The 72,089-nt window shown below is 40.7% G+C and overlaps 5 protein-coding genes across 7 annotated transcripts; 4 read left to right on the top strand and 1 right to left on the bottom strand.

Annotated features, from left to right (window-relative positions):
• Positions 1-9,399: 9,399 nt before the first annotated feature.
• Positions 9,400-15,177, bottom strand: LOC135612705 (uncharacterized). Its single transcript, XM_065109299.1, has 6 exons — positions 15,058-15,177; positions 14,734-14,978; positions 14,281-14,652; positions 13,749-14,210; positions 10,106-10,513; positions 9,400-10,035 (listed from the first exon to the last, which is right to left on the bottom strand). Exons 2-6 carry the CDS (start codon positions 14,881-14,883, stop codon positions 9,514-9,516), a joined length of 1,914 nt encoding a protein of 637 aa, XP_064965371.1. The 5' UTR covers positions 14,884-14,978; positions 15,058-15,177; the 3' UTR covers positions 9,400-9,513.
• Positions 15,178-40,425: 25,248 nt separating this feature from the next.
• On the top strand, positions 40,426-44,446 carry LOC103985858 (pentatricopeptide repeat-containing protein At4g17616). 3 transcript variants are annotated; one of them, XM_065109298.1, is made up of 4 exons: positions 40,426-40,616; positions 40,728-42,854; positions 42,953-43,288; positions 43,923-44,446. In XM_065109298.1, the coding sequence occupies exons 1-2, from the start codon at positions 40,536-40,538 to the stop codon at positions 42,777-42,779; spliced, it is 2,133 nt and encodes a 710-aa protein (XP_064965370.1). In that variant the 5' UTR covers positions 40,426-40,535; the 3' UTR covers positions 42,780-42,854; positions 42,953-43,288; positions 43,923-44,446. The 3 variants fall into 3 exon arrangements, with proteins under 3 accessions (XP_064965370.1, XP_018681337.2, XP_009401993.2); XM_018825792.2 differs by lacking the exon at positions 42,953-43,288; XM_009403718.3 differs by having other exon boundaries at positions 40,728-43,288.
• Positions 44,447-48,712: 4,266 nt separating this feature from the next.
• LOC135611785 (E3 ubiquitin-protein ligase ATL4-like) lies at positions 48,713-50,387 on the top strand. Its single transcript, XM_065107415.1, has one exon. The coding sequence runs from the start codon at positions 48,714-48,716 to the stop codon at positions 49,908-49,910; it is 1,197 nt and encodes a 398-aa protein (XP_064963487.1). The 5' UTR covers position 48,713; the 3' UTR covers positions 49,911-50,387.
• Positions 50,388-50,831: 444 nt separating this feature from the next.
• LOC103985860 (pectinesterase inhibitor-like) lies at positions 50,832-51,335 on the top strand. Its single transcript, XM_009403720.3, has one exon. It carries the CDS (start codon positions 50,832-50,834, stop codon positions 51,333-51,335), a length of 504 nt encoding a protein of 167 aa, XP_009401995.2.
• A 697-nt stretch (positions 51,336-52,032) lies between these two features.
• Positions 52,033-52,542, top strand: LOC103985984 (putative invertase inhibitor). Its single transcript, XM_009403838.2, has one exon. The coding sequence runs from the start codon at positions 52,033-52,035 to the stop codon at positions 52,540-52,542; it is 510 nt and encodes a 169-aa protein (XP_009402113.2).
• Positions 52,543-72,089: the final 19,547 nt, after the last annotated feature.

Genomic DNA, 72,089 nt, shown 5'->3' with positions numbered 1-72,089 from the left:
TTTGTTTTATGAACTTTTTAAATTTCTTAGTGAGTTCAAGTTGATCATCACTTGAGCTTATGCTCGAGTGATCTTCAAATGTTCTAAGTTCGAAATCCTTTCTGTTCTTTGGAAGGTGGTTCTCAAGTTCTTCACGTGCATTGCACGTCATTTCATAGCTCATCAAATGCCCTATTAGTTCTTCGATCAAAAAAATATTTAAATTTTTTTATTTTTGAATAGCAATTACTTTTGAATCCCAAGTTTCAGAAAGTGAGCGTAAAATCTTGTTAACGAGTTTAAAATTCGAAAAGCTTTTACCAAGTGCTTGTGGACTATTGACAACTGTTAGGATCGAGAGCACTAAGAGGGGGGGGGGGTGAATTAGTGCAGCGGAAAACTTTCTGCGATTAAAATCGAAAGCTGCGTTCAAACGATAAAAACGATTTCTGTGTAAAATCCGATTCTAAGCAAGATGATATTAAAGTTAATCTATGCAGGCAGTTTGCAGCTATGATGAAAACCAGAATATAGGCGCAAGCTGAAATCCGACGTTCGTACGAAGAAACTGATTTACGTCTAAATGATGATTCGTAAATCACTTGATTAGGCAAGATGCAGTTTAAGCAAGAGTATGAAGGCAGTTTGCAGTTATGGTAAGGCTCAAAATGTAAACGCAATCTGCAATATGATGATCGTACGAAAAAGCAGATTTACGTCTAAACGCTGATTCGGAAAGTAAAAGGCTTGAAACCCGATCGTAAAAGCGCAGAAGGCAGTAAGCTTCAGAGGAGGTTTGCAATAAAGATAATATGCTCAAAGTAAATGCAAACCGAGATTTAGAGTGGTTCGGTCAATATTGACCTACTCCACTTTTGGCTTCCTCCACCGACGAGGTCACCGACGTCAACTAGAGGCCTTCCTTTAATAGGCGAAGGCCAATCACCCTTTTACAGTTTCACTCCTTTTGACGGGCTTAGGAGACAACCCTTACAGAATTTTCTCTCCTTTCTTTACAACTCAGAACTTGGAAGAAAAGAGGGAGAAGAACTTTTGGCCTTTACAACAATTTTGAGCTCTAAGAATCATAGAAAAAGATCAAGATTTCGGTGTATGTCTGTGCTCTTTCAGTGCTGAATGGGTGGGGTATTTATAGGCCCCAACCCAGTTCAAATTTGGAGCTTAAAACTGTCAATTCCCGGAATTCCGGGATCAGGCGGTTGCACCTCCTGACTGGGGCGGTTGCACCGCCTGGCAGAGCTCGAAGACTGAGCCTCTGGGCGGTGCCACCTCTGTCAGGGGCGGTTGCACCTCTCTGCCAGAGCTCGAAGACCGAGCTCAGGCGGTGCTACCTCCTGTCAGGAGAGGTTGCACCGCCCAGTCTCGCTTGGAGACTGAGCCCAGGCGGTTGCACCTCCTGGCTGGGGCGGTTGCACCGCCCAGTCTCGCTCGGAGACTGCCTCCTGGGCGGTGCTACCTCCTACCCTGGCGGTGCTACCTCCTAGCAATATTTCAGGTCCGAATGGGTTGATTCATTCGGCCCAATTTGGGTCTTTCAGGGGCCCGATTGCCCGAAGATTAAGTTAATGGGATCACTTCCCATTTCTAACTTAATCATTGTGCTAACTACGATTATTTCCTAAGACATTTACTGCAACTTGCTCCGGTACGTCAATCGCTTCTTCCGGCGAGCTTCCGGCGAACTTCCGTCGATCATCCGATGAACCCTCGGTGATGCTCCTGCGGACTTCTGGCAAACTCCTGGACTTGCGACGATCCACTTGGCGAGTTCCGACGAGCTTCTTTGGCAAGCTCCTGGACTTCTCGGATTTGTTCCCGCAGAACCTCCGACGATCGTCCGAACTTCCGTAGAACTCTCGAACTCCCAACGTGATCATTGTCTTGACTCCGGCACAACTCCTACTGCATGTCTTACTTTCATCGTAGTTAATCCTGCACATGTAAACAAAACTTCGATCGAGACAATTAATCCTAAGCAATTAACCAAGTTGTCCGACATGTCATTGGTCCCTCGACGCTTCGTCCGATTCTTCGGCACATCGTCCTTTCCTGCGGCCTATTGCCCAATCGGCCAGTTGGCTCCGCAACTCCGATATCCTTAGCACAATACTCGCTCTTCTTGGCCCGATGCCCGAGTCCACGGCCTGAAGCATTCTGTCGATACGTCGACCGATCCACCGGCCCGACGTCCAATCTTCTGACATGTTCCTCCGGCACAACATGATTTTCCTGTTTTAATTGTCTCATCCTGATCGAGGCATCCTGCGTCACTCAAAACGCAGATTAAGTCATAAACATATATCAAGTAGTTTCATCATCAAAATACGAGATTTAACAACAACATTCGTAAAACGAGTGTACATGTCTCCAATAGTCTCTCTTGGTTCCATACAAAACATCTCAAAATCATGCATAAAAAAAATTTACTTTAGAATCTTTTACACTACTTATGCCTTCGTGTGTGATTTCGAGAATATGTCAAATATCGAAGGTCGTTTCGCAATGAAATCTGATTAAACTCTAATTTATCTAAGGCACAAAATAGAGCATTTACAGCTCTAGCATTTAAAGAAAAAGTCTTCTTCTCCAAATCATTCCAATCTTTCATTAGAAGAGAAGACATTTTAAAACTGTTTTCGACTATGTGCCATAAATCAGGATTCAATAAAAGCAAGAAAACTCTCATTCGAGTTTTTCAATAAGTGTAGTCCATCCCATTGAAAAAAAGAGGACGAATGAGAGTGACCCTCTTGAAAGCCGAAAAGAGACATTTCTCTTGGGTCTTAAACCAAGTGAGAAATAACGAGGCTTTAATACTAATTGTTAGGAAAACTTTCATCGGTTCAAAAAATACTTCATACGAAAACCATTTCGGAAAGATCTTTAACTTGAGAGCAAACGAAAGTATAGTTGATGTAAAGCAACGGAGGCAGTTTGCAGTTAAGATAAAGAGCAGAATGTAAATGTAAACCGTGATTTAGAGTGGTTTGATCAATCTTGACCTACATCCACTTTTGGCTTCCTTCTCCGATGAGGTCACCGACGTCCACTAGAGGCCTTCCTTCAATAGGCGAAGGCCAATCACTTTTTACACCCCTCTTCTCCTTTTACCAGGTTTAGGAGATAACCCTTACAAGCACTCACACTCCTCTCTTACAGAAATCTAATACTTAGAGTAGAAGAGGGAATTCTAAAGAGATTATAGCAACATTTTTTTGCTTTTAGACTCTCTGTGCTTGTGTGCTTGTGTGCTTTAACCAGTGATGAGAGGGATATTTATAGGCTTCAAGTTGATTCAAACTTGGAGCCTAAAATTTTTCCATCCCGGGTTCCCCGGGCACGGGACAGCCTACGCTGGGAGGTACCACTACCCATTGTCAGTCTAGCTGACACTACCCTGGGTGGTACCATCTCCCAAGTCTGGTGGTACCACCGCCTGGGGGGCAGTGCTGGGCGGTACCACCACCTGGCACCCTGCTAGGGGGGGTACAACCGCCCAGACTGGCGGTACCACTGCCTGACATAGTCTCGAAGACTGTGTCATGACGGTGAGACTTCTTGGGGCACTGTTTGGGCTTCTTATTGGGCCCAACATAGTTCTTACATGGGCCTAGCTGGCCCCTAATTGGGTTGGCCCAAATCCAAGGCTAATTACGTGCTAACTACGAAATCCTTAAACATTTGATAAGCAAAATAAGTCCCTATGTCTATTCTTCCGGCGAGCTTTCGGTGAACTTCCAGCAAACTCCTGGACTTCACGATGATCTTCTTGGCGAGTTCCAATGAGCTTCTCTAGCAAGCTCCGAGACTTCTCGGCTGGTTCCTCCAGAACTTCCGACGAACGTCCGGACTTCCGATGAACTCTCGAACTCTCTACATAGTCGCGTCCTTGACTCCGGGACTTTATTTTGCTTCATGCCTTACTATCGTAGTTAATCCTACACATGTAAAACACACTTCGATCTAGACAATTAATACTAAGCATTAATCAAGTTGTCTGGCATGTCATTGGTCCCTCGATGCTTCGTCCGATTCTTCGGCGCATTGTCCTCTCTTACGGCCTATTGCCCAATCGGCTAGTTGACTCTATAACTCTGATATCCTTGGCGCAATATATGCTCTTCTTGGCCTGATGCCCGAATCCATGACCCGAAGTCTTCTGTCGATACGTCGATCGTTCCTTCGGCTCGATGTCTAATCTTCTGAAATGTTTTCCTCCAGCACAACATGATTTTTTCTACTTTAATTGTCTCATCCTGATCGAAGCATCCTGCGTCACTCAAAATATAGATTAAAATATAAACATATATCGATTGGTTTCATCATCAAAATTCGAGATTTAACATTATCAAGGCGAAGCCATTATGTGGCAACTACAAGAAGACCTTATCGCTTGGAACGTTGGACAGTGACTAGTACAGATCCCGTCCAAGTCTTCTTTAAGATTCCTGAAGGTTGGAGTTGTGATCGGTACAGGAGGCCTCCTCGCAATAGAATAGAACTGCTCTTCCCGCAACCCACCTCAGTTGATGATGATTTGCACCAACACGTCTTCTGATCACTGTCATTGCTACAACAACAATTCCAAGGAAGAAGTATAGGTCCTCGCACTTAATCGTAGCAGTCTTCTCACCCACATAATCATTGCAGACTCCCACCTTGCTTCCTCAGATTGGTACATATCTCCAATATATCCTCATCATCTACATCTGATGCTCTAGTTACTGTTCCCATAGGAAACCACAGTACTTTTCCTTCTACAGGCCTTCTTTCTATTAATGTTGTAACTCTCATTCCCTTCGAGTTATCTAAAGGTGGCAACTACGCATCCTAGCGTGCTCAATTTTCTAATATCCTATTTGGCTATAATCTATTACGCTATGTTGACGACTCTCTCCATTATCCACCAGTGATGCTCAACATCTCAAGAGCACTCAATCCAGTACCATATCTAGACCATAAACTATGGTTACGCCAAGATCATCTCATCTTTCAAACAATTCAAGCTTCAGTTGTTGGATCTCTTGCCCTACTTATATCTTCATGTGACACTACTATCGAAGCCTAGTGCAAGCTGCAAACCACCTTGGAAAATCGTTCGTGTACTCGCCTGCTTAGTCTCTTATCTAGCCTCATGTAAGCAAAAAAAGAGGAAAGTACTATTGCTGACTATCTACAAAATATAAAAATTATCATCGAAACTTGACCCTGATAGATCATAATCTTAGTGATGAATAAGTTATTATCCACACACTTAATGACCTCAGGGATGAGTATAATGAACTGACAATAGTAGTACAGGCAAGCGACTCATCGATGTCATTTGAAGAACTCTATGACAAATTGACTGATTATGAGATATATCTCAAGAGTGAGGACAAATTGTCAGGATTATCTATCATAGTTCAAGTTTATCAAAAATCCAAGAAGAAGAGCAACCGATACAACAAAACCATCAACAAAGGTTTGGCCAGCATGCCTCCTGAATTTATGGACTCTAAACAAACCTCCCCTCCTCCACCTCATCAACATTTCAATCACAACCATCTGGCTACTTCAATTATCCTCAGCCTTGGCGTCCTGATCATACAAATCAATAAAGAGTTATCTGCCAGCTATGTGACAATGTTGGCCACTCTGTAAAAGTCTATAAAACTCGACCCATACTTCCTCTCCATCACATTAGCCTCACACTAATCTTACAACTATGGTGGAAATGAAGACATCATCGTCGGTGATGGTAACGAACTCCTCATTACTCATATTGGCTCAACAATGCTTAATTCACATAACACAATTTTGACACTCGATGATATTTTGTATGCACCCCACATCAAACGAAATCTTATTTCTGTTTCTTAATTTTGTAAATAAAATAATACCTCAATTGAATTCTTTCCTAACTTCTTTTTTATCAAGGATTTAAACACGGAGGCATCCTTGGTCTGAGGCTAGTAAGGATAACATTTATGAGTGGCCGTCAGTTCTACAAATCACTTAGCTCACTGCTTAATCTTCCATCGCAGCTCCAACTGAAGTGTGGCATCGTTGTCTTAGTCATCCCACATCCTCTATCCAACAAAAATTACTTCCTATTATTCTCTTCCTATTCTTAAAATCAATAGCATTATAACTTATTGTGATGCTTGTTTAAGTAATAAGTTATTTTTTGGAATATCCTCTATATCCTACTCTAAGAAGTTATTTATACTGATATTTGGGGTCTTACCCTAAGTTCATATTTTATGTTATTTTCGTAGACTATTTCACCAAATACATATGGTTATATCATTTCCACCATAAATCTAAAGTTTCAACAATCTTTACCAACTTTAGAAGGTTGGTCGAGAACTTCTTTCAGTCTACAATTAAAACAGTTTACTCTAATGATGATAATGAATATCAAGCCCTCACATCTTGTCTCTCTACTTGTAGTATACAACACCTTAAGTCACTCCCACATATTCCTCAACTCGTTGGCTCTACTAAATGCAGACATTGACATATAGTTTCAAAGTTGAAACTGGTCGAACACTCCTACATCAAGCCTCTGTGTCAACAACTTTTTGGACTGTAGCCTTTCAAGCTGTCGTCTACCTCATTAATTGTATACTTACTCTAGTCCTCCAGTATGAGTCACTAATTTAAAAAACTATTTCACAAATCTTCAAACCTTCAAAAACTCAAAGTGTTTGACTGTTTATGTTATCCATGGCTCCGTCCCTATGCCTCACATAAGATAACATCAAAATCTAAGCTTTGTGTTTTCATTAGATACTCTCTTGAACATAATATCTTTCGATGCTACGAACCCCAAATTCAAAAAGTCTTTACATCCCGTCATGTTATTTTTATGAAGACTACCTTTTCGTTTCAAAATCTTAAGTATCATACTATGCGACCTACTCCAACAAATATACATCATTGAAGTACACTATCGATCCCATCAACCGAGTCTCCTACAACACCATCCAATCATTCTTCTCCTAATCAATAGCTCCTCACTCCCTCCATTGCTCCTCTCCCTTCTTCACAAGGTTCCTCTACTACTGATGTAATACCCTTGGAAACACAACTACTATCTTTATCCTCTCTTGAGACCAATGACACTAAAATACCTTAGCTTGCCCCGACCCATATCAATGCCTCTCCACCACCCATACCTACAACACACCCTATACCCCTGGACATCTAATGATAACACACTCTAAAAGTGGTTTCTTTAAACCACGATAAGTCCTTGACCTATATGCTATCACAAAATTATCATTAGAAAACAATAAACCTACCATAATTACTCAAGCCCAAAATGCCCTCCTCCATAATTCTATATGGACCCTTGTACCTTCTCATCCCACACAAAATATCATCGGGTGTAAATGGGTCTTTCGAATTAAGCGGAACCCAAATTGATCCATTGCTAGATATAAAGCACGTCTAGTGGCCAAATGGTTTCATCAACGTCCTGGTGTTAACTTCACATAAATATTTAGTCATATTGTTAAACCCACAATAATCCGATTTATTTTGAGTTTGGCTATCTCAAAAGGTCGGGCATTTACGATAATTCGATGTTAATAATATCTTTTTACAAGAAACTCTAACTGACGACGTTTTCATGCAGCAACCTCCTGGCTTCATCCACTCTTAGTATCCAAAGTATGTTTTTAAACTATAAAAAGCTATTTATAGACTTCGTCAAGCTCCAAGAGCTTGGTATACCGAACTTAGCTCATTTTTTACATCAACTAGTTTCATTAACTCTAAGTTTGATACCTCACAATTTCTCTATCCCCAAAGTGGTAATATAATATATCTTCTAGTATATGTGGATGATATTATTGTCACGGGCAATAATCCTATAGAAATCAAGGCATTCCTCAAGCATTTAGAAGATCGATTCTCCCTTAAAGATATAGGAATCTTGAGCTATTTTTTGGGAGTGGAAGCAACATACACATTTTTAAGACTCTTCCTATCACAAAGAAAGTATATTCAAGCTCTATTATCAAAGACAAATATGCAATATACAAAAACGGTTACAACTCCTTTGTCTATTGTCGAGTCACTCAAACTATATGATGGAAACCCTACTACGGACCCAACTCAATATCGCTAAGTACTTGGCTCCTTAAAGTACTTATCTCTCACCTGCCCAGATATCTCATTTGTAGTCAATGAATTATCACAATTCATGTATCAGCCATCTACTATGCATTGGTCTACAATTAAACAAATCTTGCGATATCTTTAAGGGACTCTCAATCATGGTCTCTTTTTTCACAAACACTCCCCATTTCATCTCTATGCCTTTGTTGATGCTGGACAGGGAACTTTGTTGATAGAACATCCACGTCATGGTATATTATCTTTCTTGAAGCTAATCCAATCAATTAAAGTTCTAATAAGTAAAAGACAATTGCACGATTTACGACTGAAGCTGAATACCATGCTATTGCAACTACTACCGTAGAACTCAATTGGGTCACAAATATACTCTAAGAACTTAATATCAACTCCACCTCTACTCCTACAATATATTATGATAATGTTGGAGCCACTTACCTATGCGTCAATCCAGTATTCTACTCACGTATGAAACACATAGCCATCGACTTTCACTTCGTGCGAGAACAAATTATCAGACATCAACTACGTGTTTCTCACGTACATACGACTAATCAACTAGCAAACTCACGAAGCCTCTTACCTGTAAACTATTTTTATCACATCGGTTCAAGATCGACATCCTTGATAAAAGCACCATCTTGTGAGGGCATGATAGCACCTAAGATTTCCCATGATAGCAATTGAGATTTCCCCAACTACATAAGGAAATATCACTACTTTGTTAAGGAAAAACCTTCCTCCTTATGTACATAAATGGAGAGCATCATATCAAATACAGACATTTCATTCTTTGCTTGAATAATTCTAATCTAATTTCATAGTTTACTCAAGAAATAAAAAATATTAAATATTAAATATTATAATAATCAAATTATGATTATGATTGAAGATTATAAATTCTGATTAAAACTTTTGTAAACACTTATCGAGAAACTTACTCTGAAGATCAAATTTGATTTGATATAATTATATATTTTTTATTATTTTATATTTAGACTTACAAATAGAGCGAGTGCATTGATGATAAGAAGAACGATGAATTGAGTTTCTTTCGATAGAATAATTTCATCGTTCACAGGATGTGCTGAAGTATCAAACTTCTTTATAGGAGTATTCTCTTGAGTTAAGAGTGAGAATGACAATTATCCCTTTTTTCTCTTTTTAATTTTTAATTATTATTGTTTCTCTTCCTTCTTTTTTTTTTCTCCTCTATTGATCGTCGGTACTAAGTATAGGCTAAAACATTTCATCCTGCACCTTTGCTTTAAACTGATACGGGGAGCATTTATAATTGTATGGAACACATAAGTGATACATGGATCGACAAGTATCTCACTCGAGTTATGAATGCACAGAAACCTTGGTCATCTTACCTTGTTCACTTCAGTGCTTTGTGGCATTGTGCTGCTTGGTGGCAGTGTCGTGCAAGCAGATTCCCTTGACCGGAGGCCATGCAGTCGTAGTAGCATTTGATGTGCCATTCGAGTTGCTAACCTTCCAAGCTTCAAGCACACATCTCAGGTCTACGAGCTTAACTTTCATGCTGACACAACAGTTCGCATGAACCGTAATCACTTTCCTCAAGTCCTGACTCATTTGACAGAACCCACTAAAATAGGCAGTCTCCAGGTACCTCACTTTCAGCCCCAGCCGCGTGAACGCTCCCTCCCTCTTCATCTTCTGCAGCACATCTTGTTCTTTCATGCCTTTCGAGTTGTTCCTCCACGCATACCACTCGTCGAACAGTGCTACGGTCTTCTTGTTTGCTGTCACGAAATAGAAACCGGTGTTGAAGTTGGAGTTATTGAATGGTTTGCCGTAGTAGAAGTCACTGCTCATCTGAAGGTCCTCTCCATCACGAGACAACTGTGAGAACGGATTCCGTAGCCACATGACATCCATATCCTGATAACAAAGACAACATAAGAAATGTCGCAGTAACATACAATCACTAGGATGGCTTACTATGACTTACGGTGAAGATGAAGCTGTATCCGCGCCGGAGGACATCTCCGAGGAAGAGAGTTCTTCTCCACATCATGTTGTTGAATGCATCAGACATGTAGAAGACCTCCTTGGAGAAGTCGACGCCCTCGGTTACGAGATTGTAACAGTGAAGCTCCAGGGTGCGGCATCTGTTGAAGGCCCTCTGGTCGACGGCGACGAAAAGAAGGTGGTCGATCAAGAATTCGGTGTCCTCCCCTTCTCCAAGACTTTGCAAGAACAGATCCAGCATCGCGTTCTGCTCCACGTACGCCTTGTTCAGTATCGCGATGATCAAAGTCCTGTTCTCCATGGCGACCCCCTCTAGTGCTGCTTCCAGTTCATCTTTTGGGGTAATCTCCGTCTGACCACACGCAAAATACAAGCTAGTTTCTGAGCTCTCTGTGCGTACTGTTCGGCATATACTGTGTGTGGATGAACTTACAGTATTTGCACCATGTTGCAAGCGGAAGAAAGCTGTGGGTACTCCAAGCGGCCATAAGCAGGCATAGATGACGACCAAAACGAGAAGAGGGGCGACGACGATGGACGCGGTGGCACGGTAGGCGATGGCGCCGGAGAAGCTCATGGCAAGGATCGAGGTGCAGGGGAGATCGGAGAACTCCACTCTGATCTGTAAAGATCAGCAGCTCAGACTCCTCCTACATCGACACGCGGCACATGGCTAAGAAGCTGTAACCACCACCGAGTCCTTTCATTCAATTGTTTAGGTATAAGTTCGCGCCGGTGATCGAGAAAGGCAGTAGTTCAAAGGTGACGTGCCTCTTTTGGCTTCTTTCCATTGAGATCTGAGGCATTTGACGATCCAAAAACTGGGGGCGGACAGATCGACGAAGGCTTAAGAACTGTTGGTATCACATAAGCATTCCCTGTTTTTTCTTTTGTGGAAGACTTTTTTGTCTTCTCCCTTGGAGCCTATAGTTTTCGTGTGTTGGACAGACTGCAATGACATAAGCGATCATTGGCTATTGGAAGAATGAATGGGTTGGAAGTTGGTGGATTTTTTAGTGCCTTGATCGGTACCATTTCTACTGCTTTGCAATATTTACTGTCTACATGACGTCTTCGACAGCCACCTCGGATAGGCTTTAGTGATATATATAAATATATAAATATATATACATGTATTCATACATATATGTATATATGTATATATATTATAATTTTTTATTTTTTATTATAAATTTTTAATATGTTTGATGAGAGATTTTAAAGAGTTATGACTTACAATTTTATTATTATTTTCGTGATATCGATTCAACTCTTGAAATTTTTGCTCTCTTTCAACTGAGATCTAAGTTTCAACTCTTTGAAATAATATTTGCTCCCTCTCTTCCATATTTGGTCCAAGCTGGGTTTCTTTATCTAGCTGGCCATAGAAATCTATTATCGATCACCTTCGAGTAAGGATCAAGAAAAGACTCCAATGTTCTCCCTATGTTTCCTTTTCTTACTCTTTGGACAAATCTTCCTTTTTATTTTTTTCTTTCTTCATTTTTGTTTTTTTTTTTTTGTTAGTTTTCATTTTACTTTCCGTTACATATTTAGCCTTTGTAGTTCTAATATTGAACCAAGTAGATTGAAGAGTACCGGTGAAATCTGAAGATAAGATTCAAACCCAAAAAGTACAACCATAAGACTATTAATTTCTTTATTCATTAAATTAGTTGGTACCTCAAATACAGTAACAATATTATATGTGGAAATCTAAATCTTAATTAGAATAGCCTAATTGACCTAAACTAAACTCAATTCACTTAGGACCTAAAAGAATCAACCTTAAATCATTATAAAATTAGTTTGAAATCATCATAGACGGATCTATTTTAGATTTAATTGATTTCAATTAGGTCAAGTTGGTTAAAACTTATCAAGTTAGTCTAGAAGAACCTTGAACTGACTTGAGCCAATCAAACACTAATTCAATCAATTAACGAGCTCAAATAAGTAACGTGCACCATATATGCCTATCTCAAGTAAGAAATTAGGTTGAGGTATAATGGATTGAATAAATAGGCAATGGGTTGGTCATATAGCCGGAAGGGCCTAATTTCGTCTCACTCACAAGTTATGCTGAGTCTTATTATTAAATTGGGCCATGCTTGATTTTTTTTTTTCAAAAAAGATAAATAATAATTTAATTTTTAATTTTAATTTAATTTTAAACATAAAGATAGAATTGTAATATTTAAATTTAAATTATTTATTTTCAAAAAATACATCAGTCATTAAAAATAAAATTAATTAATAATTTAATTAATTGATAAAATTACTAATTTATCCATGTGATTAAGGAAATCAATTTTAATTATTTCCTTAATCATATTATACAAACAAGAAAGTTAATAATTTAATTAAAATAATATATATTTATGATAATTAATTTATATTAAGGGAGAAAAAGATCATGTATAATTATATTGCTCCTCACTTAATAAAAATTTGATCCCAAATTTGATGTAAAAAATAATATTTATTTAAGCATTCTATACAAAACATTTCATCTCTGCCTTGGAGTTTTCAGTTTTCTGCCACAACTTGCTGGAGTTTGCCGGCTGGCAAACACAAGAACGAAACTTTAGGAACGAATATATGAGAACTCGAGCAACAGGAAATTTAAGTTCAATTTGCACTTACCAATGGTCTCTCTCCCCCAACTTCTCGTTCATCTTTTTAGTGCATGAGTTTGACGTTTGATGAATGTGGTCAAGTGGGTCTTTATCATGTCGTACATGAGTTGTTCATGGGTGCCTCATTTTACCTATGAATAATTTCATTTTGGTTTATTGTATGTGGTCAAGTTGGTCTTTATAATGCTGTACACGAGTTACTCGCGGGTCTCCCATTCTTAAGTCCCGTTTAAGATCTTAATAATATTCTAATTTACGAAAGGAAATGATATCTCAAAAGTACAATAATGCAGGATCAATTTAGTCTATCATTTATTTAAATATATTTGATTAATTTAAATATTATTTTACATAGGTGTGAATAATTCTAACCTACTTTCATAATTTACTCAAGAAATAAAAAAATATTAAAAATATAATAAATCAAATTATGATTACGAATGATTATGATTGAAGATTATAAATTCAGATTAAAACTTTTGTAAACACTTATCTGTTTACAATTTATTATTTTATATTTGGACCTACAAATAGAGGGTGCATTGATCGATGAGAAGAAGATCAATGAATTGAGTTACTTTAATATAAACTGCTTTTCGATAGAATAGTTTCATCGATCACAGGATGTACGGAAGCATCAAACTTCATTATAGGAGTATTCTCTTGAGTTAAGGGTGAGAATGACAATTATCCCTTTTTTTTCTTAATTTTTTATTATTATTTTTTCTCTTCCTTTTTATTTTTTCTCTCTTTATTGCTCGTCGGTGCTAAGTATAGGCTAAAAATGTCATCCTGCACCTTTGCTTTAAACTGGTACGGGGAGCATTTATAATTGTATGGAACACACAAGTGATACATGGATCGACAAGTCTCTCGATCGAGTTATGAATGCACAGAAACCTTGGCCATCTTACCTTGTTCACTTCAATGCTTTGTGGCAGTGTGCTGCTTGGTGGCAGTGTCGTGCAAGCAGATTCCCTTGACCGGAGGCCATGCAGTAGTAGTAGCATTTGATGTGCCATTCGAGTTGCTAACCTTCCAAGCTTCAAGCACACATCTCAGGTCTATGAGCTTAACTTTCATGCTGACACAACAGTTCGCATGAACCGTAATCACTTTCCTCAAGTCCTGACTCATTTGACAGAACCCACTAAAATAGGTAGTCTCTAGGTACCTCACTTTCAGCCCCAGCCGCGTGAACGCTCCCTCCTTCTTCATCTTCTGCAGCACATCTTGATCTTTCATGCCTTTCGAGTTGTTCCTCCACCCATACCACTCGTCGAACAGTGCTACGGTCTTGTTGTTTGCTGTCACGAAATAGAAGCCGGTGTTGAAGTTGAAGTTATCGAATGGGTTGCCGTAGTAGAAATCACTGCTCATCTGAAGGTCCTCTCCATCACGATCCAACTGTGAGAACGGATTCCGTAGCCACATGACATCCATATCCTGATAGCAAATACAACATAAGAAATTTCGCAGTAATATACAATCACCAGGATGGCTTACTATGACTTACGGTGAAGATGAAGCTGTATCCGCGCCGGAGGACATCTCCGAGGAAGAGAGTTCTTCTCCACATCATGTTGTTGAATGCATCAGACATGTAGAAGACCTCCTTGGAGAAGTCGACGCCCTCGGTTACGAGCTTGTAGCAGTGAAGCTCCAGGGTGCGGCATCTGTTGAAGGCCCTCTGGTCGACGGCGACGAAGAGAAGGTGGTCGATCAAGAATTCGGTGTCCTCCCCTTCTCCAAGACTTTGCAAGAACAGATCCAGCATCGCGTTCTGCTCCACGTACGCCTTGTTCAGTATCGCGATGATCAAAGTCCTGTTCTCCATGGCGACCCCCTCTAGTGCTGTTTCCAGTTCATCTTTTGGGGTAATCTCCATCTGACCACGCGCAAAATACAAGCTAGTTTCTGAGCTCTCTGTGCGTACTGTTCAGCATATACTGTGTGTGGCTTAACTTACAGTATTTGCACCATTTTGCAAGCGGAAGAAAGCTGTGGGTACTCCCTGCGGCCACAAGCAGCCATAGATGACGACCAAAACGAGAAGAGGGGCGACGATGAACGCGGTGGCACGGTAGGAGATGGCGCCGGAAAAGCCCATGGCAGTCATCGAGGTACAGAGGAGATCGGAGAACTCCACTTTGACCTGTAAAGATCAGCTGCTCAGACTCCTCCTTCCTCGATACGCGGCACATGGATAATAAGCTGTAAGCACCACCGAGTCCTTTCATTCAATTGTTTAGTCATAAATTGGCGCCGTTGATATATAGTTCCAGACACAGACCTCAAAGGTGACGTGCCTCTTTTGGCTTCTTTCCATCGAGATCTGAGGCATCTGACGATCCAAAAACTGGGGGCGCACAGATCGACGAAGGCTTAAGAACTGTTGGTATCACATAAGCATTCCCTGTGTTTGCTTTTGTGGAAGACTTTCTTGTCTTCTCCCTTGGAACCTAATTTTCGTGTTTCCGACTGAATGCAATGACAGAGGTGATCATTGGTTGTTGTTAGAATGAATGGGTTTAGCGTTGGTGTATTTTTAGTGCCTCGATCGTACCTTCCGTACTGCTTTGCATGTGCAAAAGCAATAATAACTGTATCTATGACGTCTTCGACAGCCACCTCGCATAGGCTTTAGTGTTTTATATATATATATATATATATATATATATATATATATGTATATATATATATATATATATGTATATATATATATATATGTATATATATATATGTATATATATATATGTATATATATATATATGTATATGTATATATATGTATATGTATATGTATGTATATGTATATGTATATATATGTATATATATATATATATATGTATATATATAATATAATATTATATATATGAAAAATTCGATAGCATCCAGCGACAATATGAGGTGTGTTAAGAAGCTGCATTTGTGGGTCCACAGCATCGGAATCCTGACAAACACCGACAGAAAAATGAGATTGATATGCTCATGAAATGAGTCCGGTGTAAAGTGGGAAACGGGAATAACTTGACATATCACGTGATGCCAGTACTGCTACCCATACGAGGGCATCCGTCACGCAGGTTCCATGCCATATGCATACAATAATGGACGGTGTTCCCGAAAGAAGTGTCATGTGAACAACCCAATAATTCATAGCTCAGCCTCTCTCTGCCATATAAATGACTTTGCGTGTGGGTGGGTAAGACTGTAACTCCCCTTCTGATATAGGAATAATGAGCTTTATTTATTGGACACCGTAATATCACATCAACGACACCCAATAAATTTAAATATTTTAAATGAATGAAACAAGTAAATAAAATTTGATTAATATGGGAATTTGATATATCTAGAGTTTCATCTAAAACTCTATCATTTTTGTTTTGAGAGTATGATATGTATGACAGCTAAATAATGAGTATAGTAGCATATTGTTACGGACTTAACTGGAATTGCCTAAGTCGTGAGGCACCCTTGCGGCAAAGATGTGAACTTAACTTGCATTACCTAAGTCGCGAGGCACCATTGTAGCAAAGACGCGAACCTAGCTTGCGTTACCAAAGGTGTGCTTTACCCTTGCGATTTGCGTCCATAAAGATCAGCCCACTTGCAACCTCTCGCAGGTCCCGAAGGACCTGTAAAAGAGAAAGTTGATTAGTTCGAAGAATGAGCGACGGACAAGTCCCGACATCTCGCAAACAGGGGAAGCTTTACAAGCAATTCAACGAGCATCTTGTGTGCACAAGAGAAAAGAGGGAGAGGAGGAAATCAAGAACTTTAGAGGGTTGAACGAATAGTTACAAGTCCACAAACAGTTGCTTACCGGGTGTCAGGCGTGACAACAAGTTCCCGTCAAGGTAACATGCGAACTTATGAAAGATTGTTCAACGCCCAACACTATACCGAAGCCCCATCCCCCATGGTGCCACCCAAGTGGTTCCAAGGTGCTGAGATGGCTGATGTTTCACGTGTAGTAGCGGACTACAGAAAATAGCCCACGGCACGCGAAAACGGAGCTATTTTGCTCGGTTCGGTGAGCGGTCACACTATAGCACTATAGCATTGTAACTTATTTGAACTTATATTTTTATAAGTAAAAGGACTTAAAACCAAGTCAAAACATGCTGCAAAGCAGCTATACATGTAGATGAGAACGATGAATGGTTCGTTGAATGGAGTTGTTATGGGTGCGCGACGACCGTTCGTGACATTCTCCCCCACTCAAACTATTAATGCCCTCGTCGATGCTTGTTGATAGTTGTTGATGATTGCTTCTTTATGTCGTAGGGTGTCTTCAGGCTCCCAACTAGCTTTAGTTCGGGGAAGCTTTCACCACTTCACCAAGTACTCGGTATGCTCAGCTCTAGTGGGTAGCTTTATCTTGTGATCCACTAAAATGGTTTCAACTTGCTTCTCGTAGGAGGCTGTGGTGGGGGGTAGCCGAGTTGGAACACTTCGGGAAGTATCTTGTAGATCCTAGTTGTAATCACATCAAATATTGAAGTTATGAATTGATTTCCTTTCCTTACTTGTTATTATAATTTAAGGAAATCTTAATCTACTTCCTTGTTTGTTGATATGAATTAAGGAAATAACTAGTAAGTATTCCAAATATGATGATATCATATTTGTTAGTATATTAAATGAAAATAATTTATATTAAATAAATATGAAAATTAAAATTTATTTCCCTTAATAGAGGCTCACCTCCTCCTATTTAAAGGGAGGGATTTCTCTCCTTCGTTCCTCACCTAGTCGAGACTGTCAGCGGGAGGAACGAGGAGTTACACCCTGTTGACAAGAGGTAGGTTTCCCTGCCTTTCTTAAATTTAAAAGTTTTAGTTTTTATTTTGATTCTTTGAATGTTGAAAGCTTGTAGTTTGAAAAATGTTTATCAATTCTTTAAATGTTAAATTTTTTTTATTATTACATTAAAGTAATCACTTGTATAATGTTGACCCATGATTAAGTTTTTATTGTAGATTTAAAGATGTTAAAAAAATTATATGTTTTATCTAATATTTCCTAATATTACTGTTTATCTTTAATCTTATCTGGATTAAAATATTATTAGATTAAAATATGTTATCTAAAATCTTTTGTGATATTCATTAATTTGAAATTTAGAATATACTATTCTGAATAATTTAGAATTTGACTAGAATATGTTGAAATTTTATATGTATTGAAAGCATGATTTTTATGTGAATTTAGAAGGTTATTTCATTATATTAAAGTTTATGTCTTTTAATGTATTATTATTTCCATTTAAATTAGAATGTTATTTCCTTGTTTTAAAACTTATCTCCTTGTCTATCATTCAATGCATTATTATGTTTTTTGTTTATATTGCTAATGAATATATGTTGCGGTATGAAATTATATATTATTTGGATTGAAATTGCTCATAGGCCAGGCCCAACCCATAGGTCAGGCCACAGCCTATTAGCTAGGCCTAATCAGTAGACCAGGCCCAGCCCGTAGGCCAGGCCCAACCCACGGATCAGGCCTTGACCCGTAGGCTAACCCAGCCTAACCATCATGGCCGGTTACATGCGATGCACATGACCAGTCCAAGGGCCAAGGTTGGGCCAACTTTGTGTGATGCATGCCCAGTCATATATAATGCACATGACTAGTAGATGAGCTGGCTTAATCTAGCTCAATATTATTGTTGGATTTGAGCCCAAGTATTGATTGAACTAAACTAGGCTTGATTAGTCTAAATCAATTCAGGGTGATTCCAAATTGATTGACTTATTCAAGTTAGTTTAACCTAAATTGAACCTAATCTAATCCAAATTATACTAGTCTAGGGTGGTTCCAGATTAGTTAAATAAGGATTAGAGATCGGTTCAGTTAGGTCATAGTAAATTGAGTTCAATTGGATCAATTGAACTAGAGTTCAATTGGATCAATTGAACTAGAGTTCAAGTCAATTGAGGGCTAATTTGTATTATTTGGTATTGATGATATTTGAAAGAAATGTTTAAATGTGTTATTTCATCCCTATATGGACATGACTAGTGTGAGATTATGTTATTTCCCTGCCAAGGGCAGGTAGGGCGATTCCCTTCGGGGATTAGCGGGCCGTCAGACGTGGCGGTTGGACGGTACCTTCATCCGCTGTTGGGAGGAACGTGTCCCCACTTTGGCGGGTGTGGGACACCATTTCATCCGCTGTTGGGAGTGTGATATGAGTTTGCCTCCATCCGCTGTTGGGAGAACACAAACTCATCCCGTAGGATAAAGCCTCTCCATCCGCTGTTGGGGGAGTGCTCCTTCGGGTACTTGATATACGCCAATGGGATGATTGATTGAATTTTGATCATGTATTCATCTTGATTTGACTTTTGGGGTTCCTACTCAGCGTTGCTGAATTTTCTTTGTTTTTGATTTTCAGAGCAGCCTTCCTCTAGTACTAAATCGGATTCCAGTGGAGAGCGGACCTTCCTCTACCGCTAGGTAGAGCCACTTGGATGATTCTTGAAGTTAACATCACTATGTTTACTTTTCTATTTGTAATTTGATGAATAAATGAATTGTAATAAATGGTTATAGATGATGAATAAAGTGATGTTTATCTATTTGGCCTGTGTAGAAAGATATATATATATATATATATATATAATCCAGGATGTGACATCTTTTTATGGTATCAGAGCATGGTCTAGGGCCTGTAGGTGTATTAGGTCCCTTGATTGATTCTAACCGATGATTATCTTTAACCTATTATAGGAGTAATGGAGCCAATTCTAAAGATTAGTGGTCCTTTCACTCGGGGTGCTTATGGTCGCAATGCTATTGGTCTACACACTCGGAGAGGTGTTCAAACAAATAATAACTTGGAAGCTCCACGCATCGTAGAGCAAACCCAATCCTCACGTACACCTGTCACTGATTATAGACCAACTTCTCCGACTTCGCAGAATGCCCCTCATGCCCCAGCACCCGTCAATGCTCAAGATAATGTACACGGAGTCCTCAATGCTATTAGAGGATATTTTGAGCGTCAAGAGGAACGAGATGAAATTCCACGGTGTAGGAATAATACTTTAGATCACTTTAAGAGATTGGGACCACCAGTTTTTGAAGGCAAGCCAGATCTAATCTTTGCTGAACGTTGGATTCGTCAAGTGGAAAAGACATTCGAAGCTATCGAATGTAGGGAAAATCAGAAAGTGCCTTTTGCTTCTTTCATTTTGGAAGGGAAGGCAGACACTTGGTGGACCTAAAAAAGGAGGATGTTAGAGGCAGGAGGTAATGTGGTAACTTGGGAGCAGTTTAAAGATGCATTTTATGAGCAGTTCTTTCCTGATTCAGTTCGCTTTGAGAAACAACAAGAGTTCCTTAGCATCCACCAAGGAAATAGAACTGTAATGGAATATGATCATCATTTCACTGAGTTGGCTCAGTTCTCTCCACATATTGCTTTTAATGAAAGTCAAAGAGCCCGTCATTTTGAGAGGGGACTTCGATCATCAATTAGAAAGTCTGTTGCAGTACTGATTTTACCAACATATGCTGAAGTGTTAAATCGAGCTTTGGTGGTAGAGAAATTAGATAATGAATTACAACAAACAAAGGATCGAAAGCGACCTTTTAGTGCTGCACCATTTACGTATGGGGGATCACATTCTGGACCCTCAAAGAAAGGAAAAGGCAAACAGTTCGGGCATCAACAAGGAGGAGCTCCTAGCAATCAAGTTGTTATAAGATGTTATTTCTATGGGAAGACAGATCATGTTTCCACCCCATGCCCCATGGGACAACGCGTATGTTTTTATTGTCAACAACCCGGGCACATGTCGAAGGATTGCCCACGGAAGCAACATCAACGCCGAGCTCCACCCCAAACAACTGGACAACAACAGCTACAACCGAGAGAGGAAGGACAGGCAAGAGTCTATGCACTGACTCACCAAGATGCTGAAGCCTCGGGATCTATTATTAAAGGTATCATCACACTTTGTGGTATGCCAGCATCTGTGCTTATTGATTCTGGTTCTACGCATTCTTTTATATCACCTTGTTTTGCTATGAAACTGCATAAGAATCGTGAGACAATGAATAATACATTAATGGTAGTAACACCAGTTGGAAACTCTTTGATAGTTGATCAAATATATAGAAACTATGTTATTACAATTGAAAGTCATGATTTGCTAGTAGATCTTATTCTACTAGAATTTCAAGATTTCGATGCTATCTTGGGTATGGACTGGCTTTCCGCATACCATGCAAGTGTCGATTGTTTTCGGAAGACTATTACTTTCTCACCTCTAGATCAACCACCTTTTAAGTTCATTGGGATTCAAGAAAAGTTCCCTTCTATTATTTCAGCCTTAAGTGCTACCCAACTATTACTGAAGGGATGTCAGGGATACTTGGCCTTTATTTCTGGAGAAGAATCTAAGAAGCCAGTATTAAAGGACATCCCCATTGTACGGGATTTTTCAGATGTTTTTCCTGAAGATCTACTTGCACTGCCACCAAATAGACAAATTGAATTTACAATTGATTTTCTACCTGGTACTGCACCTATTTCTAAACCTCGGTATAGAATGGCACCAATTGAGTTGGAGGAGTTAAAGAAACAGATCCAAGAACTTTTGGACAAGGGTTTTATTCGACCGAGTGTATCACCTTGGGGTGCCCCTGTCCTATTTGTGAAGAAGAAAGATGGATCTATGCGACTATACATTGATTATAGACAACTCAACCAAGTGACCATAAAGAATAAATATCCTCTTCCCCGAATAGATGACCTGTTTGATCAACTTTAAGGTACTCAGGTATACTCAAAGATTGATTTGAGATCCGGGTATCATCAACTGAAGATAAGGGAAGGAGACATACATAAAACTGCCTTTAGAACAAGATATGGTCATTATGAATTCTTAGTAATGCCTTTTGGACTCACAAATGTACCAACTGCGTTCATGGATCTTATGAATAGAGTATTCCACCCTTATCTCGATAAATTTGTAATTATATTTATTGATGATATCTTGATCTACTCCAAAAGCATAGCAGAGCATGAACACCATCTTAAGACAGTTCTAGAAGTCCTAAGGCGAGAGAAACTATATGCCAAGTTAAATAAGTGTAACTTTTGGCTCAATGAAATTATGTTTCTCGGTCATGTAATTTCGAGCGCTGGTATATCTATTGACCCTCACAAGATTGAAGCTGTGATAAAATGGAAGCAGCTTTCTAATGTTTCAGAGATTAGAAGCTTCTTGGGTTTGGCTGGATACTATAGAAGATTCGTAGAAGGCTTTTCAAAAATAGCAGCACCATTGACCAAGTTGACACAAAAGAACATAAAATTCATGTGGGATGATAAATGTCAACAAAGTTTTCAAGAATTGAAGAAGAAATTAACTAGTGCTCCTATCTTGGTGATTCCTTCAGGGGGAGAAGGTTTTGTAGTGTATAGTGATGCCTCACTACAAGGGCTTAGTTGCGTTCTAATGCAAAACGAGAGGATAATTGCTTATGCATCGAGGCAATTAAAGCCTCATGAAAAGAACTATCCTACTCATGACTTAGAGCTAGCAGCTATCATTTTTGCACTGAAAATTTGGAGGCATTATCTATATGGACAGACTTTCAAAATCTTCACAGATCATAAGAGTCTCAAATATATTTTCACACAGAAAGATTTAAATATGAGACAAAGAAGGTGGTTGGACTTTTTAAAGGATTATGATTTTAATATCAACTACCATCCTGGGAAAGCTAATGTAGTTGCTGATGCCTTAAGCAGAAATACCTACAGTCTTGTAGCCTATATGAATATTCAAAGGAATTCTATGATAACGGAGTTAGCAGACTTAAAACTTAAACTTTTATCGAAGACAAATAAAGGTTTTCTTGTGTGTTTGATGGCACAATCATTTTTGGTGGAAAAGGTTAAAGAAGGTCAAAAGGAAGATACATATCTTCAAATGATAGTTAAGGAAATAGCTCAAGGATCTAGACCTGAATTCCTCCAAGCCGAAGATGGTTCTATTACATTCCACAATCGACTTTGTGTTCCCGAAAGCCATCCAGTAAAGATGCAATTATTAGAGGAGGCACATAGATCAAAATTTAATATCCATCCCGGGACTACTAAGATGTATCGAGATTTATGCCAAAACTATTGGTGGCGTGGTATGAAGAGAGATATAGCATAGTTTGTTTCTAAATGTCTGATATGTCAACAGGTGAAGATAGAATATCGAGTACCTGTGGGAAAGTTGCAAAGGATTTCGATTCCTGAATGGAAGTGGGAGCAAGTCACTATGGATTTTGTGACAGGATTACCCAAGACTGTGAAAGGATATGACGGAATTTGGGTAATAGTAGACAGGCTTACTAAATCTGCTCACTTCCTTCCTATTAACAAGAAGTATTCATTGGATAAACTAGCAAGCTTATATATTAAGGAAATCATTCGATATCATGGGGTGCCAATTAGCATTATCTCAGATAGAGATCCAAGATTCACATCTAAATTTTGGGGAAGTCTACAAAAATCTTTGGGCACGTAGTTAAAATTTAGTACAGCTTTCCACCCCCAAACTGATGGCCAATCTGAAAGGACAATACAAACTCTTGAAGATCTCTTAAGAGCATGTGCTTTAGACTTTGGTGGGAGTTGGGATATGCACTTACATCTAATTGAGTTTTCTTATAATAATAGTTACCACTTTAGCATACAGATGGCTCCATTTGAAGCTCTTTATGGAAGAAAGTGCAGATCACCTGTATATTGGGATGAGGTGGGAGAACGGAAGCTTTTGGGGCCTCAATTAATTCAAAAAGATGCTGATAATATTCGAATTATACGTCAAAGATTATTAACAGCTCAAAGTCGTCAGAAAAGTTATGCAGATCGAAGGCGAAGAGATCTAGAGTTCGAAGTTGGTGAGCACGTCTTCTTAAAGGTGTCGCCAACCAAGGGAGTTATGAGGTTTGGTCAAAGGGGAAAGTTAGCCCCAAGATTTATTGGCCCATTTAAGATCTTACAAAAGGTTGGGTCTGTAGCATACAGATTGGCATTGCCCCCGGCTTTGGCTAGCATCCATGATGTATTCCACGTGTCAATGCTTCGAAGATATATCAGGGATCCATCACATGTCATATCTTACCAACCTCTACAATTACGAGATGATGCCACTTTTAGAGAACAACCAACCCAGATCTTGGAAAGAAAAGAACATGTTCTAAGGAACAAAATTATACCTTTGGTAAAGATTTATTGGCAACACCATTCAGACCAAGAGGCAACATGGGAAAGAGAAGAAGATATGCGAGAGCAGTATCCTCATCTATTCTATTAAGGTAAGCTAAATTTGGGGACCAAATTTCCTATAGGAGGGGAGAAATGTAATCACATCAAATATTTAAGTTATGAATTGATTTCCTTTCCTTACTTGTTATTATAATTTAAGGAAATCTTAATCTACTTCCTTGTTTGTTGATATGAATTAAGGAAATAACTAGTAAGTATTCCAAATATGATGATATCATATTTGTTAGTATATTAAATGGAAATAATTTATATTAAATAAATATGAAAATTAAAATTTATTTCCCTTAATAGAGGCTCACCTCCTCCTATTTAAAGGGAGGGATTTCTCTCCTTCGTTCCTCACCTAGTCGAGCCTGGCAGCGGGAGAAACGAGGAGTTACACCCTGTTAACAAGAGAACGAGGAGTTACACCCTATTGACAAGAGGTAGGTTTCCCTGCCTTTCTTAAATTTAAAAGTTTTAGTTTTTATTTTGATTCTTTGAATGTTGAAAGCTTGTAGTTTGAAAAATGTTTATCAATTCTTTAAATGTTAAATTTTTTTTATTATTACATTAAAGTAATCACTTGTATAATGTTGACCCATGATTAAGTTTTTATTGTAGATTTAAAGATGTTAAAAAAATTATATGTTTTATCTAATATTTCCTAATATTACTATTTATCTTTAATCTTATCTGGATTAAAATATGTTATCTAAAATCTTTTGTGATATTCATTAATTTGAAATTTAGAATATGCTATTCTAAATGATTTAGAATTTGACTAGAATATGTTGAAATTTTATATGTATTGAAAGCATGATTTTTATGTGAATTTAGAAGGTTATTTCATTATATTAAAGTTTATGTCTTTTAATGTATTATGATTTCCATTTAAATTAGAATGTTATTTCCTTGTTTTAAAACTTATCTCCTTGTCTATCATTCAATGCGTTATTATGTTTTTTATTTATATTGCTAATGAATATATGTTGCGGTATGAAATTATATATTATTTGGATTGAAATTGCTCATAGGCCAGGCCCAACCCATAGGTCAGGCCACAGCCTATTGGCTAGGCCTAATCAGTAGACCAGGCCCAGCCCGTAGGCCAGGCCCAACCCACGGATCAGGCCTTGGCCCGTAGGCTAACCTAGCCTAACCATCATGGGCGGTCACATGCGATGCACATGACCAGTCCATGGGCCAAGGCTGGGCCAGCTTTGTGTGATGCATGCCCAGTCATATATAATGCACATGACTAGTAGATGAGCTGGCTTAATCTAGCTCAATATTATTGTTGGATTTGAGCCCAAGTATTGATTGAACTAAACTAGGCTTGATTAGTCTAAATCAATTCAGGGTGATTCCAAATTGATTGACTTATTCAAGTTAGTTTAACCTAAATTGAACCTAATCTAATCCAAATTATACTAGTCTAGGGTGGTTCCAGGCCAGTTAAATAAGGATTAGAGATCGGTTCAATTAGGTCCTAGTAAATTGAGTTCAATTGGATCAATTGAACTAGAGTTCAAGTCAATTGAGGGCTAATTTGTATTATTTGGTATTGATGATATTTGAAAGAAATGTTTAAATGTGTTATTTCATCCCTATATGGACATGACTAGTGTGAGATTATGTTATTTCCCTGCCAAGGGCAGGTAGGGCGATTCCCTTCGGGGATTAGCGGGCCGTCAGACGTGGCGGCTGGACGGTTCCTCCATCCGCTGTTGAGAGGAACGTGTCCCCACTTTGGCGGGTGTGGGACACCACTCCATCCGCTGTTGGGAGTGTGATATGAGTTTACCTCCATCCGCTGTTGGGAGAACACAAACTCATCCCGTAGGATAAAGCCTCTCCATCCGCTATTGGGGGAGTGCTCCTTCGGGTACTTGATATACGCCAATGGGATGATTGATTGAATTTTGATCATGTATTCATCTTGATTTGACTTTTGGGGTTCCTACTCAGCGTTGCTGAATTTTCTTTGTTTTTGATTTTCAGAGTAGCCTCCCTCTAGTACTAAATCGGATTCCAATGGAGAGCGGACCTTCCTCTACCGCTAGGTAGAGCCACTTGGATGATTCTTGAAGTTAACATCACTATGTTTACTTTTCTATTTGTAATTTGATGAATAAATGAATTGTAATAAATGGCTATAGATGATGAATAAAGTGATGTTTATCTATTTGACCTGTGTGGAAAGATATATATATATATAAAATCCAGGATGTGACACTAGTGGTAGACTTTCAAGTTATGGGCATGAAGAACATGAATTTTGAACCACGCCGGCAGTTGCAACTTGTAGGAGACGTTGCCTACCCTGTTGATAATTGGGAAGGGCCCTTCATACTTATGCATCAATCCTTTATGTACTTTATTCCTAAAGAATTGGAGAGATACTAGTTGGAGCTTGACCAATACCAAATCGCTGATCTTGAACTCTTGCGGTCGCCTTCCCAACTCTGCCCACTTCTTCATTCTTTTTGCCGCCTTCTCCAAGGAAGCCCGCGTAATATCTACATTTTGGTGCCACTCCCTTGCAAAGTGGTAGGCTGACGGACTACTCTCAGTATATCCAATTACCATGGTGTGAGGAGTTGATGGTTGTTGCCCTGTAATGATATTGAAGGGGCTCTTGTTGGACGTAGAGCTCCGCTATAAGTTGTAGGAGAATTGGGCAATGTCCAACAACTCCATCCAATCTCGTTGGTTGGCACTCACGTAGTGCCGAAGATATTTCTCTAAGAGCGAGTTTATCCTTTTAGTCTGCCCATTCGTCTGGGGGTGGAGGCTTGTAAAAAAGTATAACTTTGACCCCAACAATTTGAATAACTCAGTCCAAAATCGTCCCAGGAACTGAGCGTCTCGATCACTGATGATATTGTGCGGGACTCTACAATACTTCATCACATCCTTCATCATCAGCTTAGCCGCCTCCTTTGCTGAACAGTGTAGGGGAGCAACAATGAAAGTTACATACTTAGAAAATCAATCGACCACAACGAGTATCGATCCGAGTCTCCCTACTGTGGGCAAGCTGTTAGGATCGGAGCGGCACTAAGAGGGGGGGGTGAATTAGTGCAGCGGATTAAAACTTCGATTTTAATAAAATCTTTCGTACGTTAAGAACGAAGCTTGAGAAATTTAACTTGAAGGCGTATTGCAGCAAGAGTAATAAGGAACTAATGCAGTAAGAAGATTTGCAGTAATGTAAATGACAATATTAAAAAGCAAACCAGAGATTACGCCGATTTTTAGAGTGGTTCGGTCAAATGACCTACTCCACTTGCGAGGCCCCTCTTCGATGAGGCTCCCACCTTCCACTAGCAAGTCTCTTGAAAATGGAAGGGTAAACACCCCTCTTACAACCTTTTACAAGCAGCTCAACCTCTTACAAATTTTCAATAAGAAAGAAGGAGGAGAACTCTCTAGCAAATTGAAAACAAGGCTTGCTAAGACTTTCTAAGACTTTTCTCTCAATCAAAATGCTTCTCAAAAGTTGTAACCTCAGCTGAGATTTGAGGGGTATTTATAGGCCTCAAGAGGATTCAAATTTTGGGCTCCAAAATTTGAATTCTCTTAGGGTTCCCGGTGCTGGCGGTTCCACCGCCCAGCCAGGCGGTGCCACCGCCCAGCGTTCGGGTGCTGGGCGGTGCCACCGCCCAGCCAAGGAGGTGTCACCGCCCAGCACTCGGGTGCTGGGCGGTGCCACCGCCCAGCCAGGCGGTTCCACCGCCTGACTTTCCGATTCATTGGTTTGGCTTATTTTTCGCCCAAACCAAATCTGATTTTGGCCCCAGTTGGCCCCTAACCAGGATATAGGATTATCTCTTAATCCTAATCCTAATTACAGGTGAACTACATAAAAAAAAAAACATCCTAAGCAAGTTTTTTAACCGCGAACGTCGAGTCTTGTTCCGGCGAGCTTTTCCGACGAACTCTTCCGACGGACTCCCTGCAAGCTCCCAATCTTTATGATGACTTTAACGAGTAGCCGAGCCTTCTTGGTGATCTCCGCGAGCCTCCGACGATTTCTTCGGCGAACTTCCAACACGTTCCCGATTTCTTCTCGGACGGTTCCGGCAGCATCTCCGATGATTCTCCGGTCTCTTAAACGTCTATCAAACTCGACTCCGGTATCCTTGCTTTATGTTTTCTGATTATCGTAGTTAATCCTGCACACACAAGCAAACACTCTACTCCGATCTAGACAATTATTATAACGCAAATTGACATTCTGTTGCCCGGCACGTCATTGGTTGGCGCTTCATCCGATTCTTCGGTGCATCGTCCTCTCTTGCAGCTTGTTGCCCAATCGGCGGTTGACCTCCGCAACCCCGATATCCTTGGCGCAATTTCGCTCTCCTTGGCCCGATGCCCGACGCCCGAAGCCTTCTGCCATCCAATATCCTGACGTGATCTCCTCCGACGCAACGTCAATTCCTCCTGCGTTAATTGTCTAATCCTGATCGAGTAGACCTGTATCACTCAAAATGTAGTCAAACATTTAAACACAATCAATTAGTTTCATCATCAAAATCCGAGATTCAACAATCTCCCCCTTTTTGATGATGACAACTAATTGATGACTAACGGAGTTAACCTTAACTCCCCGGAGTTTAACTAAACTCCCCCTATCAATATGCCATTGATAGAACACTTGGATTATCCCAAATCCAAGTAACATTCATCACATGTTATGAAAAACATTTAAACTATCATGCAAATATATAAAATATTTAATTCAATGCATGAAGTCATCAATATACTTCTCCCCCTATGTCATCAACAAAAAGGAGAAGTAGCTACTCTTATGTGTTTATTATATGGGTTCAAACCATTGCATGAAAAACATAATATTAAATTTTTATCATCATGCAATTTTGAAGATAGAAAATTTAGCAAGTAATGCATCATGCTTGGGACATTCAAGCTATCAAGTTTTAGATATCAAAGTTTTACAGCATATAAGATAGCACTTTTGGTAATGTTCAAGATAGCAAGTTCTACATCATGCAAGCTAGCAATATTGAGATGTTCAAGAAAGCAACTCTTGCTTCTTGAAATATGCAAATTGTAAGCTAGCAAATTTTTGCTTCCTTTGCAATGTTTGAGCTAGCAATTTTGCTTCCGTTGCAAAGTGCAAGTTAGTATGTTTTGCATCTTGAGATAAACAAGATTGTATTTTTGGTATGCAAATTTATAGTATACAAGCTATCAACTTTTGCACATAAAAAGTTAGCAAAATTTTACATCTTTTGAGATGTGCAAGATGGACTATTTTGCCTCTTTTCAAATTGTGCAAGCTAGCAAATTTGCTATCTAGCAAGTTTTGCTCCCCCTTTGTCAGTGTCAAATAGAAGGGAATAACAATACAATCATGTAATTCATTTCTCTTTACTATAATATTCAAATCATGATAAGGGTAAATAATAAAGATGAAAAATGAATGTCAAAAGACATATAACATTTTTGACAAATTTCTTCTTTTGTAGATAGAAAACATGATAGGAAACAATCTTGATTCAAAAAGAAAACTCAAGTTATAAATTATCAAGATGTCAAGTAGCATGTCATGGTTTACAAAAACAAGTTTCTTGCTAGTTAATAGCAAAAAGAATCTCAATTCATGCATATAAAATCTTATGATTCACATAGAACATCTCCTCTTTTATAAAACGAGAGAATCATGATGAAGAATCTTGATTTACATAGAGTTTCAAAATATAATTATCAATATCATGAATACTAAAAGACCATGAAAATTTTGATAAATATCCTTTTAAATAGAAAACAAACTTGATTCATTCAATAGAAAATTGTGAGAAATCAAGATCATGATTTCAATAAAATCCATTAAATTCAAATCATTTTCATAATCTATGAGATTCATAAAAATAATACAAATAGATTCATCAAAATCAATAATATAGAAAAAAATAATTTTCAAGAAGAAAAATGTTCTTCTCTTTTAGTTGCTTCAATTCATGTAATTTATTTCATTCAAGCATGCCTCCCTTTTTTTTTTATGTCAAATAAAAACATGTATCATGTTTAAAACCGAAAGTGCTAGATTTATTATGACAAGGATCAATAAGGCACTTTCATTATGGTAAAAAGAAAATCGATAATCTGTAAATTACAAGATTCATTATGCATAATTTTAAAAATCTTATGCATAGAACAAAATCATCAATCATGATATCAAGACATTTATCATTTAAAGCATTCATGATTCACATCATATGCAATACATCACATATATTATCATAATAAAAGGCATAAGTATTGCATGCATCATTCCAAATTATAAATATTTCAAATCATAATGGTATTAATTTGTCAAATTGCATCCTACCATGCATGATCATAACTTTTCATTTGTATGCATCAAAATAATCTCAAGAGTATTTCATGCATGATTTTATATCACCAAAAAAGGAATATCAAGAAGAAAATAATTGGTGATGCGATAAACATTTCATGAATTTAAGGAATTACATAAAAATTTTATCATGAAGGATTAGAACATGTGAATACTAGAAGACATGATTTCTTTTTGAAAAACCTACTCATTAATAATCAAAAGAAAATCTTAGGAGATCGATTAATGAAAAATCTTGATTCATAATAAATCTTCATTTGTAAATATCACGGAATCAAGATCATGATTTTAGATAAAACTCATTCAAATTCAAATCGTCTAAATCATCAAAATCTCAACATTTCTTTCAAGAGATTCAAAATGACATAAATAATTTTATTGGTCTCTTAGGTATAAATCAATAAGATAGAGAAAAAGAAAATTTTCAATAAAAAATCTTTCCTCCTTTTGTTTCAACTTATTGATTGATTCCATGCATGCATCTCCTTTTCTTTCAAATCCATGCATCATCGTTTTTAAAAAAAAATCAAAGATCATCAAGATAAAAAAGTGCAACACATAATTCCAAAAAAAATGATTTCAACTCATTACTTCAAGTCAAATCAATATCATGATTTTGATATAACTCATTTGTAATTCAAATCATCAAACCAAAATCATTTTCAAGGGATTCATATAAATCAACAAGATAGAGAAAAATAATTTTCAAGAACAATGCTTTTCTCTTTTTAGTTATTTAAATTCATGTCATTTATGCTAGATAAAAATGTGCATCAACATTTAGGATCGAAAAATGAATTTTGTCATAAAAACCATCAAGACCAAAAAATCATCATGTATAACTTTACAATCTCATGCATAAAATCATCAAATCATAGCATCAAAACTTTCAATAGTTTCATTACAACATCAAGTAAGGTTTTATTGAACATAATTTTGAATGATTCTTATAGATATTTAAAATTTCTTTAGTTTTACTTTATATGATTGACTTTATATTAGCATGCTTCAAATTTTTGTTCTTATGTCAAAACTATACATCATGTTTGAAAACCAAAGATAAGGTTCATAAAAAAAATCATAAAACCTTCCATTCAAAAGTCATGCATCGACATTGAAAATCAATATGGAAATCGTCAAAGTACAAATTCTTGCTTCTCAAGCACATATATAAGATTAATCTTACTAGGTGTATAAGAATTAGATTTATATCTAACATTTTACTGCATTAACATAACACATGCAATTTTCAAGAAAATTAATCCTAAACAAAATTAAAAATAACTCAAGAAAGTATTATGTAATATCAAAATAAATTAGTGGGATTTTGATTACCTCATTGTTGTAAGAGGGTGAGGCATAGTTTGCCACCTCGCCTTTCTTGATTTTCTCCTCGTCTTCGGAAGAGCTCAATTCATCCCAACTTTTGTTCTTCTTGCGTTCAAAGCAAGTAGTTCCATTCTTTTTGCTTTTTAATTTTTGTTTCATTTGTAGTTTAAGTTCACCATCACTTGAGCTTATGCTCGAGTGGTATTCATGTGTTCTATGTCCCAAATCCTTCCTATCATTTGGAAGGTTGTTCTCGAGTTTCTTTTTTTCCACATTGTTCATTTCGTAGGTCATTAGAGACCCAATAAGTTCTTCGAGAGGGAATGTTTTAAGGTCCTTGGCCTCTTGAATGGCCGTAACTTTTGGATCCCAACTTTTTGGAAGGGATCTTAAGATTTTAGTGACTAGTTCAAAATTAGAAAAACTTTTACCAAGAGCTTTGAGTCCATTGATGACATCCGTGAACCGGGTGTACATGTCTCCGATGGACTCACTTGGTTTCATCCGGAAAAGTTCATAAGAATGCACAAGAATATTGATTTTGGACTCTTTCACTCGGCTAGTGCCTTCATGAGTGACCTCTAGAGTTCTCCAAATATCAAAAGCCGAGTCACACATCGAAACGCGATTAAATTCACTTTTGTCAAGTGCACAATATAAGGCATTCATAGCCTTTGCATTTAAAGAAAACATCTTCTTCTCCAAATCATTCCAATGGTTCATTGGGAGAGAAGACATTTCAAATCCATTTTCGACTATGTCCCATAAATTCAAATCCAAAGAAAGTAAGAAAACTCTCATTCGAGTTTTCCAACAAGTGTAGTCCGTCCCATTGAAAAAGGGAGGACGAATGAGAGAGTGACCCTCTTGAAAGCCATAAAGAGCCATTTCTATTTGGGTGTTAAACCAAAGTAGAAAACCGTGGCTCTGATACCACTTGTTAGGATCGGAGCGGCACTAAGAGGGGGGGGTGAATTAGTGCAGCGGATTAAAACTTCGATTTTAATAAAATCTTTCGTACGTTAAGAACGAAGCTTGAGAAATTTAACTTGAAGGCGTATTGCAGCAAGAGTAATAAGGAACTAATGCAGTAAGAAGATTTGCAGTAATGTAAATGACAATATTAAAAAGCAAACCAGAGATTACGCCGATTTTTAGAGTGGTTCGGTCAAATGACCTACTCCACTTGCGAGGCCCCTCTTCGATGAGGCTCCCACCTTCCACTAGCAAGTCTCTTGAAAATGGAAGGGTAAACACCCCTCTTACAACCTTTTACAAGCAGCTCAACCTCTTACAAATTTTCAATAAGAAAGAAGGAGGAGAACTCTCTAGCAAATTGAAAACAAGGCTTGCTAAGACTTTCTAAGACTTTTCTCTCAATCAAAATGCTTCTCAAAAGTTGTAACCTCAGCTGAGATTTGAGGGGTATTTATAGGCCTCAAGAGGATTCAAATTTTGGGCTCCAAAATTTGAATTCTCTTAGGGTTCCCGGTGCTGGCGGTTCCACCGCCCAGCCAGGCGGTGCCACCGCCCAGCGTTCGGGTGCTGGGCGGTGCCACCGCCCAGCCAAGGAGGTGTCACCGCCCAGCACTCGGGTGCTGGGCGGTGCCACCGCCCAGCCAGGCGGTTCCACCGCCTGACTTTCCGATTCATTGGTTTGGCTTATTTTTCGCCCAAACCAAATCTGATTTTGGCCCCAGTTGGCCCCTAACCAGGATATAGGATTATCTCTTAATCCTAATCCTAATTACAGGTGAACTACATAAAAAAAAAAACATCCTAAGCAAGTTTTTTAACCGCGAACGTCGAGTCTTGTTCCGGCGAGCTTTTCCGACGAACTCTTCCGACGGACTCCCTGCAAGCTCCCAATCTTTATGATGACTTTAACGAGTAGCCGAGCCTTCTTGGTGATCTCCGCGAGCCTCCGACGATTTCTTCGGCGAACTTCCAACACGTTCCCGATTTCTTCTCGGACGGTTCCGGCAGCATCTCCGATGATTCTCCGGTCTCTTAAACGTCTATCAAACTCGACTCCGGTATCCTTGCTTTATGTTTTCTGATTATCGTAGTTAATCCTGCACACACAAGCAAACACTCTACTCCGATCTAGACAATTATTATAACGCAAATTGACATTCTGTTGCCCGGCACGTCATTGGTTGGCGCTTCATCCGATTCTTCGGTGCATCGTCCTCTCTTGCAGCTTGTTGCCCAATCGGCGGTTGACCTCCGCAACCCCGATATCCTTGGCGCAATTTCGCTCTCCTTGGCCCGATGCCCGACGCCCGAAGCCTTCTGCCATCCAATATCCTGACGTGATCTCCTCCGACGCAACGTCAATTCCTCCTGCGTTAATTGTCTAATCCTGATCGAGTAGACCTGTATCACTCAAAATGTAGTCAAACATTTAAACACAATCAATTAGTTTCATCATCAAAATCCGAGATTCAACACAAGCTTGATATGAAGTCCAAGGAAATGCTCTCCCACGACCTTTCTAGTACGGGCAACAGCTCCAAAAGTCCTACCGGCTTCCATTGCTCCATCTTGTCTTGTTGGTAAGTGAGGCACGTTCGAACATATTCTTCCACATCAGTCCCCATCTTCGGCCAATAGAAGGCCCTCTCCATGAGAGCCAAGATTCTATAAATGCTTGGATGTTTAGCCCAAAGGGAATCGTGACACTCTCTTAAGAGTTCACATCTCAGATTGTCCACTCGAGGAATATAGACCCTATTCTCTTTGGTGTAAATGAGTCTCTCCTGGACCCAAAACCATCGTGCCTTGCCTTCTTTAATGAGTTGTATTAGGGCTTCTGCTTGAGGATTACTATACAGTCCATCCTTGATCCTAGAAAGGAAGTTGGAGTACAACTGACTTGCTTAGCCTCTGCCCTCCAATTGTACGACATTCACACGCTCCACTTTCCGACTCAATGCATCGGCCACGACATTTGCCTTTCCACGCTTATACTCCATTGTCATATCAAACTCAGCCAGGAAGTCCTACCATCGTGCCTGCTTTGGGAACAGTTTCTTCTGAGTTTGGAAATAGCTCAAAGCGATGTTGTCTGTCCTTAGTACAAATCGCGAACCAAGAAGGTAGTGTCACCAAACTCGTAGATAGTGGATCACCGTTGTCGACTCCTTCTCGTGCACCGGATACCGCTGCTTAGTCTCATTGAGTTTACAGCTCTCATAGGCCATCGGATGACCCTCCAACATGAGTACTCCCCTAATAGCGAAGCTTGAAGCATTTGTATGGACTTCGAATGGCTCCCCATAGTCTAGCAATTTGAGCACTGGTTCTTCCAACATGGCAGCCTTTGGATCTTGCAATGTAATTTCACATTTATCATATCACCTCCAAGGCTACTCCTCCAGCAACTCCGTTAGTGGAGTTGCATACTTCGAATACCCCGCTATGAAGCATCAATAGTAGTTGACGAAACCAAGGAAGGATCTCAACTCCGGCACCTTCTTTGGAGTTCGCCATTCCATGACTGCTTGTACCTTCAATTTGTCCATCCGAATGGAGCCATCACCGATTCGATACCCCAAGAATAAGATCTTCGTTTGAGCAAAGTAGCATTTCTCTCTTTTCATAAACAAAGTGTTCTCCCTGAGAACCTTGAAGATTGTCCGAAAGTGCTTGACATGCTCCTCGAGCGTTTGATTGTAGATGATGATATCATCTAAGTAGATGACCACGAACTTATCCAAATACTCCTTGAATAGCTGGTTCATGAGAGTGCAGAACATGGCCGAAGCATTGGTTAAGCCAAAAGGCATCACCAAGAACTCAAACGCTTTATACCTGGTCACGCAGGTAGTCTTCGCTTCGTCGCCTTCAGTAATGCGCACCTGCCAATACCCCGACCAAAGGTCGAGTTTTAAGAAATACTTGGCTTTGCCCAACTGGTCGAACAAGTCCGCGATGAGTGGGATGGGATACTTGTTCTTTACCGTCACTTTGTTGAGGGCTTGGTAATCGACGCATAGTCGGAGGCTCCCATCTTGTTTCTTTTAAAAGAGAACTAGAGCTCTGAATGGTGCTTTAAAACTGCAGATGAGACCACCACTTAGTAATTCATCTTACTGCTTTCTGAGTTCTACCAACTCTGGCGGGGGCATACGGTAGGGTGGTCTCGCTGGAGGCTTCACTCCCAGCTTTAGCTCGATGTTGTGATCCACACCTATGCGTGGCGGAAGAGTCTTCGGCAACTCGAGTGGCATAACATCAGTGAACTCTTTCAGGATGTTCGCCACCACAGCAGGTTCATGAATGACCTTCTCGTCGAGTGGCTCTAGTTTTATAGTAGTAACAAATGTTAATTTACCTTTTCGTACCCCTTTCTTCAGTTGTAATGCCGATATATGTTGGGGTTCCCTGGCTCCTCTCTGAGAGATGGGAACCACACAGGAGTCGTCACCTCCCATCACACATAGGGAGTTAAGGAATGACATTAGCATCAACTTCGCCGCGTGCATAAATTCAATTCCAATAATCACTTAGAAGTCATCCAGTGGCACCACCATCATGTTTGTACTCTCGCTCCATGTTCCGATCTTGATGGGAACTCTCTTTGCCAACTTGGAGATTTGTTTGGCCTCCGAGTTCACCGCCTTCATTCGACTTGGGCTTTTCTCTAAGATCAGCCCAAGTCGCTTTGCTTCTCGATAGGCAATAAAATTGTGGGTAGCGCTCGTGTCCACTATTGCACGGGTCTTTTGGCCATTGAGCTTAATGTCTACGTACATCAACTCGCCATTTCCTGCTTTTTGTTGCCTTGTCTTTGTATTGTCCCCCACTTGACCCCGCATGGCGTTCAACAAATGCATTACTCCCATCCAGGGTCCTTGCGACTCCTCATCATCACTACTGGATTTAGAACTACTCGAACTAAGAGCGACAGCCTTGCCCTTGTCCGATCGGGGGGGGGGGGGTGTGGATGGAAACTGTTAAAGCATTGAGTGCTTATTTTTGTGGGCACTCCCTCACTAGGTGTGGCCCTCCGCACAAGAAGCATTCGCTAGGTTTTGGGGCCTTACCTTTTGGGCTTGGCCCTTTGTGGGAACTCTTCTTCCTTTGTTCACCCCTGAGCTCCTTCCCTTGAGAATATTTTGGAAGGCGATTGTTTAAAGATTATTTTATTTTTCCGCGGTCTTCAAAGGAAACAAAGTCGGTGAGACTTCCTATGGCAGCAATTGCCCCGATCATATCGGCGACATTCCTTTGATATAGTTCTTGTTGAGCCCATGGCTTCAAACTATTGAGGAAGCTAAACAGCTTGTCCTTCTCGGACATATCCTGTATGTCTAGCATTAGCATAGAAAATTACTTCACGTAGTCTCGGATGGAAGTATTTTGGCAGAGTTGTCTCAACTTCCTTCTTGCTACGAACTTTGTATTCTCCGGTAGGAACTGAGTTCTCAACTCCCGCTTTAGGTCCTCCCATATGTCAACTTGACGCCGACCTTGTTGGATCTCCTCCCAATGGGTTCGCCATCAAAGTTTTGCACCTCCGTTCAGATACATTGTTGCTATAGAGACTTTGGTTTCTTCAGAATCAGGCCTCGTAGCTCGAAAGTATTGTTCCATGTCAAACAAGAAATTCTCAAGCTCTTTGACATCTCTGGCCCCTCCATAATTATGAGGCTCGGGTGCCCTCAAGTTTTGTGGTGGCGTAACGTGGGTGTTGCTTCCTCCCGGATTTAGTGCTCTTATGAGAATGGTCACCCTTGAGGTGAGTTTCGCCACAACTTCCTATAGGTGTTGCATGGAGTCTTTGGTGTCATTTGACAATCGGTCGACTAGGGCCTCAACCTTGTCGATCTTGGACTCCACTTCTTCTTGTGAGCTTTCTACCCCAACAAGCCTTCGTTGACCATAGTAGAGTTCCTCCAAGTTCACTTCAAGAACATCCAAGCGGGTTTTCATCATTGTGAGTCTCTTCTTATGACTCTTTTTCCCGGTTGGCGCTCTAGATTGTACCTCCTCCGCTCGTAGAGAGTAGCCAACTTCTCGCTCATCATGTTTGCTATCGCGCTCCTCCTGAGTGGCTCTAACAGCATGAGAGCGAGTGTGCACTTGCAGCCTACCTGCGGTTGCTTGGGGCAAGGGTCTGACTTGCCCCATCTTGCTTGATTCGCCATGATGCTTTGCCATGGCGAAGTTACAAAGTTCCTTCATTGTTCGCTCGAAGTGTTTGCCCGCTTTGATACCATAATTTCATGAACTTAGTTAGAATTGCCTAAGTCGTGATGCACCCTTGCGGCAAAGATGCAAACTTAGTTTGCATTGCCTAAATCGCAAGGCACCCTTGTGGCAAAGACGTGAACTTAGTTTGCATTGCCTAAGGCATGCTTCGCCCTTGTGATTTACGTCCGCTAAGATCAGCCCACTTGCAACCTCTTGTAGGTCCCGAAGGACCTATAAAAAAGAAAGTTGATTAGTTTGAAGAATGAGCGACGGATAAGTCCCGACATCTCGTGAAAAGGGGAAGCTTGACAAGTAATTCAGCGAGCACCTTATGTGCACAAGAGAAAAGAGGGAGAGGAGGAAAACAAAGACTTTAGATGATTGAACGAACAACTACAAGTCCACAAATAGTTGCTTACTGAGTGTCAAGCATGACAACAAGTTTCCGTCAAGGTAATGTGCGAACTTGCTAAAAATTATTCAACGCCCGACACTATACCGAAGCCCCATCCCCCATGGTGCCACATGGGTGGTTCTAGGGTACTAAGATGGCTGACGTTTCGTATACAACAGCGGGCTACAGAAAACAGCCCGTAGCACGTGAAAACGGAGCTGTTTTGGAGCTATTTTGCTCGGTTTGGTGAGCGATCACACTATAGCATTATAACTTATTCGAACTTACATTTTTACAAGCAAATGAACTTAAAACCAAGCCAAAACATACTGCTAAACAGTTATACATATAGATGAGTGTGACGAATAGTTCGTTGAACAGAATTATTATGAGTGCACGATTCGTGATAATATGGGGGTCATGTTAATCCTCATATTTTAGTAAATTTGATGTGTACTCTACTTTAAGACTCCCATCATAGTAAATCTCATAGATCAAAGAAAAGCATAAACAATTGGTGTATACACCAATAGTCTGTGTCATCATTGTCACTTGATTTATATAGACCCCAACCCCACTATCTAAATACTATGCTACCTCAAACCTTTGTTCAATTTGGAATGGTCCCTTATGCATATATCAAGACCTAAACTAGGGAAATATAGTGTCAGCAGCTAAGATGAATATCATCAACAACCAGCAGCCCATACACACAGCACACACATCGAACCTTTTGCAAGGAAAAAATATATATACATATGCATATTACAGCATTTACTTATTTGTTGTTGTTAGTGTGGATTTGACTCCTTAAGTTGTTCTTATTCTTCATCTATTCTGCACCACCATGTTTAGTGAGGTCTGCGGGGCTTCACAGGCCCTTGTTGCTCTCCACAAAAATTGCCATGATGATATGGTTGCAAGTGGCAATCTTGCTTTGGATTTTCTTTCTCTGTATTAATTGTGCTCCTGTGTAGGTCTCATCATTAAGGAACAACAAAATTGCACATAATAATATATTATAGCTTTCCCAAATAATTGCTTTTGTCTCTACTTTTTATAGTTGCAGAAGAGTCAAAAGTCCGATTCTACTTACTAGAATAATGTTAAATACTTGTTTTTGTTTTTTTATATAGAGGCCAGACTTTGGTGGAATTATATATTGCTCTTTTATAGGTGAGAGACATGAAGCAAGGTATCATAGATAGATCTTTGATAGTGTATGTGATAATCATTCCTGTAGATCCATAAGCCACATTAATTAATTACACAATCGAGTGAAGAGAGAGAGAGAGAGAGAGAGAGAAGAAACAATGTCGTTTTGAGTAATATTCTCGAGTGCAATAGGCTGGTATGGCATAAAAGTAGTGTGATAAAAATTCATATCCTGTTTAATTCATGGAGAAAATTAGGTGTCATAATTGGTTCTTCGCTATTAGGACCAATATGCATAAGAATTCTAGGACAAAAAGTTCTCCTTGTCACTAAAACTTATCAAGCAAGTAACGTAAGAACACTCTCCATGTCACTAAAAATTCAAACACTATTAGCATTACTCTTCTCAAATGCTCGCAAGCACTTTTTTCTTTATAATAATAAACAAAACAAGCTCAAATCGATAGAAACCATATATTGCATCACCAACAAAACTTTCTCATAATATTAGAAAAGGTGAGACGTAAACTTATTTTTGATACCTCTCTCAGCAACAGAGACATCAATATCATGTCGCCGAGGAATCAAAGAACATGCCGACATAAAAACCCACATTCAAGATGCCATGTATATGGTAACTCGGAAATGCATCGACCCTACTATTTAAAGACCACATTTGTAGTAATCCACCGCATCGCCTTGGAATAGAGATCCGATCTCAATCGGGCCGATCGCTTGACGACGCGTGTGCGTATGGGAGGGGGGGCTAACATTCGTGACCCACAGCCGGTTCAATCGGCCCATGTCTCACAACACGGGCCGGTCCATTAATTTTGTGTTGAGTGCGAAAGCCTGAAGCCTGTCTGGGTTCTAAGACGTGTGCCCTCTTTCCTCCCTAATCTTATTGTTCTCGTTCGGCTTGTCGATAGCGCCACACCGCCGGTAGGCCTCCCTCCCTCTACGCCTCTTCTCCTCCGTCTCTGATGCGAACCACCAGCTTCATCGGCATCAAATGAATCGTTCCCTCGTGCGGCTTTCTCCCTTCCACCGAAGGCTCTCGCGCATCCTCCTTTCGTCCACAGTTGATGCGAGCGTAAGATCAACCCTAGATACCAATTCTTGTTGAATTTGTTATGAATAGGAAAAAAGACGGGAAACTTGTCCGATGATTCCGTTCTCCTAATCACACCTATCTCGATTTCAGGTCGATCGTGCCGGATTACCCTTCGAAATTGGTGCTGCAATGTGCTGCGATCCGTTTCGACGGTATACTTCGAGTAGAGTTCAACCAAGATCCCTTTGGGAAGGCTCCTCCTACGAGACCCTGCTGAGGAAGTTCGAGTCGACTCTGCCGGATGATTCCCTTGAGGAAGCGTGGGAAGCATTCGGCAACTTCAAAATGTTGCATGGTTTCCCCGAGCAGCGACTGGTGAGCAAATTGATCGCTTCGCTTTCCTATTCATCGAGCGCTCATTGGCTTCGAAAAGCTTACGATTTGGCCATTAAGATTTCGAAGGAAAAGCCTGACCTTGTTCGGTGTGAATCCTTCTCCAGACTGTCCCTCGCTCTTGCCAGAACCCGAATGCCAGTTCCTGCCTCCACCGTCCTCCGGATAGTGTTGGAGCGAGGCAAAATTCCATCACAAGATATATTAAGCGCGTTGTTCTTACACCTCGTGAAGACACGAATTGGGTCCTGTCTCGCGTCGGATATCTTGATTGACATCTGTGAATATTATTTGAATAATTTCTGTAGCTCAGGCACAAGAAAGGCTAAGAAGATCAACCTCATGAAGCCAAATACTACCATTTTTAACCTTGTCCTGGATTCATGCCTAAGATTTGGTTCTCTGATAAAAGCACGACAGATTATAGAGTTGATGCCACAAGTAGGGGTTATCGCCGATGCAAATTCCATTGTAATTATTGCAAAGATCTACAAGATGACGGGGGAGCGTGGTGACTTGAACAACTTGAGAGAGCATATCGATAGTATCTCTTCCCCAGCATTAAGTAGACAATATTGGCAGTTCTATGACAGTCTTTTGTGCTTGCATTTCAAATATAATGATGTGGATGCTGCTGCAGAGCTTATGTTGGATCTTTTTCGACGTACACGGTCTCTTCACTCCTCCCGTGTGCTGCCACGTGTGAATTCTAATGGGTCTCAAACCCAATGCTTCCTTCAAGTTGGATCAAGCAATCTTCGGACGGGTAGTAGAATCATAATTGATTCACTGAACTTGAAGAATGATTTCCTGGTTGCTGCAAAAGGTCAATCAGGACTCATTCTCTTTGTGGATGGTAAATTTCTTCCCAGCAGCAAAGCTATTGCAAAGCTTATAAATGGCTATGTGAAAGAAAGGAACGTAGATAAGCTGTCTAACTTCTTAATTAATGTACAGAAAGAGGCAGATATAGTAGAAGTGGATTTGTGTTCAGATGTCCTGCATGCTTGCATTATGTTAGGATGGTTGGATACTGCCCATGACATTTTAGATGATTTGGAATTAGCTAAAATTCCTGTCGGAGCCAATCCTTATGCATCACTTTTGAATGCATATCTCAAGGAGAAAATGTGGGAGGAATCCAAAGTCCTAGTAAATCAAATGAAAAAGGTTGGTTTTATAGTTAGTGTATGTGATGAGCATGGTGAATCCACTTGTGTTGTAGAAAATATACGTGCCAATCATTTAGAGAAAAGAACATCAAATTTAGTGAAGAAATCTGATCTGCTTCGGTTTCTAGAACTGGAAGACAGGGAATATAACCTTGGAAATCAATTGGTTTATGAGTTTAATTCTTCAATTTTATTCTTTTGCAAGGCCAAAATGATAGAAGATGCTTTAAAGACGTTAAAGCAAATGAGACGAAGGAATGTCCAACCAACGGTTTTGACCTTCAGCTATTTAGTTGATGGTTATTCTTCTTTGGGAATGTATCGTGACATTACGATATTGTGGGGAGAAATGAGGAGGCAGATGGAATACGGAATGCTAGCTGCAGACAGAGATTTGTTTGACTGTTTGCTCTGGAATTTTCTAAGAGGTGGGTACTTTGAGAGAGCAATGGAAATCATCAATTATATGTTGAAGCATAATATGTATGTGGATAAATGGAAGTACAGAAGGGAGTTTCTGAAGTACCACGAAAATCTTTACTGTAGTCTGAAAGCATCAGATTGCAGAACAGATGCTCAGAACAGGAGGCTTGAATATGTCCGAGCCTTTAGGAAATGGTCTGGCATTGACCGATAGTTCAAAGAATAACTGCAGAAGCCCTTTGTGCTTAGGCATGATAGGGAGACGATAACAAGGTGCTGGTTGTTAAAGGTAAAAGAAGTCTGGATATATTTTTCTTGTTTGGGACACTTGGCTATTTCTATGTTGTGGATCTTCAATCATATTTAAGTATATCTGTCGGACTACAGGCCTTTTCTCCGCATCACATCTACAATTTGCACAAAGTGAAGTGACTTTGATACATGCTGCTATGTCATAATTAATTGCAGTAGTGGATCAATTGGAATATCTATTTCATTTCAAACTTTTTAAGAGGGAACAATGTTTTGCCGTGCTAATTGGGTATTCCTTCATGCCAAGGCGATGCGGTGGTTTACTATTTGAGTCAACAAATCTGGTCTTTAAGTGGTACGGTTGATGCATTTCTGAGTTGCTATATACATGACAACTTGAATGTGGGTCTGTGTCAACTTGTTCTTTGATTCCTCAGCCACATGATATTGATGTCTCTGTTGCTGAAAAAGGTATAAAAAATAAGTTTGTCTCACATTTTCTAATACTTTTGAGAAAGTTTTGTTGATGATGCAATATGGTTTCTATCAATTTGAGCTATTTTTGTTTATTATTATAAAGAAAAAAGTGCTTGCGAGCATTTGAGAAGAGAAATGCTAACAGTATTTGAATTTTTAGTGACATGGAACTAATTGGGATTTCACTTCCTTATTTTAAAGCCTGCTCAAGGGGAATACGAATGTTTCATAGGGTATGGTTTTTCACCAAAAAAGGAAAGTGGAAAAAAAGTGAAAGATCTTACTGTAGCATTTGGTTTATAAAGATATTCAATAAGCAGTTAAATATATAGCTACCTTTAAACGTGTCACTCCGAGTCTTTTAACTTGTTTGGTGAACTTCATCTTTGGAGAGTGTTCTTACATAACTTGCTTGATAATTCCTAACGTCTCTATTTCATATGATATTTTTGTTCTACAATTCTTATGCATATTGGTCCTAATAGCGAAGAATCAATTATGACAGCTAATTTTATCTATCTGAATTAAACAGGATATAATTTTTTATTAGAAAAAAGAATGGTTTTTTTGCTATCATTTGTACAAGGAAGTTTTACTATCAAGTTTTAACTGTTTGTTGAATGTACAGTATTCTTACGACAGTGCAAGCGAAAGAAAGCTACCAAAACTGCAATAGCTGATGATGAAAGCGCCGTGGCACAACTTGACTTAAAAAGCATCAAAGAGACACCTGAAGAGAAGCAGACATCCTGTTAGAGAGAACGAGATTAGCTATTAAAGGTCACTCCAGATGAGGTATGAAAGCCTGGAAGTAGTTATGATCTCACACTAGGGTGTTTGTCTTACGTTAAATATCAAGTTGTAACTATGACTTAGGCTCGACGTATACAACACAGAAAGTTGAGGAATCTGACCTGTAGGTTATGTTTGATTCAGATCTTATGCTTGTAAATTAGGTAGGTTAATTTTTAGATTTTCGGTTAGGATGGTCAATGCACAATTTTATGTTATTGATTTCGAGACTCGAAGGGAACAGTCTTATGGTTGTAGATCGTCACTGCATTAAGTTTTAGATTTTCACATATAGTACTGTTATCTTATTTTAAGGTATCGATTAGTTAAATGGATAACAAAATTAATAATTCATTGCAAGTGTTGGTGAACATATGTGTCGTGGTTGGTGAGTCAGCACGGCCTAGTCTACGGGCCGATGTCGGGAGTTCGCTCAGTCAAACGGGTTGTCGAGACCGATCACACTCGTGGGTCGGGATGCTGGTTGGTGTCTCTCGGTCGAGACGGTCGTACTTCCAATGGTGGTCGCGCTCCTACACAAAAGGCTTGCATCGGGGGTTCTCGACAGTGGCCTCTTGGTGAATGAGTCAGTTCTCCTCTTTCTCTTTTTTTTTTTTCCTTGGCCAAATGTGGATCAAGGGTTTTTATACTATTGTATGAGGGTCGATCATCGCGGGTTTCGCACGACGGTCGGGCGACGGTCGGTACTCGAGGGACAAGACTGTACCTTTGTACAGTTGCTATCTTGGAATGCATGGAACAACGCCTTTCCGGGGCGGGAAGTACACGACGCCATCCCCAGTTTTCCGGAACGAGATGTGCCGAAGAGTGTCTTGGTACGGATCATGTCTGGCGCGTAGGAGTACTTGTGCTTACTTAGTGAGGGAGTGGTGTGCATTGGTGGTGACGTGGTTGGGGCCCAAAATACCTTATCAGTAAGTTTTTGGGTTCGAATCTTATCTTTAGATTTCACGCTCTACTCTTCAATATACTTGGTTGAATAATAGAACTGTAAACTGTAAAGGTTAAATATGCAACATAATGTAAAATGAAAGCTAAAGAAAAAACAAAATGAAGGAAGAAAAAAAAAAAGAATTGTCTCAAGAGCAAGAAAAAATGGAAATCAAGAGAGGGGGAGAACTTTTGCAGTCTTTTGCTGATCCATACTCGAAGGCGACCAATGATAGGCTTTTGCGAACAGAGAGAGATTATAAAGAAAAAGAAAAGTGAGATAGCAGATATTTTAAAGAGTTGAATTGATATCATATATGGAAGACTGGGCAGAGATTTCAAGAGTTGTACTGATATCATGAAAATAAAAAATAAAATTATAAATCTTGACTATTTAAGATCTATCACCAAACATATCAAAAAGAATTATAATAAAAAAATAAAAGAAAAATTCAAACTAAGAGATATACTTCGAGTCCCAACCAAACTTGTGTGTGTGTGAGAGAGAAGACGATGTGAAGACCACACGTTCCAACAACAGCATCGGCGCGACCTGCCATCGCAATGTCTTGTAGCAAGCGACGGTATTCTTCTTATACTGTGACGAATGCATGGTAACTGTGTCGGGTCACCACAGCGTCCAGTTAATTCTTTGTTCCCTATCCTGTTGGGGATTGGAACCCGAGGAATCCCCGACGGGAACGCCGTGTCGACACCTCTCGATGGGGTCGGCTGCTGCTGCTGCTGCTGCGTTCCCAAGCTTTTGGCAGTGGCTGCTGCTCGTGTTGGTCTCCACTTAGTGCAGTGCAGATGGTATCATCATATGGTTTCTGACATGCACGGCACTTAAACTGAGATGGAGGAATTGATAGAACCATCTCTCAAGTTCTTGAAGTTGTATGATTCACATGATCGCACACTACTTTTATGCCATACTAGCCTATTATTCCACTCGAGAATATTACTCAAAACGACATTGTTTCTTTTCTCTCTTTCTCTCTTCACTCGATTTAGTAAATGATGTAGAAAATGATCCATTCAATCAGGTGATGGGAGGCAGACTAATAATGCAGCCTGTTGACTTAAGTCTGCCATTTGTAATTAGATTTGTGAATCATTCTGGTCCAAGAAAAGTATATACGTACAAATTTAGCACCAAATTGATGAGGAATAGCAGCATCTACAGGAATGCTTATCACATACACTCTCAAAGATCTATCTGTGATACCTTGCTTCATGTCTCTCACCTATAAATGAGCAATATATAATCCACCAAAGTCTGGCCTCTACATAAACCAGAAAACAAGTATTTAACATTATTCTAGTAAGTAGACTTGGACTTTTGACTCTTCTGCAACTATAAAAAGTAGAGACAGAAGCAATTATTTGGGAAAGCTATAATATCTTATTATGTGCAATTTTGTTGTTCCTTAATGATGAGACCTACCACTGGAGCACAATTAATGCAGAGAAAGAAATCCAAAGCAAGATAGCCACTTGCAACCACATCATCATGGCAATTTTTATTGAGAGCAACGAGGGCTTGTGAAGCCCCGCAGACCTCACTAAACATTGTGGTGCAGAATAGATGAAGAATAAGAACAACTTAAGGAGTCAAATCCACACTAACAACAACAAATAAGTAAATGTTGTAATATGCATATGTATATATATATTTTTCCTTGCAAAAGGTTCATTGGTTAATGATGAGATTCATCTTAGCTTCTGACATTATATTTCCATAGTTTAGGTGTTGATATATGCATAAGGGACCATTCCAAATAGAACAAAGGTTTGAGGTAGCATAGTATTTAGATAGTGGGGTTGGGGGGTCTATAAATCAAGTGACAATGATGACACATACTGTTGGTGTATACACCAATTGTTTATGCTTTTATGTGATCTATGAGATTTCCTATGATAGGAGTCTTAAAGTAGAGCACACATCAAATTCACTAAAATATGAGTCTCAACATGACCCCCCATATTGCTACAATACTCACTATTTAGCTATCATACTTATCACAATCTCAAAACAAAAATGATGGAGTTTTAGATGAAACTCTCTCTCTCTCTCTCTCTCTCTCTCTCTCTCTCTCTCTCTCTCTATATATATATATATATATATATATCAAAATGCCATATTAATCTAATTGATTAACCATTTCACAGTATTCATTCTCATTTGACTCGGAGATGACATGACACATATTTGTCCTCAAGTGTTTGAACACAAGTGAACAATAATTGTCATCACTGTAGTCCTTATTATTTATCATTTTATCAATCATAAGTTTCAAAGCCCATTGAGATAATTCAATGGCACATGTAATTGACTCGAACAATGTCCAATCGAATAAAAGATCAGGAAGATACAGACAACTGCCATCACAGCGCCAAACGCTTATCTAGACTGCTCGTCTTTGCGATGACTAAAGAGCTTTGAAGTGCAGTTGAGTAAGGATCATAATCTTGTGGGACAAGAAGATGTGAAACAAGCTGTGTAGAAACTCCAAGGGATCTCTGAAACTTGCAGTGGTCGAGCAGATAGAAAAAGGAAGGGCAAAACCACTGAAAAGCTGAGGAGAACTATTTGCTTTGTTGGAAATTGCCACAGTGAAGCCATTGGCCTCTTCCTTCCCATCACAGACACCGCAGGCCAGTAGTAGTGCAACCGAGGTTAATTTCTTGCAGATGTTTTGATCCTTCTCTTTCCTCGGTTGGAGGGAGGATCAGCTAACACTAAACAAGGAAGGAATAGTCGGTCTGCCAATGGACAATACGTTCACTTGCTTTCGAGGAGGAGAAGCTTTTGCTTTCCTCTCGGTAATAAAGGCTAAATCAAACCATGATTCCCTTGACCAAATCAACCCTCGCTTTAGTTGCATCATTTCTTTTTTTGTGGGGCGGAGACTTTGCTGCACGACGGCTGTTCTTATCCTCCCTGTGAGAACTTAAACCTGACTGCTACAGAGATCAAAGCCTTCTCAGGAGGCACAGCTAGCAGAAGATGAGCGGAAGAACAGATGGGCATAGTTGAATCATCTGCAATCAACCCAGCATTCTTCGCCACTTTTTAGAAAGACTCCCCAGTAGTAGTAGTGTTGTTGATGATGCAGTGCTGCGCTTTGTTTTGGTCACCGACAAAGACACGGTACGGACTCGACATGTATCATTCATCCGCTGCTCCTCTCCCCACCTTGTGTGTGATCTAAAGCGTAAACCCACAGGTGGGGCAGCCAATCGATTGCTTAGGGCTCTTCAGAACTAAAGTTGGCCTCTGTTTGATGGTCTTACTCGTCAATCAACAACACTAATCAACGGCGGAACATTCACAAGCACACGGCACACCCATGGAGAGTCGGTACCAGAAGATTACCTCGGCCGGGAAGAGAACTGATGGGAATAATGTACTGCGGTGGCTTCATCTGGAGGCAGTGTTCACTGTTCCCCGGCAATTTATATCACGCTTTGTACTCCTTCGAAGATTCAAAGTATGATGCTTCACTGCTACTTAACCGAATCCAATGTGATTTGGTGTTATATCGGTCAAACAATGCATGCACGTATTTTTCCTTCTTCTTCGATTTGTGATTCCATTTTATATTATATATATATTATTCTACATTTTTACGAGGAGATTAGAAATACTTTAAACTTTAAAATGTGTAAATACATGTGTACAGAGAGCAGAGAGAAGGAAAGTCGAGTGCAAAGCCGGACTCCACTATATATGCACGGCCACACAGCCTACATCTCCTTCGCCTTCACCAAGATGGCAGCTCCGCCTTCGCTGCGACCCCTTAAGAACTTGCCTCCCACAGCGGAGGCCTCTGGCGGCGCCACCAACTCCGCCGCTATATCCCTCAGTCCCAGCCTCTTCATCATCTCCGCCATCGTCGCCTTCGTCTTCGTCGCGTCCGCCTCCATCCACCTCCTCCTCCGTTTCCTATCCTCGCGCCGTCGCTCGTCCTCCGTCGCTGCTGCGCCGCCGCTGCCGCCGCTCTTCCAGCTCCGCCACTCTGATTTCTCTTCCCCGTCATCGTCCGCTGCTGCCGCTGCCGTGGCCTCCGACTTCGGCCTCTCCGACCAAGACAAGGAGGCGCTCATTGACTCCCTCCCGCTGTTCTCTCTGGCCTCCTCGCTAGCCGTCCTCCCCAAGTCTTCGCCGGACTGCGCCGTCTGCCTCTACCCCTTCCGCCCACACGACGAGCTCCGTCTCCTCCCGGCCTGCCGCCACGCCTTTCACTCCCGGTGCGTCGACCCATGGCTCCGCTCCACCCCTTCTTGCCCTCTCTGCCGTTCCTCCATCGCCCTCCCCGCCCCGCCTCTCCCACCCCCGCCACCGGCGTCGCTTCTTACCATCGCCTCTTACGGGAACCCCTCCCGGTCCGGCAGCTTCCGCGTCGAGATGGGCAGCGTGAGCCGGCGGACCCCAACGGAAGCGGAGCCAGCCGTGAACCCTCCGCAGCACCTGAGGACGTACTCCATAGGGTCGTCGTTCGAGTACGTGGTGGACGAGGAGGTGGAGGCAATAGTGGCGCGGATCCGAAGACGGGCGGAGAAGGAGGAGAAACGGGAAGCGGCGGCCGAGCCTGCCTCCTCCGCTATCGTAGCGGGGCCGGCTCCAGCGGCGGCGGAGGCGACGGGGGTAGGAGGGAGGGGATGGCTGCGGGCGTACGTGGACCGGCTCGCGTCCTCGGCCTCGACCTCCTTCTCCTCGTTCCGTTTCTCTGGGCAGTGGAGCCACCGGTACGACGGCGGTGACGGAGGCGGGGTCGCGAGATACTCGTCAGATTTGGAAGGGAGCGCGCGGCGGGAGGCGGAGGAGGGTGGCTACTACGTCTTCTACAGGTGGCTGATAGGGGCATAAAGGTCACTTCATTCCCTCCTCCTCGTCAAAGCACCCTTTCGGGCGCCTCCACGACTAAAGCACCCACCCACAGCATTCCCCTACAACTACGAAAACGTCCTCGCGGGCCCCGACGTGTCTCCCTCTGGACGATCAAACCCGGAGGGCCCACAAGCCGGAACACATAGAGAAGCTTCTTGTAGTGGCATCAGTGGGCCACAACGGCCGCTGGTTCCCGAGAGATAGGATCATGTGTTCATCGTTCTGCGTTTCACGTTTGGCATTGGAGGAGGGACTTCGAATTCTTGTAACTTTGTTTTGTGCTGTTGTATTGGGATGATGATGATGATGATGATGATGATGACGATGATTTGAAAGAGAAATAAATGGAATCAGTCGAGTCAGTGATGATCCGTGAAGGGCACCACCAACGCCTGTACCGTAGTGTTTCAATGTGCACCACCAACTCCTATTGCCTGCAAGCCTTCAACTTGCATATATTTCTTGTCAGGAATTCTTTAGATTTCATGTCGATCAACAGCTTCCATGGATGGCGCTCTTCATAGATCATGATGAATCAAGAAGACCTTAATGATCACTTAGCCTGAAGGTGTCCGTCCCATCAATATATATCTGCAAATCTATTGTGGCCCCAGGAGGACTTTTTGATCCCCAGACCGCAGTCGAAGCCCCTACCGTGACATCAGTCATTCGTGTACGCCGCCAGTTTTGGTGGCGACCAACTCAACTTAGGTAGTGGTCTCGGATTCAGCTCGGCCCAATTCAGGACTCAGAGCTCGTATCACGTGCAGCTCACGTTGTCAACGGACCATCTACGACGACAGAACCCGAGCTTTATATTGCGTGCCGAAGGATTCAGCTCACCGATGAACGTATCATTTCGTCCGAACCCTCGAGTTGAAACGAGATCCGTGGCGAAGAATGAGGCCCTACGATGTGTCCTGCGGTCTCCTTCTCATTCTGTTCCTCGCCCTCTCAAGCCTCTCCTCTGCAACCGAGACGATGGAGAAAGCCTGCAACCTGACGATCGACTACCACTTCTGCATGAAATCCCTAAAAGCCGACCCTCGAAGCCGTTCGGCAGATCTCCGAGGCCTCGGCGCCATCGCCATCGACCTATCCATCGCCCACGCCAACGCCACCACTTCCAAGCTGGAGACCCTGCACGCCAACGCCTCCAACCCCTACACCAAGAACAAGCTGGAGGCGTGCTTGATACTGTACCGCAACGCACTGCCGCCGCTGCAGCTGGCGGCGGAGTTCTTGGCGTCCAAGCACTTCGGTGTCGCCAAGGCCATGATGGAGGCGCCTGTTTTCGCCCCGGGGAGCTGCGAGGGGCTGCTGGGCCATGTGCTGGCTACGGAGAATGACAGCGTCTTCAATCTCATGCTCATGGCTAGGCGATTCGCAGAGGCATTGGCATAAGCTACCTTCCCCCATGTTTGCATGTTTGTGCTTGTCATCCAAACCGCGATCTCGAATAAGATCATCGTGTTCTTGTTTGCTGTGTTCACAGAATGTCCAAGGCAAAGTGGACGCCGATTTCTGACCTTAACAACGACTTGCATGGAGATTATTATGAGAAAACATGTTGTTGGCCTACGTCTTGAATAAAATTGATATTGGAGAGTAAATCTTGATCGACAATGTCGTAAATGTTGGGAGAGTGCAGTGAGGGATGAAGAAGTCATTCATCTATACATTTACACCCAACCGAATCATAAATCGATTTACTATCCACAATTACCTTCGTATAATTTATGGACAGCCTCCTTAAATGTTCACGACCAACCCGTGGTTCCTCTTATTGCACCGAGTCCATGGATGGGCATTAAAGCTTTGCAGTGAGGAAGCAGCGGGGGTGGTTGCAATGGAGACACCGAGAGTTATTGCGAAGAAAAAAGGTTTCGGGCTTTAAAATCCTTCACATGTCGTGCTGAACAGCGGGAAAAAAGCAATCTACGTGTCGACTATAAGATTATTTCTGTCAAATAATTGTAGAAAATTCACCACGAAAATTATTACAATTGCCATATTGAATGAACTGTGTGACCTGTGTTCTTCCCGTATTAAATAACCTTCACTCAAGCAAACCACGCCGAGGCCAGGGCAGCAAAACAAGATGAGGCCCTCCGTGTTCCTCTCTCTGCTTCTTCTTCTTCTTCTTCTGCTACCCTTCATCCGAGCTATCTCCTCTTCTCCCATCGAAGACGTGTGCGAATATGTGCAGGACAGCTACGTCGACAAAGGATACTGCATCAGAACTCTCAAGTCCGACCTCAGGAGCAGCAAGGCTGACGCCAAGGGCCTGGGCGTCATCGCGGCGGAGCTGACGATCGCCAAGGCCACGGTCATCAGGTCACATATCAAGGAGCTGCTGAAGAATGCGAGCAATTCCTACGACAGGAGACGAGCCCAAGCTGCTCTGCTGATCTTCTCAAACGTGATCCCGTCCTTGCGGTGGTCGGCGGATTCCATAGCCTCCAAGTTCTATGCCAGCGCTGGAGCCGTGCTCTTCGTGGCCCTGGATGCGGCCTCAGCTTGTGTAGGAGTGGTGGAGCTGGGTGATGCGGCTGATGACTACGTCAACCTCACGTTGCTTGCTCAGGCCATCACCCTCCATCTGCGTTAGCTTTCAAGTTTGTTCACCTTTTCTTCTCTTTGTCCTGCTCTACGAGGAATAAGAACTACTGATTTGGGTGACAATGCTTTGCCAGAAACAAATGCATTGATGATGAATAACAACCACGTATCACAAAATAAGACAATTAAGCTCACAAGCTAGTGAGAGCACAGACGATGATGAGGCAGCTTGTGTTACTTAATCGTGATCCACTCACTCGCATTAACCGGATCTAACAAGACACCCATGCGAATGAAAGTATGTAATTTGTGCGTCCGTCCCTTCGTCTCTGAACGCTCTCATGTTGACATGTACGTACGTATACAGATACGCCCAGCACTCAATGCAATATGCGACTACGTTTTGTAAGGCACGCATGAGGTTGACACGTACGTACATATACAGATACGCCCAGCACTCAATGCAATATGCAACTACGTTTTGTAAGGCACGCATGAGGTTGACACGTACGTACATATACAGATACGCCCAGCACTCAATGCAATATGCAACTACGTTTTGTAAGGCACGCATGAGGTTGACACGTACGTACATATACAGATACGCCCAGCACTCAATGCAATATGCAACTACGTTTTGTAAGGCACGCATGAGGTTGACACGTACGTACATATACAGATACGCCCAGCACTCAATGCAATATGCAACTACGTTTTGTAAGGCACGCATGAGGGCTCCTCGTGACTCTAATAGCGGCATTAATGACCACCACATTTCACCGGCTCACCGGTTTAATGCACATCTTGGTTAGTTGACTGTTAAAATTTTAATGTCCGTTAGTTGACCGTGAAGTGACTGCAAGATCACAGCCCGTCGGTGTAACAATTAGAATGTATATATATATATATATGGTGATTTCATTTAAAAAGCTCCCCTTTTCATTTGAAACTTACTATTCATGCTTTTTTTACAATTGACAATCTTTTTTACTATTTATAAATAAAAAAATAAAATATTATTTTATTATTTACAATCATGATATTACTGATTTTATTTATTTATTACTTATAGCACCATGCTCCTTTTTGATATCGACTCGGAGGAGAAGATGATGAGAAAGAAATAGAAAAAAATGAGGAAAAGAGGGTATAAATTTATTTATAAAAGGATAATTTAGAAAATATTAAATATTTTTTTAAATATGATTATAAATAGTACAGAGGGAGTTGTAAATAATAATATATTTTTTTATTTTTTTCCCAAAATATGCTCCAGTTTCTTCATCAGTTTTAAGCCATTATAATGTCTTCATTTGGCTTATCTCTAATATTTTTTAATAACATTTATAGTATTTTTATTGACATGTTAAGAATATTATAAAACTACTAAAGAACACTATAAGTGACATCATATTGTCTTCTTTAGTTATCTATTATAATATTATATTTTTAGCTTATAGAAGTTTATTTGGATCGTTTATAATATTTTTAAATAAAATTTATAACATTTCTACTGTGGTGGTCGAAATACCATAACAAACTAATTTTTGGTTTCTATTTGGGTGATATTAAACTATTATAAATAACTATTTCAATCCTAGTATAATATATCAAATGTTTTCTAGTATATTTTGATTTCATTTGACTCACGTTCGCCGATAACTGTTATAGAATTTTTAATAAGATGCTGAAAATAATATAAAATATTAAAAAATATTAAAACTAATATCATATTGTATTTCTTTGATAGTTATTACTTATAGACCATTAAGATATTAAATTTTAAGATTTAAAATTACTTTAACTGAAGTCATAAATGTTAGGATCGAGAGCAACTAAGAGGGGGGGGGGGGTGAATTAGTGCAGCGGAAATCTTTCAGCGATTAAAAACGAAAGCTGCGTTCGTTCGATAAAAACTATTTTGATGCAAAAGCCGATTCTAAGATTACTTATGATTAAGTGCAGTTTACGTCTAAACACAGTTTGCGTCTGAGCACAGTTTACGCAGTTTGCGTCTAAATGCAGTTTGCGTCTAAATGCAGATTGTGTCTAAGCGCAGTTTGCATCTAAGCGCAGTTTGCGTCTAAGCGCAGATTGCATCTAAGCGCAGTTTGCGTCTAAACACAGTTTGCGTCTAAGCGCAGTTTACGTCTAAGCTCAGATTTGGAAAGATCTGAACTTAGACACTCGTTCATAAAAGCGCAGAAGATAGTTTGCAATTATAAGTAGAATCAAAACGTAAATGTAAACTGCAATGTAAAGATCGTACGAAAACACCGATTTACGTCTGAATGCAGATTCGGAAAGATCAGAACTTAGAAACTTGTTCGTAAAAGCGCAGAGAGCAGTAGCTATGTAGGAGGTTTGCAGTAATGATAAAGTGCTCAAAATAAAAGCAAACCAGAGATTTAGAGTGGTTCGGTCAGTCTTGACCTACTCCACTTTTGGCTTCCTCCACCGACGAGGTCACCGACGTCAACTAGAGGCCTTCCTTCAATAGGCGAAGGCCAACTGCCCTTTTACAGTTTCACTCCTTTTGACGGGCTCAGGAGACAACCCTTACAGAACCTCTCTCCTCTCTTTACAACTCAAGACTTGAAGAATAGAAAGAGGAGAACTTTTGGACTTTACACAAATTTGAGCTCTTAGAATCACAGAAAAGATCAAGAATTCGGTGTAGGTCTGTATCTTTTCAGTGCTGAATGGGTGGGGTATTTATAGACCCCAACCCAGTTCAAATTTGGAGCTCAAAACGATCAAATCCCGGAATTCCGGGATCAGGCGGTTGCACCTCCTGACTGGAGAGGTTGCACCGCCTGGCAGAGCTCGAGGACTGAGCCCAGGCGGTTGCACCTCTCTGTCAGGGGCGGTTGCACCGCTCTGCCAGAGCTCGAAGACCGAGCTCAGGCGGTTGCACCGCCTGACTGGAGAGGTTGCACCGCCTGGCAGAGCTCGAAACTTGAGCTCTGGCGGTGCTACCTCCTGACAGAGGAGGTTGCACCTCCCAATCTCGCTGGGAGACATAGCCTGGGCGGTGCTACCTCCCTGCCTGGGCGGTTGCACCTCCCACAGCAACCTGGGTCCGAATGGGTTGAACCATTCGACCCAATTTGAGTTCTTCAGGGGCCCAATTGCCCCAGGATTAAGCTAATGGGATCACCTCCCATTTCTAACTTAATCAAAGTGCTAACTACGATTATTTCCTAAGACATATTCTGCAGCTTGCTTCGGTGCGTCACTTGTTTCTTCCGGCGAGTTTCCGGCGAACTTCCGTTGATCATCCGATGAACCCTCGGTGATGCTCCTGCGGACTTCCGGCAAACTCCTGGACTGCGACGATCCACTTGGCAAGTTCCGACGAGCTCCTTTGGCAAGCTTCTGGACTTCTCGGATTTGTTCCCGCAGAACCTCCGACGATTGTCCGAACTTCCGTCGAGCTCTCGAACTCCCAACGTGATCATTGTCATGACTCCGACGTAACTCCTGCTGCATGTCTTACTTTCATCGTAGTTAATCCTGCACATGTAAACAAAACTTCGATCGAGACAATTAATCCTAAGCAATTAACCAAGTTGTCCGGCATGTCATTGGTCCTTCGACGCTTCGTCCGATTCTTCGGCGCATCGTCCTTTCCTGCGGCCTATTGCCCAATCGGCCAGTTGGCTCCGCAACTCCGATATCCTTGGCACAATACCCGCTCTTCTTGGCCCGATGCCCGAGTCCACAGCTCGAAGCCTTCTGTCGATACATCGACCGATCCATCGGCCCGACGTCCAATCTTCTGACATGTTCCTCCAGCACAACATGATTTTCCTGCTTTAATTGTCTCATCCTGATCGAGGCATCCTGCGTCACTCAAAACGCAGATTAAATCATAAACATATATCAAGTAGTTTCATCATCAAAATACGAGATTCAACAATAAATTCATTTATATCATTCATAATACTTTTACTGTGATGATCAAAACATGATAACAGATTTTTAAAAAAAATATTGAAATTGATGAGAGATATTTTTAAATGTTAGTTAAAATAGGGGCGCCATTTTGGATAACTCACTGGGGATTACATGAGGAGAAATGTCTATTGGCAGATAAATCAAGTTGGATCGGTCTAGACGGCACATCAGTTTCCTATGTTCTTTTACTACAATAAAAATACCGATCCGCCAAAAAAACTACCAAAGCAAGCACCTCTCTACTCCCAAGATAACCGCCAAACCCGGGCCCTCTGTTCCCCTCGGTCGACCACGGTCGACGACGACCAATGCCGGGACGAGGGGTAAACCAAGATCGAAGATCCCATCGATAAGCCTCGACGTAGGTGGAGTGGGAAACGAGGGAGAAAAAGGCGGATGCTACTACTTGGGGTTCATGCTTTGTGTTCGTCATTCCTCCATCATCCTTAATCAGGTATTTCTTTCATCCTCCCACCTCTCTCTATCTTCAAGCAAGCGCGCCATTTCCGGGGTGGTCCTTGTTGCTGCTTCGCTTTTCTCTGTGATTTCTCGTTCTAACTTCGTTGTGTTTGGTGCGAGGCCCTTCTTTTGTGGCTTATGAAAGCTTCTTTTGATCTTGGTTTCCAGAATGCACTGTTACTCTAAATCTTGATTTTTCTTGCTCTTTTCCTTTATAGAATGAATGCCTCATCTCCTTTCTTTGATTTATTTGATAAAATTTTATACCAAACAAAATAGCAATATTAGTTTCTCATCCATTTTTTTGTTTATCTCGTTAAAAAAGTATTTCTGAAAATTTATCAAGGTGGACTCGTACTCTAATTTCTAATCAATACACAGAAAAATGTTGTCTTGCTTAGGTCGAATCAAACATTTTTGGGACGAAAAATCTTTTACTCCATCTTTATTATCACAATAGCTTTTGATCTCAGACACCAAAACAACTGTCAATTATTAGGAGCATCGTTAATGTACAGGGTAAAGGAAATCCACTATACATTTCCATATATATATATATATTGAACGCAAGCAGAGGCACAATTAATACTGTCATTTTTTTTTTGCAAAATTAATACTGTAATTACTACAACAAATGAAACAATTAGCACTGTAATCCATTGAGAAATAAAATATTACAATCATATACACCGACTTTAACAAAAGAGCGACGAGGTCTATTAGACTTAATAATAACAGAAAGTTGTTATGTTTGTTTTTTCTTTGCCAAGATTAGAGATGGCACGACGGTGAATAACGCGCAATAATAGGGCCAAAGCGTTGACGAAATCCACGCACGTCCGCCAGGTTACGCGAGCGGTCAGGGCACAACGCCACTTCACTGCCGGCTGGTGGTCGCGCTGGCAAAGCGCCCTCTGAATATCTCCGAAAATCCAGGATCTGTCGCCGGCCGGGGCTCGGCCGCACCAGCGGGTTGAGGCACATGGCGAACCCGGCCAAGTCTGCGCCGGTGGCGGTGGTGGTGCTTCGCGGTGTCTCCCGCCGGAAGTAGGGCGTCGAGCGCCACCACATCCCACCTGGTGACTCCGTCCTGTTCCAGCTTTACGTCACGGAAACCATGGGTTTGGGCGACAGCTCCTGGTTCCCCCCGCGGCAGTACATTCTCGGCCGTCCAGCCACTACCGCCCCCGGAACAGCCGTGATATCTTCTTCTTCCGGCGGCCGTGGGTGAGCGTTGGGACCCACTGACTTGATATCGGGGACTTGGGGCGCTTCGTATCTCGCTTCGGTTCCTCGGATTTTGGGTGGTGGCCGAAGAGGATGGACAGGATACAAAGCTTGCCGGAGCCGGACCGCCGGCTAGCGGAGGAGGAAGGCCCAACCTCAGGAGCACCGAAGGAGAGATTGTGGTTGGGAGCGGAGGCGTCAGGTTCCCTGCGACAGGCCGAGGGGGGTAGGGGGAGGGGAAGAGGCCGTGGCTGCGGCGTGGAGGGATGGCCGAGCGAGTACTCCGTTCGGGGAGCGACTAGGGCGAGGAGGCGATCGCGGAGGCAGGAGGCGCAGACGCCCGGGCCGTCCTCGTACGGGTGGTGCATGCACTTCATCTTTGCGCCGCTGGCGCCTCGGTTCCTCTCCTCGCTTCCGCCATTGGAGTAGTGGTAGCAATAGGAGAGGAAGAATAAAAATAGACGTTAGGGTTTCGGCTTCGATTCTCTCGGATGGCGTAAAGCAGGAGGAGGAGGAGGGAAGGATTCTTCTTCTTGGCTGGTTCGTGGTCTTCGTCTGTTTCGTGTGGTTCCCTCTCTCCCGTGGGCCATAAATTTCTAAGGCACCAGGTTTTGTTTTGCATTATATATATATACACACGATCCGATTTGGCTAAATCTTAATTTATTGGCATATTTGATGCATTTAATTAAAATATATGGGCTGAAAGTTGAACTCAGAAATTAGGTCTATTTTTTTAATTAAAAAATATTGGGTCTAATTGGCGGCCTGTGATGGTTAGGATTTCGTTTAGATGGGTCTGCAACAATGCATGCTTTGCTACGTGTGTTTGGCACATAGTTTCTAGGCTACGAGACTTAGAAAGAACAGAGTGATAAAATCATAAAGTCTTATCATAAAAGAAGGAAGAGAAATGGATGATCGCTTCGAGGGGATCGATCTCCTTGATCACTTCAAGGGGATCGACCTCCTAGGGCTTGTCAAAAGACTGAATAGTATTTTTCATAGATAACCGAAAAGAAGCAGTTACATCCCTATTTATAGAGTTTTGACTTTAACTAAATTAAACAGACTTAATAAATACACAGAAAATAAAAGGGTCCTGACAATTCCACCTCCTTCAATTTTGGAAACTTCTCCTTTAGTATGTTGTAGGACTCCCAAGTGGCATCTTCCTTTGATAAGTTGGCCCATCGCACCAGCACTTCAGTTACATTACAACTCGTCGATCAAGTATGGCTTATGGTTGAGCTTGAACTTCCCTAGTAGTAGAAGTATCCGGCAAATGACGCTGCACTATCGCATCTTCACCCAACTTCCTCTTAAGGCATGAAACATGAAAGACTGGATGTATTTTAGAGCTAGCAGGCAAATCCAAGTGGTAGGCAACTAGTCCAATGCGTTTTAATACCTTATAAGACCCAAAAAACTGAGGAGATAGCTTCATGGAAGATCGGACCTTTATGAAAGTTTACTTGTAGGGTTAAAGACGAAGGAAAACCCAATCACCCGTAGTAAATTCTCGTTCACTTCGGTGTTTATCAACTTATTATTTTATTCTTGCTTATGTGACTGTGAGGTTATCCTTTAAAAGCTGAATAATCTTGTTTCTATTAATCAATTCCTTATCCACTTGATCAACTTTAGAAGAACCGGGTATATATTTTGTAATTGTAGGTGGGGGTTGACCATAAACTGCTTCAAATGGAGTCATTTTAAAGAAGAATAGTAAGAGGTATTATACTACCACTCCGCCTAGGGAAGCCATTTAATCCATTCCTTCGGCTTATCGCTAGTAAAGCATCAAAGGTAATTTTCTAGGCACCTATTTACCGCTTCAGTTTGCCCATCTGTTTGTGGATGATAAGCAATGCTCATATTCAGTTGAGTATCCTGTAAATAGAAAAGTTATGCCCAGAATGAGCTAGTAAAAACCTTGTCTCTATCACTAACAATGGAACGGGAACTTCCATGCAATTTAGCTATGTTTTCCATAAAAATACGAGTAACACTTGCAGCAGTATAAGGATGTCGTAAGGCACAGAAATACTTTGTAAGCCTATCTAGGACTATAAGTATAATACTTTTTCCTTGAGATGGTGGGAGTCCATCAATGAAATCTATAGATATGTCGATCCAAGTAGCATCAGGAATAGGGAGGGGCTGTAGTAAGCCCGGGGTGGCTACTGTCTCACTTTTCTGACGTTGGCAAACATCACATTCTATAACAAATTTCTTGATGAAATTTTTCATACCTTTCTAGTAAAAAAATGTCGAACTCGCTTATAAGTGCGAAGAAATCCCAAGTGACCAACAATTGGTGATGAATGGAACTCCTTCCGAATTATCGCATGGTAAGAAAATGTAGGGCAACCACTATTCGGCCTTTATATCGCAAGTCCACCGAATCCCAACTATAATTTGGAATAGAACCTAGGGCTTCTTCTAATTTTTTTGTGATATTTTGGATCTTAGGATTATCTGACCATTCCCTTCTGATAACTTCCAAAGTCTCATAAATAGGAATAGAAATATCTACTAGTTCAGCTTGTTCTAGAAGGCGTGAGAGGGCATCTGTTACTAAATTCTCACTCCCCTTTTTATAAACGATCTCATAATTGAATCTCAGTAGCTTTGTGACCCATTTCTGTTCCTCTAAAGAAGAAATCTTTTGCTCTAGAAAATATTTGAGGTTTTTGTGATCAGTGCGTATTTGAAACCACCAACCAATTAGGTAGGGTCTCTATTTTGTGACTGTATGTATTATGGCTAGCATCTCCTTGTCATAAATGGATAAACTCAAATGGGAAGGGGAAAGAGCCTTACTAGCGTAAACGATAGGTTGACATTCCCGCATTAATACAGCCCCTATTCCAGCTCCAGAAGCATTAGATTCAATCACAAACAACTTATTAAAATCGAGTAGAGCAAGCACTGGTGTAGTAGTCATTGTAATTTTCAAGAAATGAAATGCCTGAGTTACCTCTTCTGACTATCTGAATATATCTTTCTTTATAAGTGACGTCAAGGGGGCATTGATTTTGCCATAATTCTTCACAAATTTTCGATAATAGCCCGTTAGTCCGAAAAACCCCCTTAAAGCTTTGATTGACTTTGGAATTGGCCAGTCTGTCATCACTTGGATTTTTTAAGGACCAACTGCAACACCCTTTTGAGATATGATATGGCCGAGGTACTCAACCTCAGGGTGCCCAAAACTACACTTGGATTTCTTGATAAAAAGATCATGCTTATGAAGAATATTAAAGATAATTTGTAAATGTAATAAATAACTTTATAGAGAATGACTATAAATTAAAATATCATCAAAGAAAACCAGAACAAACTTACAGAGATGAGCCCGAAATATATCATTCATTAAACTCTGGAAGGTAAAGAGCACATTGGTTAACCCAAAAGGTATTACTAAAAATTCATAATGGCTGTTATGTGTCCTGAAGGCAGTTTTCTGAACATCACTTTCATATACTCTGATTTGATGATGGCCCGATCGTAGGTCCAATTTAGTGAAGACCTGAGCTCCTCCCAATTCGTCCAACAGTTCATCCACTATTGGAATAGGATATTTATCTTTCACTGTAATATTGTTGAGTGCTCGATAATCGACACACATCCGCCATGAGCCATTCTTCTTTCTGACCAGTAAGACTGGGGAGGAATATGGGCTAACACTAGCTCGTATAACTCCTGTTTTAAGCATCTCTGTAACAATCCTCTTTATCTCTACCTTTTGGAAATGTGGATATCTATAGGGTCGAACGTTGGTTGGTGCCTTCCTGAGTAATAGTGGGATCTGATAATCATGACATCTAAGAGGTGGAAGTCCGTGTGGCTTTGCAAATATATCTGTAAATTCTGTTAGCAATGATTCAATATTTCCAATCAGGATATTCACTATCATTTCCTTTTCAATGTTCTACAATTGCACCAAGAATCCGGTGTGTGTCTTCCGGAGGACCCGCTCTATCCGATGGCTAGTGATAGTTTTAACCTTACCTTCGCGTCTTCCTTTGAGAGTCACCTGCTTTCTATTAATAAAGAACTTCATAATTAGTTTAGAAAAATTCTAAGAGACATCACCTAGGGTTAATAGTCATTCAATTCCGAATACCACTTCATGCTAGTCATAGGTGCCCAGCAAGCTAATCACGTGAGTGATGACACGTGTGACTTGACACAAAATCTTTTTGCTTATTATATTTTGACGTATATCACTTTATAAATATTGCATATATGCATATATATTGTGATGTCCTTGGATTTGTGCAATGAGAATCGAATCGTGATGAGATCACGATAATGAGATCGATTCACCTTTAAACACATATCCTAAATAATCCCGGTCATAGGTTACTCAAGAGGGATATCTTGATAACCGGATAGACTGGTGTGCTGTATACCCGTCCATATGATGGATGCAACTGGTCTCATAGCTGCTCGTGTAGGGACACTAGGGATACAGTACAAGTGCTCATTGGAGAATGAGTTTACTGATTGATCCGCTTACGGAATGCTGGATGGTTGATGATGCCTTATTGTCATACAGCGATTCCGTAGTCCTAGTGGTATATCTGGTCCTTAGACTTGAGACACCAAGGATGTCCTGTATGAGTGCTCCACTCTTTGATACCAGACTTATAGGTTTGGTTGTCCCAAATCTAGTACAGCTGGTCATTAGGAGTGGTAGTCGACCTTACGAAGGCTATTGAGTGTCGATAGAGGATCATCCACTCTCGGCGTCATGAGAGGAATATCCCATTTGCTCTTGCTCAGACAAATCCCTAGCCAGGGTTATTCGGGTTGAGAGAGAAAGAGTTCTCCGGGAGAATCCGATTAGAGCGAGACTCGAGTAGAAACCGTATAGGTCTGACAGCACCATGCTCGATATACGGTCTTTGGGATATTAGATGGATGAGGGACTATAGGTACACGGTAACTGAGGACAAACAGATCCAATGAATTGGATTCCCTTGTATCGTCTGGGGACTACGGTATAGTGGCCTAGTACGTCCGTAGTCGATGAGTCGAGTAAATTATTACGGAGATAATAATTCACTAAGTTAGAAGGAGTTCTGACAGGTATGACTCACGGCCAGCTCGATATTGGGCCTAGAGGTTCACACATATATGGTAGGCATTGCGATGCGTAGAGGTTCGGATATTAGATATCCGACGGAGCCCTTGTCTTATTTGATGTGGATCCAATACCCACTAGGGGAGGGCTCATTAGGGTCTGACAGGGGACCTCTATAAATAGGAGGTATTCAGAGCCTCATAGGCTAGAGCCTTTGCTTGCCTCTCCTATTCTCCTCTCTCTCTCCACCTCAGAGCAGGCCTGGAGTTTTGAGGAGTGTCGTCGTAGCCCTGTTGTGTGGATCACCGCTAGAGAGGAGGAAGTTTGACCTCCTTCACCCTCTCCTAAGGATCTGCAAGGAAATAGGGATATATGATCTCCCTAGGTAACACAATCTACTCTATACGTAGTTTTAAGTTTCGCAGATTTTGCGCATCAATCTTCGCACGACGACGAACATCTCTTTAGGAATCGGGGATTTTATTTTCTTGTTCTTTCGCTGCACATATGATGTCGCCCCCAAGATTTTCCAACACTTCATAGTCTTCCAATGGTAATAAAAAGAATTCCACAAGTAATTCTTGGCCTTGCAAAGTCAGTTTTATCTTTGAGCATTTGCTATTACAAGTTAAAATCCGTCTATTGGCGACTTTGACTTCAAATTTGTCACAACATTCGATGTGGTAAGCCAATCGGACTGTAACTTTCCTATCCATAAAATTATTAGTGCTATTCATATCAATCCAAATAATGACAGGCTGGTGTTTCAGAGTTCCCCCAATTTTCATAGTTTGTGGATTAGAGTAGCCAACCAATACATGCACGGTATGTGTGATGACTTCAACATCTTCATTAGTTTCTACATCCTTATGATCGAAATCCGACACTTCTACTTCCAGTTCCTCCTCAATCGGTTCAATCATTAAAAGTCTTCCTTGTTTACATCGGTACTCCTTACTCCACTTTTCATTGTAATGCCAATACAAACCCTTTGCTGACCTTTCTTTGAGTTCTTCTCGGGTTAGTTTGCGAGTGTTATGATTTCGACTAGGAGTAGATGAGATAGGTTGCTTGGTAATCACATGTTTATTAGCACCTCTGTTTTGACGATATTCTACACTAATTTTTTCCTCGTGTAAGCATGCAAATAAAATCGCAGTCATCATAGTGCGGGGTTGACGAGCCTTAACCTCATACTGGATCTCTAGAATAAGCCCTTCAATAAATGTACCCAGAAGTTGTCATTTTGACCAATTTCTAGCTTGGTTTGACAATCTTTCAAACCTACTATGATATTCTAACACTGTAGAAGTTTTACGAATTTTGGCGAGCTGGCCATCAATATTCTCATATTCGGATGGGCCAAAGCGAACAAGAAGCCCTCTTTTGAACTGCTCCCATAAAGGAACTCCGTGGCAAGTTTCGTACCAATCGTACCACTGGATTGCATCTCCATTGAGCTGGATTGAGGCCACTTCTACCTTAGATTCTTCTGAGGTTCTGTGAAAACGAAAAAAAATTTTCGCCCTAGAGTTCCAACTAGTCGGATCCCCATCTTCCCATCATGGAAATTCTACCCTAATGCGTGGGTAGTGTGTGTCACCATCCTGGGTCCCTTTTTCTGTACCTCCCAATCTGTTCAGTATAGAACTTGAGCTCCCATCTTGTTAAAACCTACTAAAGTGCTCCAACAAGCTTTTTTTGAAATCATGAAGGGTTTCTTGTAACTGATTCTCAATTCTGGTTTCCAACGCTTTCATTTGTGCTTTTACTGAGTTATCGACAGCCATTGCGTATGACTGTAAATTGGTAATCCCCAGTTCTTATTTCTAATGACTGGTCAAAGGCATCCATACTGTGGCTGTGAAGCTGTCGAGGAAACAGACACTAAGGGCAATGCTACAGTCGTTGCAAGGAGGAAGAGGTGCTGCCCTGTGTTTCGGTCGCTGCGTGAGATGAGAGCGTCGAGGGTTGGAAGGCGATGGCTGCAACTGTTGTGACTCATAGAAGCGATCGCCGAATAGTCAGGTTGAGGCTGCGATGATGGCAACTGGCAACTGTGGCAGCGGAGGCAGAACAAGAGGGAGTGGTTGTTGAAGTGGCTGGGGTTGAGGTTGTAGTGGAGAATAGGAATCGATGGTGGCCCTACAAGGAACAAGGGTAATCAGTGATTTGCCCTATTTTTGTCACTAGAGCAAGGGGGAGGCTGTGAGGATCACGGCTGGGCGACGAGCAGCGTCGTCACTGGCTAGACAATAGCAGTGATGGTGGTGGTAGCCGACATTCGCAGTAACAAGGGGATCCGCGACTGTGGTAGCAAGGGGACCCGCGACTGCGACGGTGGTGATTGCCCTGTTTCGGTCACCACAGATGTAGAGTAAGGGGGAGCAGTGGCTGGGAGGCGAGTGGCGGTCGTTGCATGGTGGCTCGCAGTGGTGGTGGGTCGGCTAGGGCAGCGTCGCCGATGGGTGACTACGAGGGGTGGTCCGCTGGTTGGGAAACAACGGTCGTGGCCTTCTTGCTCAAGCGAGATGGGGAAGCGAGGAGAGACGGTTGCTTGTCGGGGCATAGCTGCAGTAGTGGGCACTAGCCAAGGAGCAACGACTGTGGTGGTCGCCGGCCAGGAAGCAACACCAACGATGGAGAAGAGGCAGTGGTGGTCGGCGTCGAGAAGCAAAGGTTCCTTCTCAGTTGAGAAGGAACAACGTGTGTGGCTGCTGGCTTCACCATTTCTCATAATTTTATTTTTTATTTTTTATTTTTTTTTATGATAGCTACATCAATCACTACAGTGAGACACCAAGGATCGTCGCTCTGATACCAAATGATAAAACCCTAAAGTCTTATCGTAAAAGAAGGAAGAGAAATAGATGATCGCTTCGAGGGGATCGACCTCCTTGATGAGTTCCGACTTTAACTAAATTAAACAGACTTAATAAATATATAAAAAATAAAAAAATATATAGAAAATAAAAGGAAAATAAAAGGTCCTAACACAGAGTAAGAGTGTGTGTGGACAACTCCGTATCCTTCAGTTCAGTTTCGGAGCAAGAAGAAGGTCTTCATGAGCCACGATGTTTTCTTTCGAAGAACAATAAAAAAAGCTCGAGGCTTAGAATTCTTTGACTTTTATTAGGATAATTTTGGTGTTTTTAACCTCGGAAACATGTTACCTTCGACTAGTCCGGGCTCTGCCTCTGTTTGAATCCACCACATTTTGTGAAGCAGGTATTGTTCTGATCGTCTTTATCTAATGCTTACATTTTGAAGCATTTAACTCACAACCATACTATTGCACCTGATCAGTAAATTGTGAGAACTACAAGGGTTTGTTGGTTTATCTTTTTCCCATAGAACACTACTTTGAAAGGTATAAGAAATTTCCTGCTTGATGAATGAGTTCAGAAACCTTGGGAGGTGGAAGGAACAAATCTTTGAGCTTTGACTTCCTCCGAAACACAACATAAACTTCGTTACGCTTGAGACACATAAATCTCTCTATTGGAACTATGGGAAAAAGCAATGACGAGGATTCTATATTTTTCAGACTAAGTAATATCATATATTAAAGAACATATGAACGACCGTGATGGGATAAAAAGAGAGAACAAATTTTATATACAAACAAATACAAATAGACCAAAATATAATAGAATTAAATAAAAATTATAATTAAATAGAATATCAAGATTTACATGAAAAATCTCTCCAACGTGAAGGGTAAAAACCACGAGACAAACCAAAGATAATCTCAAGGTCTTTTGTCCAAATCCCAAACAACAATATCAAGAGAATAACTAGGATACAAGGATTATGTCATTGTGTACAATATCCAAATTCTTCTCAAGTAATTACAGCAAGAATCTACTATAGATCTGATCTAACCTGAGATGAGAACACTGTCTGGATGATTGAGAACAATCTCTCTGCGTTATCCTTATCTTCTTCTCTTTCCTTTTTTTATTTTTCTATCACTTTCTCTTATTTTTTAAATCAAGTTGCTCTTGTAATTTTCTGTCTAGTTGTTATAGTTTTTCTCCCTATTTTCGCAGCTACCACCTCCTCTTATTGGATCTAGGGTTAGATTAACGGGGAGGTGGGCTATAGGTTGTTAAAGCTCACTATGAGTCGAATTCATGGACTGTCAGCCCAACAACCTCCCCCTTTAACCTATAAGGGAGGCTGTCTTATGACTCTTCAACGTGAAATTATATCGACCAGTTGTCGACATATCTCCTGCCTTTCTTTTGGTAAGGTTTTTGTTAGCATGTCTGCTCTGTTATCGTCTATGTGAATTTTTTGAAGTTTCAACTGCTTCTCTTCAAGTACATTTCGAATCTAGTGGTATCTGACATCTATATACTTTGACTTGGAATGAGAAACTGAATTCTTACACAAATAGATGACACTCTAGCTCTCATAATTTACCATATACTTTTTTTGTTTCAGTCCCAATTCTTATAAGAATTCTTTAACTATAACATTTCTTTGTAAACCTCTGTAGTAGCAATATATTTTACCTCTGTGGTAGAGAGAGCAATACACCTTTGCAATTTGGATTGCTATGACACAACTCTCCTTGCAAAAATAAGTACAAAACATGATGTGGACTTCCTTGTATCAATATCTCTTACCATACCTATATTTGTGTAACCTGTCAACACAGGTGGTCTACCTCCAAAACTTAAACAAATCTTAGAGCTCCCTCTAAGATATTTAAAGATTCACTTCACTGCGGCCCAGTGCTTTTTGCTTGAATTTGCAAGAAATCTACTAATAACATCTATTGTATATGTGATGTTCTACCTCATACATAATATTGCATATATTAAACTTCCAATTGATAAAGCATAAGAAACCTTTTGCATTTTCTCCTTCTCCTCATCACTCGACGGATTTTGTTCTAAGTACAACTTGAAATGACCTGTAAGAGGAGAACCAACTGGCTTTGCATTGCTTATATTGAACCTTTTCAATACATTCTTGATGTATTTCTCCTATGATAACCAAATCTTCTTGGTTTTTTTGTCATAAATAATCTGCATGCCTAGTATTTACTTTGCTAGCCCCATGTCCTTTATTGCAAAAGACTCACTTAGTTCCTTCTTCAACCTATCAATTGTAGATATATCTTTCTCAAGGATAAACATGTCATCAACATAAAGTAAGAGAATAATAAAATTCTCACCAAATCATTTAATGTACACATAATGATCTGAAGTTGTTCTTTGTATCTATTTTTAGTCATAAATGAATTAAACTTTCTATACCACTATCTTGGAGCTTGCTTTTGCCCATACAAGCTCTTCCTTAACTTGCAAACAAAGTTCTCTTTACCTTTGACTTTGAAGCCTTCTAGTTACTCCATATAAATTTTCTCCTCCAAATCACCATGAAGGAAAGCTATCTTCACATCTAATTGCTCAACCTCCAAGTCCTGGCTAGCAGCAATACCAAAAGCAACATGAATAGAAGACATTTTAACAATAGTAGAAAAAATCTCTTCAAAGTCAATATTTTTTTTTTGACCAAAGCTTTTCACAACCAATCTAGCTTTGTACTTTGGTCGAGAACAATATTCTTGAGTCTTCAACTTGAAAACTCACTTGTTCTTCAAGGCAATCATTCCCTTTAGTAGTTGCACTAAATCATATATGTGGTTCTTTTGTAGAGCATTCATCTCTTCCTACATAGCAACTAACCACTTTTTTTCTGCTCACTTGCAACTACTTCCTAGTAACTCTCTGGTTCACCTGCATCAGTAAGCATCGTATACTCATCTATAGAGTATCTTCTAGAAGGTTGACGTTGTTTAGAAGATCTTCTTAATTGAGGTTATGTGGGAAGTTGCTCCCCAACTTCTTCTTGCTGAATATGTCATATAGGTATATCAACATCAGGTTGTACATCGTCTTCCTGCACATCTTCCCCATCACCCTAATATATTGGAGGAATAACTGGGTCATAATCTATTAATCCTTCTGCAGAAGTCTTAGTTGTGCCTTTTTCTTCAAATCCTCAAGGGTTTAATCCTCAAAGAAGATCACATCTCTACTTCTAAACACCTTCTGCTTTTTTGGATCCCAAAGCCTGTAACCAAACTGATAATGTGAGTAGCCAAGAAAAATATATTCTTTTATTTTATCATCTAGGTTAGACCTCTTATTGTTTGGAACATATGCAAATAGATGGCAACCAAACACTCTTAAATGCTTGTAGGAAATATTTTTCTTTGACCATACATGTTCTACAACATCACCATCTAGGGTTGTACATGGTGACAAGTTGATCACATCAATTGCAGTCCTCAAAGCCTCATCCCAAAACTTTTTTAGGTAGCTTGGCTTGTGAAAGCATATATCTTATCATTTCCATGATGGTGCGATTCATCCTCTCTGTAATTGCATTATGCTGAGTTGTACCAGAAACTGTCATATTATGTTGGATGTTATATGACCTACAATAATCATTAAACAACCATATATACTCACTACCATTATCTGATCTTATGCATTTCAATTGCCTTTCTGTCTCGCTTTCAGCTCTAACATGGAACTCTTTGAAAACATTAATAACCTGATATTTGGTCTTTATAGCATAGACCCAAACTTTCCTGAAAAAATCATCTATAAAAGTGACAAAATAAAGTGCACCATTGGACCAGAAACATTAATAGATCCACCAGGAGTTTTTGTCCTTAAAGGAAAACATACATTTGCATAAACACGATATAAGGCATGCATTTTTCTAGACAAAACAAGACTAGCAAAAGAAACTCTGTGTTATTTACCAATCAAACAATCGATACAAGGGTTCAGATATGTACCTCTAATGTTTGGTAATACCTCTATCTTAGAAAGAGCTTGTAGCCCCTTTTCGCTCATGTGTCCCAATCGCCTATACCATAACTTCATGTTGAAGCCTTTCTCTATAGCATTCAGTTGCTCACCAAAAGCTTTGGCCTACAACCTATATAAAAGGTAACATTTCTTTCCACTAGCCATAATGAGAGAATCCTTCTTGAGGTTCCACTGCCCTTTGTGAAATTTACTATCATAGTCTTCATAATCTAGTCTTCGAACTGAAATTAAATTCAACATCAAGTCAACCATATGCCTTACATCCTTAAGCATTAACTTGCAGCTAAGGTTGGTGTTTATGTAGATATCATCTATGCCAATGATATCTGCCATGCCATAGTTGCCCATTTTGACAACACCAAAATTTCCAAGCCTGTAGATGGTAAAAAACTCCCTCTGTGGTGTAGCATGATAAAAAGTACATATGTCAATCACCCACTCAAGATCCTGATACACACAAGAAAAAATATCATCAAAAGGAGATAAAATCAAATAATCATTACCCTGCACTATAATTGTAATATTATCTTCTGACTCTGTAGACTCCACTTCTTTTCCTTTTTTCTTACACTTCTTAGGTTGCTTGTATTGGTTCTTATAATGTCATTTCTCACCATAGTTATAATAAATAATATTTTTTCTTGATCTAGACTTGCTTCTACCCACGCATGAATTGTTTCTATCCTTAAACTTTGACTTTCCTTTGTTCTCTGAGATAAGTGCATATGAATCATTCTATGATTTTGTTGAATTTTTTCTTTTCAACTCCTCATTCAATAAACTACTTATTACTTGACTCATGGTGACAACACCATCTGGCGTAGAATTACAAAGGGAAACCACTAGTGTCTCCCAACTTTCTAGCAAATAACAGAGAAGTAACAATACCTGCAACTCATCATCAAGAGACATTTTCATAAAGGATAACTAGTTAGTGATACTTTGCATTTCATTCAAATGCTCAACAATAAAAGCATCATCTTTATGTTAAATCTCAGATTTTGATGATGAAACCAATTGATAAGTGTTTATGATTTGATCTGTGTTTTGAGTGTCGTAGGATGCTTCGATCAGGGAGAGACAATTAAAGCAGGAAGAATCATGTTAGGCCAAAGAAAAACATATCAGAAGATTAGACGTTGTGTCGAAGGATCGATCGACATATCGACAGAAGGCTTTGGGCCATGAGTTCGGGCATCGGGCCAAGAAGAGCGGATATTGCGCTAAGGATATTGAAGTTGCGGAGGTCAACTGACCGATTGGGCAATAAGCTGCAAGAGAAGACGATGCGCCGAAGAATCAGACGAAGCGTCGATGGACCAATGATATGTCGGACGACATGATTCATGTTTAGTAATAATTGTCTAGATCAAAGTGTGTTTTACGTGTACAAAATTAACTACAATAGCAAGGCATAAAGCAAAATGAAGTCTCGGAGTCAAGAATGCGATTTCGTTGGGAGATCGAGAGTTCATCGAAAGTCCAGACGTTCGTCGAAAGTGTTACCAGAATTGACCAAGAAGTCGAGGAGCTTGTTGGAAGAAGCTCGTTGGAACTCGTCAAGAAGATCGTCATGAAGTCTAGGAGTTTGCCGGATGTCCATTGAAACATTGTCGAGAAATCGTCGGAAGTCCACTGGAAGATCGCTGGAAGCTCGCTGGAAGAAACCTAGACTTATAGACTTGTTTAGCTTAGGAAATGTCTTAGATTTCGTAGTTAGCACATAACTGGGATTGGAATTGGGCCAACCATATTAGGGGCCAATTGGGCCGATGTAAGGATTGTGTTGGGCCTAATGAAGGGCCCAAACAGTGACCCAAGAGTTGGCACTGTCATGGCACAGTCTCCGAGATCGTGTCAGGCGATGGTATCACCCAGGGGTAGGATGCTAGGCGGTGGTACCACCCAGCACAAGAGATGGTACCTCCCGTACCCTGAAACCCAAGATAAGACATTTTTAGGCTCCAAGTTTGAATCCACTTGAAGCCTAGAAAT

This window comes from Musa acuminata, chromosome BXJ2-5, assembly GCF_036884655.1.
Source record: "Musa acuminata AAA Group cultivar baxijiao chromosome BXJ2-5, Cavendish_Baxijiao_AAA, whole genome shotgun sequence".
NCBI classification, from domain to species: Eukaryota; Viridiplantae; Streptophyta; class Magnoliopsida; order Zingiberales; family Musaceae; genus Musa; species Musa acuminata.
This window is presented reverse-complemented; position numbering and strand designations above follow the sequence as displayed.

Excerpts from the sequence above, each read along its gene's own strand:
- LOC135612705 (XM_065109299.1), bottom strand. The coding sequence starts at position 14,883 with ATGACTGCCATGGGCTTTTCCGGCGCCATCTCCTACCGTGCCACCGCG. Across the intron at positions 14,653-14,733 it reads TGCAAAATGGTGCAAATACT|ATGGAGATTACCCCAAAAGA; the intron begins GTAAGTTAAGCC and ends GCGCGTGGTCAG. Across the intron at positions 10,514-13,748 it reads CTACTACTGCATGGCCTCCG|AGCTCAGAAACTAGCTTGTA; the intron begins GTCAAGGGAATC and ends GTACGCACAGAG.
- LOC103985858 (XM_018825792.2), top strand. The coding sequence starts at position 40,536 with ATGAATCGTTCCCTCGTGCGGCTTTCTCCCTTCCACCGAAGGCTCTCG. Across the intron at positions 40,617-40,727 it reads CGTCCACAGTTGATGCGAGC|GTCGATCGTGCCGGATTACC; the intron begins GTAAGATCAACC and ends TCTCGATTTCAG.
- LOC135611785 (XM_065107415.1), top strand. The coding sequence starts at position 48,714 with ATGTGTACAGAGAGCAGAGAGAAGGAAAGTCGAGTGCAAAGCCGGACT.
- LOC103985860 (XM_009403720.3), top strand. The coding sequence starts at position 50,832 with ATGAGGCCCTACGATGTGTCCTGCGGTCTCCTTCTCATTCTGTTCCTC.
- LOC103985984 (XM_009403838.2), top strand. The coding sequence starts at position 52,033 with ATGAGGCCCTCCGTGTTCCTCTCTCTGCTTCTTCTTCTTCTTCTTCTG.